This window comes from Lithobates pipiens, unplaced genomic scaffold (assembly GCF_037356315.1).
Source record: "Lithobates pipiens isolate NorthernLeopardFrog02 unplaced genomic scaffold, aLitPip1_a1.2 Scaffold_8, whole genome shotgun sequence".
In the NCBI taxonomy this organism is placed as follows: domain Eukaryota; kingdom Metazoa; phylum Chordata; class Amphibia; order Anura; family Ranidae; genus Lithobates; species Lithobates pipiens.
In genome coordinates, this window is record NW_027507903.1 from 628,408,831 (window position 1) to 628,480,919 (window position 72,089).

The 72,089-nt window shown below is 43.3% G+C and overlaps 1 protein-coding gene and 1 long non-coding RNA gene across 2 annotated transcripts; both read left to right on the forward strand.

Moving 5' to 3' along the window:
• Nucleotides 1–4,146: 4,146 nt before the first annotated feature.
• LOC143964018 (uncharacterized) lies at nucleotides 4,147–19,099 on the forward strand. Its single transcript, XR_013271064.1, has 3 exons — nucleotides 4,147–4,222; nucleotides 6,182–6,213; nucleotides 17,377–19,099. It is a non-coding gene; the product is annotated as an uncharacterized LOC143964018 (long non-coding RNA).
• A 22,157-nt stretch (nucleotides 19,100–41,256) lies between these two features.
• On the forward strand, nucleotides 41,257–46,180 carry LOC143962399 (olfactory receptor 1496-like). Its single transcript, XM_077471684.1, has 2 exons — nucleotides 41,257–41,532; nucleotides 45,338–46,180. Exon 2 carries the CDS (start codon nucleotides 45,389–45,391, stop codon nucleotides 46,178–46,180), a length of 792 nt encoding a protein of 263 aa, XP_077327810.1. The 5' UTR covers nucleotides 41,257–41,532; nucleotides 45,338–45,388.
• The last annotated feature ends 25,909 nt before the right edge of the window (nucleotides 46,181–72,089 follow it).

A 72,089-nucleotide genomic window follows, 5' to 3' on the forward strand; every position in this document is an offset into this window, starting at 1 on the left:
ATCACGTCCCAGTGTGGAATCAATCCCAATGCTATGGTGAGATGATATATTGTGGATGGCTGTCTTTTGCTCCAAAATGCGTTCCAGCATTTCCAGGGTATAGTTCCACCGGGTGCTGACATCTTGTTTCAGGCGATGCATGGGGAGCCCTGATTGTTCTTGCTCCTCCCTCAACAGTTGACTAGCAACTACACTGCGGTGGAAATGCCCTGCAATTTTCCTGCAAAGGTCCAAAATGTGAGCAATCTTGTTGTTTTTCTCCACTGGGATTGCACCCTTGACCACTAAATGCAGTATGTGTGCAGAACAGCGCACACCGACAAAAGATCCATCTTGGAGTGCTTTGACCATGTTTGAACCTCCGTCTGTCACTATGAACCCAACAGAAACATTGGTGTCTGCCTGCTCTCCAAACCAATTGGCCAACATCGCTCTAATTGCCCGCAATATGTTGGCAGAGCTGTGTCTATCATCGCGGACTTCTGTGTGCAACAGGAAAGCTTGATAACCCTGCTGGTCTTGAGCTGCAGACCTGCTTCCTGATGAAGTTTGAGCTCTTGCAGTAGTGCCACCACCAACAGGCACAGTGGCCTGCCACCAGTGTGCAGTCAAAGACAGGAAAGCATGTTGACCGCTGGGAGCTGTCCACAAATCAGTGGTCAAATGTATTGTCTGACCCTCAGCTTTGGCCATTTTTTCCTTTAATAATGCAGCACACGAATGGTACAGTGCTGGAACAATCTTTCTGCTGAAAGTTGTTCGTGCAGGAATAACGTATCGTGGAGCAACGGCATGCATCAGCTGTTTAAATGACTCCCCTTCAATCATGCGAAAAGAGGCTCCTCCAACAGCAATGAATTGGCCAATGAGGCGGGTGATCTTGTTGGCCTGCTGTTTTGACATGCCCTTGGAGCTAAAGCCAACAAAACTATCTAGGGTGGGCTGATAATGTCCTTGGGAGGATGAGGAGCCTGATTGGGCCTGCAGTGGAACTACTGCATGTGGACGGTTTGTCCTAATTGAACCCTCTCTATGGGCTGTGCTCTGAGTCTGTGGTGTGGCTGAGGAGTTACCACCAGTACAGTCAGAGTCTGTTATGCTGCTTCCTGCTCTACCATCTTTTTCTGCCTCTGCCCGCAGTAAAGTAGAACTGTGGTGATTTCTGAGATGCAGGTTCATACCAGCGTTGGTTAAATGTCCCAACTTTTTACCCCTGCTGACTTGCTTCCCACACAACTTGCACTTTGCAAAGAACCCGCCTTCCACTGTTTGGAAGTATTTCCACACATTGCTGCGGTGGGATGCAGCCCCTTTACCCTGATCACTAGTAGTAGTATGGGCTGATATAGCTGCAGCAGGTAGCACACCAGTGGTGGAAGCTGTTGCAGGGGTGCTGGGGAGGTCGATGTTATCATCACAGGATTCTTCCTCTATAATAACAGAGGGAGAAGGGGAGTTAGCAGCAGATGAAAAAAGTGGACTGCTACCTGTCCTACTCCTCACAGAATATTCCTCTTGCACGTGCTCTACGTCATGCTGCAACTCTTGTGGGGTAAGAGTATATAAAACGTCTGCAGTGGTTGGGGAAAGAGGAGCATCACATTCAGAATCATTCTCTTGGGACAATGATATAAAAGTCTCGCACTCTGTCTCTGCTGCTGTCTTCCTCAATTGCTTGTTTGGGGAGCTGGGCAGTGTCACTGGCTGTGTGATTGGTGGTTGTGAGTGTACAGGCAACGCCACTTGTTTTACACTAGGTTTCTTGCCTATCCCATAAAAATAAGAAGCCATGACACCTGTAGAAGCAGAAGGAAGCACTGCACTGGCAGTGGAAGCTGCAGCAGATGGTGGTCTGGCAGGAAAACTCATAGTAGAACTGGTGGTGGTGGTGGCACCCACTGTTGTGGACAGCATGTTTGTGGTGGCAGAAGTGTCAGAGACACTAGTAGCAGAGACCTTGCCACTTCTTTTAGCAAGGCGTCCACCGCGACCGCGTCCACGACCACTACCTCTACCTGCCTTCGCGTTTCCAGAACGGTACATTGCTGTTTCTGTATATATATTATATACTAGTACTCGTTTGAACAGAAACAGATGGACTGGTGATAGCGATCACAGTGATGATGATCAGACAGGTAACACAAGTCTAATAGATCCCCACACAACACAGGCAGCCTCTGAGGCTATAGCAGCAACACTAGAATCACTAAGCTTCTCACACTAACACTATAGCATCAGATTTTTAGGAAAAAGCTAAGTTCAACTGTAGCTTGCTTCACTATTGTTCTGCTGCTGTGCTTATGCTTGATTGCTGAATGATTCAGGAACACAAACGGACTAGCTAAGATTGACTGTCTTCTGAAATAATTCAGTGTGTCTGTCTCTCTCTGCTAGCAAATCGTTAGGCCGTGTACACACGGGCGGACTGTTCGCCCAACTTTTTCCGTCCAACAGTTTCGGCAAACAGTCCGCTCAAAATTAGCATGGACGGACATGGCCACACACGACGAACGAACAGTCCGCTGAAACCGTGCGCGATGACGTGAACGTCACGTACGACGGGACGAAAAATACGACGTCCTATACACTGCATTATAACTTTCGGCGTGTAAATCCTTTCTGAGCATGCGCCAAACTTAGTCTGTCGAACAAGCCTACACACGGACGGACTGTTCGCTGAAACAAGGTTTCAGCGGACAGTTTTTCGGAATTTCCGAAAAACCTTGTTCGTCCAACTGTCCGCTGAAACTGTCCGCTGAAAGCCCACACACGAGCGGACTGTCCGCCCAAACACTGTTCAGCGGACAAGGTTGGGCGAACAGTCCGCCCGTGTGTACGCGGCCTAAGTGAATGTAAGTTGGCTGTACACGTGTTCTGTTAGTTTACTGCTCCTCCTCTCTGGTTACAATCAGCCAATAACATTCATCATCATCATTATTTTTTTTTTATTTTACTTCCCCCACCCAATTCCAGTATCGTTTCTCTCTGTCGATTCTGTTCTCTCTATGTCGAATATTTACTCTCTGTCGAAGCTATTCTATAATAGGAGGACTAATAGAGGTAAACGAAACTTAGGCACATTCGACCACAGGTTCAATAGACAACATATGGAGTCACGTCGAATCTCCTAAGGTAATAGAGGTAAACGAAACTTAGGCACATTCGACCACAGGTTCAATAGACAATATGGAGTCACGTCGAATCTCCTAAGGTAATATAGGTAAACGAAACTTAGGCACATTCGACCACAGGTTCAATCGACATATGGAGTCACGTCGAATCTCCTATTCTATATCGAACGGTCACGTCGAATCTCCTATTCTATATCGAACTGTTGTAACAACGAAAACGAAAAAAAGCATTTATTTATGTCGGATCTTTCGTTTTTCGGAATCTGCACTTTCGTTATCGTTTGTCAAAACGAAAACGAAAATACCTGAAATTCGGACGAAAAATGCATTCGGACGAAAACGAATGCACATGTCTATTTTATAGATTAAAGTGCATGAAGGTAAAAAACCCTCAGCTAGCAGAACCCCCCACAGCCCCCCCAATACTTACCCAAGCTCCATCTCAATCCAGAGATGCGCATGAGAGCAGAAGCTTTCCCGGGTCTCCCTCTCCTCATTGGCTGAGACACAGCAGTGGGAGCCATTGGCCTATCACAGCCACTGAGGAGGGAGTGGAGGGTGGGGCCGAGCCACATTCTGTGTGTCTTATAGACACTCAGAGATGGCTTGGGAGCAAGAACACATGAGTGCCCCCCAGAGTAAGCAGCTTGCTATAGGGGCACATGGCGGGGAGGGGCAAGAAGTGCAGGAGGGGGACCCGAGAAGAGGAAGATCGGGATTGCTCTGTGCAAAACCACTGCACAGAGCATGTATCAATAACGTTTGATATTTAAAAAAAATAAAAGACAAGCCTTTACAATAGCTTTAAAGTTCCCCCTCAGTAACAATGCTGAGGGTATTATTGAAATGGGAAATGTATCCTCAAATATGTTTGTTAACCTAAACCTTTATTGAATCAGTTGCATTCTTTAGTACATTTCATCAAAAATAATCTACTTATAGAAACAAATAAAAATGGTATTAGTCACATGCATAAATCAGCAGAGATATTGCTTGCTCCCTGTGGGATCATTGAGGCTCTTTAAAGAAGGGTTTCTGATGTATTAACCAGCTACTAAAACTACAGCTTCTACAGCTTCGTCATCTGTTCAGTAAGTATAATAAATTGTTTTATTATTATTCAGTCATTATATTATTATTTTTTTTCAACACTCATTCATTATTAAAATGTACTGTATGTATATGCAAGCCATTTTTGCTTTTAATTTTGAATAGATAAGAAAAGTGCTAGAACCATTTTCCAGTTTTTACTGCTGGCCATACTTCTGCTGAAGAGATTCAGTCTCTCTGTTGTGTCCTGGTGACCATTGTCACTGAGATTGAAAGCAATGGAAATCCAACATTTTTAAGTTGAGGTAAAGAAGAGGAGAGGGGGACACCTTTTTTGTGTGACAACAGTCTAAAGCCCCGTACACATTATCCAATTTTCCAATAACAAAACTGTGGAAATTAGTTTGAAGGGCTCAAACGTATCTTGTATACACATGGTCACACAAATGTTGGACAACAATCTATGAACATTGTGACGTACTAAACGTACTACTTGTTTTTTCAGCTCTTTAGCACCACCCTTTGGGCTCCTTCTGCTAATTTCATGTTAGTAGAAGTTTGGTGAGTGCTTTTCTTTTCACGTTTTTCATTTCGTGCTTTTCAGTTCCTTTCTGAATGGCCATTCGTCAACCAGACATGTTGTGGAATCGGAGGAGATAACGTGTTATTTATTATTGGCCTTGGAGTTATTGCTTTGACATTATTTTTTTGGTTGAATAATAATTTGATTTTGTATATTTTCTATGTTTTTGGATGCATAGAATGCACTTTTTGGTAAAGTTCTATTGGCAGATAGCATGTCTATTTTTTTTTTTTATAATGCACAAATAAAAATAAAAAGCATAATAATATTATTTTTGACATCACTAGAAAAAAAAAGCCTTTGAAAACTTGCTTTCAATAACTCCATAAGTATCACCAGCAAAGCAGCTTCATTATTATCCCATTAAAGAAGAAGAGAATTGTGCGCTGCATTTGGAGATTTCATAATTTGCCACGTCACAAATGTTAATTCTCCATTACAAATGCTAGTTTACAAGACCGACCGCTTCTGCTTCCAAGCATGGGTGTTTGTACTTTGAACTTTTGTCCGACGGACTTGTGTACACACGATCGTAAAGTCCGACAACACACATTTGTTGTCGGAAAATTTGAGAACATGCTAGCCAACATTTTTGGTGGAAAGTCCGACAACAATTGTCTGATGGAGCGTACACATGGTCGGACTTTCCACCAACAAGCTCACATCCAACATTTCCCGTTGGAAAGTCCGATTGTGTGTACGGGGCATAAGAGGTGAAGATTTTATTTCACTTCCTGTTGAGTCTCTGGAAGAACAATCAAAGGGAAACATCCCCAACAGGGCATAAACTTCCAAAAATCAATTGATCAGGGATTTTAAACATTTCCTAATCTACCCAAAACTGAAAAAAGGGTTTTAGCTATATGGACACTGAATAATTTATTTATCCATTTGTTTTTGTTGTAGGTCTAATCTTACATTTTTGTTTATGAACTTCTGACAAGAGGCAATTTTTAGGAATATTTACAGATTTTTTAGGGTCCTTTCACACGTGTGGTCTGCCTGGCAGACCCTGCTTTGCTCTGCGGGGGACCACTCTGCTGATCTTCACTGAGCGCCTGGATGACAGGTCCGTCTCCGCTCACTGTGTTTTGATGGAACTGTTAGAGCCCTCCTCTATGGGGTGGTCGGATGAAAACAGACCGCCTGTCCATTTTCATCCGATCCTATCTAATCCGATCTGCCAAAATAGGGTCACCATCCATCTGGATTTCATGGACAGGATCGGATTGGATAGCAGATGGTGTCAGGGGACATGTCACCACTGACATCCGCCGCTCCATAGGACAGGTGGACCTGATCAGAAAGCCCGTGTGAAAGTGATTATTATTATTATTATTATTTTTGTTATCTTCATAAGGTGTTTAACAAAGGAATGTTTTGCTTTACTTTTATGTTGGCAAATATCCACATATAGATGATTGTCATCAAGTGTCAACAGAAAATATGGTAAGTGCATTTTTTTTGCATTTGATTTTTTTTTTTTGATTTATTAACTAATATTTTTTAACCATCTTCCATCATAGAATTTATTATTTTATGACAATGCACCATAAATATTTAAACATCTACTCCTCATGTTCTTTCAAATGAAAATAATAATGCTATTTTAAGACCAGAAAATGTACATCATCCAGGCTCAGTAGTTTTACCGAGATGATGCCTGCAGCTACAGGCATCATTCCTGTATTGTTTTTTCAGGCAGGCAATTATGGTTCAAGTAAAAGCAATCCTAGTGGCTAATTGGCCATTGGATTGCTTTACAGCCAGCAAAAGAGGGTCCCCCCTCCCTCTGCCCTCTGGTGCCTCTCCGGCTCTCCTGTAAACCTGTTACTGAAGCTGGTGGTTGTACCAGCTTACCATAGATGTGATCTGGGACCAAATCTTCCCTGATCATCTCTATGGTATTAGAAACTGGAAGCAATGTGTATTTTGTCATTCCCATGTTCCAAAGCATGTAAACAACCATCATACTTATGTGCAAAGGCAAACGTATGTGTCAGTCCTACACACATACGTAAACAGCGATCGCACCTCACATGTGAGAACATCAGAGTGAGAGTACTAATTATAGCACCAGACCTCCTGTGTAAGCCTGGGTTCACACTAGAGCATGGAGCGGCTCACAGCTAGGTCTAGTGCATCCCCATTCACCGTTTCAGGTCTGATTTATTTATTTATTATTTTGTCTGAATTTTGGGCTTAATTCGGACCTGAAATGGACCAGAATATTCACAGGACTCCTGTGCAATTTGTACCGGAGCCGCTGCGGAGATGTGGAAACTGGCTCCACAGAGAGCCAGTCACAATCTCCTGAAATGCAAATTGGATGCGGGGAAAAGCTGCATCCAATTTGCAATAGTGTGAACCCAGCCTAACTCTAAACTGTTAACCTTTAAAGGCTTTTAAAGTTTTGCCTATGGAAATATTTAGGTATCGTAGTTTAGCATCATTCCACAAGCATGTGTCATTTTAAATCATGACATGTTAAGTATCTATTTGCTCAGTGTGATATCATATTTTACAAAATAAACTGGGCATTATATTGTGTTTTAAAAAAAAAAAGTAAATACTCACCACTGTGCAAATACCATGTGACAGAAAAAAAATGCAAAACCCACCATTGTATTCTCTCTCTAATATATATATATATATATATATATATATATATATATATATATATATATATATATATGTATATATATGTATATATATATATATATATATATATATATATATATATATATATATATATATATATATATATATATATATATATATATATATATATATATATATATATGTATATATATATGTATATATATATGTATATATATATATATATATATATATATATATATATATATATATATATATATATATATATATATACATATATATATATATATATATATATATATATATATATATACATATATATATATATATATATATATATACATATATACATACACACATACACACAGGTGTGAATGGGGAGCAGGTGTGCTAAATTTGGTGGGTGGAAAACGTGTAGCGCTAAAAACATATAAGCCCTAGAGTTGAACCCAGGGAAAAGTGCACATACACCTCTATGATTGTGTAAAAATAAAATTCTAAACCAGACAACGTAGGTAAGATATTACCATAACAGCTGATTCAACTGAATATAGGCATATACGGTAATATCTAAAGTGCACATATATGCATATCAATGTTCAAATAAACAACAAAAAATGTGATGTGATACCTTGCTAACGAAGCTGAGGGTTAAGGTGATGGACTGGCCAAGCATGTCTTCAGACCTAAACCCTATTGAGCATATGTGGAGCATCCTCAAACAGAAGGTGGAGGAGCGCAAGGTCTCTAACATTCACCAGCTCCGTGATGTCATCATGGAGGAGTGGAAGAGGACTTCAGTGACAACCTGTGAAGCTCTGGTGAACTCCATGCCCAAGAGGGGTTAAGGCAGTACTGGAAAATAATGGTGGCCACACAAAATATTGAAACTTTGGACCCAATTTGGACATTTTCACTTAGGGGTGTACTCACTTTTGTTGCCAGTGGTTTAGACATTAATGGCTGTGTTGAGTTATTTTGAGGGGAAAGCACATTTACATTGTTATACAAACTGTACACTCACTACTTTACATTGTAGCAAAGTGTAATATTTTTTCAGTGTTGTCACATGAAAAGATATAATAAAATATTTACAAAAATGTGAGGGGTGTACTCACTTTTTTGAGATACTGTAATTTTATATATATATATATATATATATATATAAAATGTCTGGGGTTATAAGTAACGATCTAGCAAAAACATACAGATATTTACATATAAACTAAAAGTATCAAAATAACCCTGAACTTCAAGTGGTTAAACATGTTAACAGTTCAAAGAAAACTAGACATAATTATCATATGTGTTTTTATCACTGTTTTAAGACGTCTACACAAATCTTAAAGTATATCTAAATATAAAGATATAAACTTATTTTTTTTTTAAACTTTGTGTCCAAGCTGTGTCCAGTTGGTTAGATTTTCTTTTCCTTCCTATCCTGTAGACAGAATATGAAGGGAAATTAACTATTTCCAAGATTAGAAAAATGCCCCCTCTGAACATCGGGCCGATCGGTGAGGGGAGAGAGCCCTGGACTCCCCCCCCCCGCTGGGTGCCGAAGCCCTCCCGCGCTATCCGAGGAGGTTTTTGCGAGCTCCGCCGGCCGCTCGAGCCCCATCCAGGCTCGCGGCCTATTTCTACCCACCGGACCGCCGCCGCCATCTTGCGGCCTACTTTGTCCCCGGGCCTCCGTGCCATCCCGGGTGCCCTGAGACACGGCTGAAGCCCCTCTACGGCCATCGGAGGTAAGGACGTCCTGCAGAGGCGGCTTGTATCGCCCCCGAAAACTTCGGCCGTGCTGTGGCCTACTGCATAGCCCCCTTTACAAGAGGCCGGCCGCCATCTTTAGGCCTCGGGCCTAATCGACCCACTTGCTGAGCGGAGGTACAGTGGACTACTATTGAGGGGAGTAGCATTTATCCTCACTCCCCATCTGTGGTGCAGCCTGCCAGAAGTCCCTGGAGGATTCCAAACTGCCCTTCCCCGCGGTGACTGCCTCCACCTGGACTCAATTGCTACACGACGCAGTATACTGCCATTTTAAACAGGTACCACCCCCCCTTTCATCCCTCCCCGGTGCCCCTGCTACCCCCCACGTCCACCTGGACTGCCTGTTTTGCCCCCGCTCCCCCGAACCTCCCTTGTCCCCCCCTTCTACTCCTGTGCCTACCTGCCCAGGCCTATTGACTGCCAGAGCATGTGAACCCCCCCATCCTATAGCTACCATGTGATTGTGGCAACCGTGTGATTTTGGGGCCATGCCCCCACCCCCGCCTTCCTGAGGCTCCTTCTCAGCAATTTACAGCTTTACTACCCCTGGGAGTCGCATCCTCACCTACTCAGCCCGGTCGTGCACCCCATGGGGAAGATAGGAGACCAAAGAAAGTCCTACGTTTCTGTACTTCTCCCCCAAACTTCATCCACCATGGACCGTTATCTACACAAGTCCATCCCCTCCTCCCAACCGGAGGGAGACCCTGCCTTAGACCCTTCAACTCGCCAAGAGCCAGATTTGAACTGCCTGGACACTCCCTCACCCACCCCAGACCAAGGGTCCCCCACTTTGCTGACGGCAGATGTCCTGGACGCTAAGCTTCAATCCCTGCTCAAAGCTATCACTCACTCCATAACTCAGGAAATTGGGAAGCTTGCCAAAGAACTGAGGGGTGAGATTGACCAATTGGGCGGCCGCATGGACACCCTAGAGACTAAATTTGATGAACTGGTCCAATATGTTCAAGTGTTAGAGGAAGATAACGCTGCTGTTAAACACTCCGTTTCCCAACTTCAATCTCAACAAGAAGACCTCGTGAATCGTGAACGCAGACAAAACCTGCGGATTAGAGGCATCCCTGAAGTAGTGGAGGACAGGGATCTCCGCTCCTACCTTTTAAGCCTGTTTAACGTGGTGGCCCCCCAAGTTCCAGATATTGATTGGCGTTTGGACAGGGCCCATAGATCACTGGCGCCTAAACCCCCTGCAGGTGCAAACCCAAGGGACGTGGTGGTTCGGTTCCACTACTTTGACAGTAAAGAAGCGCTTACACTCGCCACTCGTAATCAATCCAAGCTGGACTTTAAAGGTGCCAAAATTCAAATCTTCAATGATTTCTCACCCATTACCTTGACGAGACGAAGAAACCTGCGTCCCTTAACGCTCCATCTCCAGACTCACAAGGTTCCTTACAGATGGGGTTTTCCCTTCCGCCTATCGGTGACCCGTGAAGGCACCCAATTCTCTCTTCATGATCTACATGAGAGCGACACCTTCCTACGCAGTCTTGGCCTCCCTCCTCTTCCAGACGACGAACCTGCTCCGCTTCCCTCTACACCTCGGCCGTCCGCACTTCCTGCCCGGATATGGACCCCGGTCCGACCAAAGCCTTCTAGATCCAACCTCACCCCCCACCGGAGACCTCCCTTCAGACCTCCGACTTGAGGAACACTGCATCGGAACAGGATCGTGCTTACCTACCCCCCTAGTTGGGGCCTTGTTGGATTTTCCATGGTGCAGTTTTATGTTATAATACCATGGTGGATCCCCCACACTTATCCCTTGACACCCAAGGGGTGCACTGTTCATTGTTAATGCCCTTTTTTGCTAATGTTTGCAACTTTAGTGTATTGCCTTTTAACTGTTGTATTATTATTCACCCTATTTTTTCTTGCACGGTTGCTATGTTCACATTTTGAACGTTGGTTCACTTTTTGAAAGCTGGCTGAATTAGTTCCTTTTTTTTTTCACAGCTTTGGAAGGCGGGGGGGGGGTGGCCTATGGGCTCCTCCCCCTCCCACATTAGGCGGTCCTCGTGACCCCTGTTTTGGTTCCGGGCTCGGACCTGGGCTTCCTGGAGGTTGCTCTCCTCCAGGCTTCTCTTCGGATGTCTTTTTTATTTTTGTTTTTTCTTTTTTTTTTATTCTTTTTTGTGGCTGCTGCCCATGCAGTCTTCTCATAGGCTGCCTTTTTTTGTTCTTTTTACTGTTTTTGGTTTTTGTCTACAGCCTTTTTTCGGTGCTTCACATGTCCCTGTGACACCGCTCACCTTTACACGAGCTCCTCTCGGGAAGTTTTTTTTAGTCAGGCCTCGGTCTCCTTTGGTTTCCTTGGTGACCGACAGCCGCGATTTTCTAGATGTATGTCATTGTCAATATTATTGTCACGCCACTATTTACCTAATTGTCAAGCTCTCTCCTCTTCTCTCTCTATGTTTCTTTCTCTCTTCTTGCTTCTTCCTCCCTGCTGCTGGAGACTCAACCTCCACTGATTGTTCTATGCTTCTCTCTATGCTCTTTCACCAATCTTCTTTGCTATGTCATTGAAATTTTTTACCTGTAATGTGAAAGGTTTAAACTCTGTTCGTAAGAGGTGGCTAGCTCTGAAAGAGTTTAAAGCATCTAAGGCGGACGTGATACTGATCCAGGAGACACACTTCCGTCCTGGGGGTTCCCTTAAATTTGCCAGCAAAACGTTTCCAACCTCCTTTTTGGCTTCGGATCCGTCCGGCAAGGCGGGCATGGCAATCCTGATTAGCCGCTCCTGCCCGTTACGAATCCAATCTACTTACCTGGACCCCCAGGGCAGATTTATTATTCTGGATTGCATGTTTCAGTCTCAACCTATCACAATCCTCAATGTATATGCTCCCAATTCTGGTCAAGTCCGCTTCCTTAGTGCTGTTTTTGATGTGTTAGATAAGTATGCACACCCTTTTACAGTGATTGGTGGAGATTTTAATATGGTCATGTCCCCTGGTAAAGACAAACATGTCTTGTTCCCCCCTAAAACCCCCTCCAATGTAGACTCCCTCTCCAAATCGTTCCACAGACTTATCAGAGCCCGACGCTTATTAGACATATGGAGAATTAAACATCCTACTCAGAAACACTATACTTTCTACTCCCACCCTCATAAACTTTTTTCTAGATTAGACCACTTTTTCATCTCCACACCCCTCTTGACAGCTGCAGTATCCTCGGAAATTAATCCTGTCCCCTGGTCGGATCACTCCTCGGTCCATTTGGAACTCTCTCTATCCTCGACCTTCCCCCGCTCCTGTCACTGGCGTCTCAATGAGACCCTTTTGCGTAACCCTGAGACTAAAGCTCAACTGACCACGTCCCTTACTGAATATTTCGAGCTTAACGCTGGCTCCGTCTCCGAGCCCTCGACTCTGTGGGAGACACATAAACCTGTATTTAGGGGGCATTGTATTGCAATCAGCTCCAGACTCTCAGGCTTCGCAAGGCTGAGGACCGTTTGCTCTCTTCTCCCACGGTGTCAGGGCTTAGGATGGTTGTCCACCTACGCAACCTCCTTAGATCACTTGATTTGCAGAAGATAGACAAATCCCTCCTATGGTCAAAGCAGAAGTTTTACGAGTACTCTAACAAACCACACCGGATACTAGTAAACAAACTTAAACCTAGACCTTTCCAAGCCTATCCTGACTCTCTTAAACAGCCTGACGGTTCCTCCACTTACTGCCCTCTTATAATGTCTAAAACGTTTGGCAACTTCTACCATAAGTTGTATAACTGTTTACTCGCTGATGATCAATACTCTTTCACCCAGGAGAAATTTAACTCCTTCGTGGAATCACTGCCCCTCCCCCAACTTTCCCCTGACCACCTCCCGTCTTTAAATTACGCTATTTCCCCTGAGGAATTAGCTGCGGTAGTGGAGAATCTCCCCACTCAAAAAGCCCCTGGCCCTGATGGCCTACCTTACTCTTACTACCTTCCGTTGCTGAGTCCACACCTTCTCTCCCTATTCTCTTCCTTATTAAATGGCACCATTCCTGACCCCCAGTTTCTCCATGCCCATGTATCTGTGATCCCGAAACCGGGTAAAGACCCCTCCCTCCCGGATAATTACAGGCGTATTGCACTGCTAAATTCCGATTACAACATTTTCACTAAGATTTTGGCAAATAGGCTTTCCCGCTTACTACCGCAGCTCATTCACAAGGACCAAGTCGGCTTTGTACTGGCTAGACATGCAGGAGACAATACTAGGCGCACTGTAGATTTGATTGACTTATTAAACAAAACAAACCGCCCAGCCCTTATACTAAGCCTCGACGCTCAAAAGGCGTTCGACAGACTCAGCTGGCCGTTTATGTTTGCTACGCTCTCTCGCTTTGGCATTGCAGGTCCATTTATCGCCGCCCTGAGGGCACGGTACTCCAGACCCTCTTCGCAAGTTCAACTATCCTCCTACTTATCACCATCCTTTTCTCTCAGCAATGGCACTAGGCAGGGCTGTCCGCTATCCCCTTTGCTCTTTATTCTCTGTTTGGAACCCCTGGCAGCGGCTATCCGTAACCATCCTGACATTCGTGGGGTCCATTTACGCCAAACAGAGTATAAATTGTCTCTATATGCTGACGATATCCTATTGACTTTAACCAGACCCCACACCTCCCTTCCCTGTCTACATGCTCTCCTGCACCAATTTAGCTCGATCTCTGGATATAAGATCAACACTAATAAGACGAAAGCTCTACCTATCCTTATTCCCCCTGTAGAGCTTGCCCCTCTGCAGCGCAATTACGCTTATCGCTGGTGTACGGACTCCCTCAAATATCTAGGGGTTAACCTCACCTCTTCCTACTCTGGCCTATATCATGCTAATTTCCCACCGCTCTTTCGGGACATCGACCGACTCTTGCGACAATGGGACCTTTTTCCCATTTCCCTCATGGGTCGCATCAATGTCCTGAAGATGTCTATCATGCCACGACTTTTATACCTATTTGAGACGCTATCGATCCCCGTTCCCATGCCCCAACTCAAAGCTACACAGAGGTCCTTCCTTAACTTTATATGGCGCTATAAGGCCCACAGGATAGCTAGTTCGGTAGTGCTCACTCCCAGAGCTAGAGGTGGATTGGGGGCCCCAGACCTCCTTAAATATTATTATGCTACACACTTGAAACCGGTCATAGTATGGTCACATAGAATGTCATCCAGTGTGTGGTCTGACATTGAAATGAGCATTACTGCTCCGGTCCACCCCTGCTCGATGATTTGGGCAGAATTGGAAACTTCTATTCATCAACTCAGGAACCTTTCTCTGCGCCCCATGCTCTTTACCCTTTCTATCTGGAAGAAATGTGCCCAACGTTTCTCCCTGGCCTCTCCGTGTTCGCCATTATTAAACGTATTGTTTAACCCTGATATCCCGGACAGCCTGTCTTACTCGCGCATGCTCCCTTGGACACGAGCAGGCGTTTTCCAACTTCGTAACCTGGTACATCCACTTACACATTCGCTTCTATCCTTCGCTAATATTCAACGTAAATTTCAGGTCCCCAAGGGTCTGTTTTACTCCTATCTTCAAATCAGACATTATTTTAGCTTCAAAAACCCTACCCTTTCCTTGAATAACCCTACCCCCTTTGAACTTCTTTGCTCCCAAGGTCCACACCAAACAAATCTTATCTCTGAAATTTACAAGTACTTACAGGCCTCTCCCTCTCTTTCTGGCCCAGGTCACCTCTACATGCACAAGTGGTCTAGGCTTCTTGGCCAGACCATTACCACCCCCCAATGGCTGAAAATGTGGGAGACTGCCTCTAAAATGTCTCGATGTGTAGAACAGAAGGAGACAATCTATAAAATTCTAATGTTTTGGTACAGGGCCCCACAGCTCCTACATAAATATGATCCCCGGGCTTCCCCACTCTGCTGGAGGTGTCGGAAGGCTATTGGATCTCTTTTTCATATTTTCTGGGAATGTTCGGTCATCCAACCTTTTTGGTCCTCTGTACATGTATACCTACAAGAACTTTCCGACACTATCCTCCCTTTAACCCCGATCCACTTTCTATTAGGCTTACCCTTTCCTGACCTGCCTGCCAATGTCCAGAAACTTTTAGGCTATATTTTACTGGCAGCAAGACGGGCCATACCAGTCAGATGGCTGTCACAGTCCCCACCAACGCTCCCACAGATATTGCAAACCCTGGAACAGATCCGTAGGATGGAGTACCTTACCGCTGTTGTTCATGATACACTGCCTAGGTTTTCCCGAGTCTGGGACTTATGGGACCGTTCTCAGCTTATTCCGGGACTCCCTATAGCCCCCCTTAAGGATTACCTGATGCTCTTCCTTACCCCCCCCCCCGCCAGTACATGTCTTTCCCCGAGGATGCCTCAACCTGGTATAGGCTCCTCCCGGCAATGAGCATGCCCCAGATCCAATGGTTGGCTATGCTTTCCTTGCAGACACATAGCTACCTGGCCTATCCACCCATTGGACTCTTCCTTACACCCCCCCTACTGACTTTTCCCCCCCTATCCCCCCCCCCCCCCCCGTTAATGGATGCATTACTGCTTTAACTGTGCCTGTGACTTGATATTGCCTAACCATTATATTACTTTTTTCTTATGTTTATTTATTTTTTGTTTACTTTCCTTTTCTTGCTCTTTGGCCTTTGGTCTGTAACATTATTGACACTGACAAATGTCCTGTTGATATACTCCCCTTTGTATACTCTTTCGAAAATTTTCAATAAAAATACAATTGAAAAAAAAAAGAAAAATGCCCTCTAAAGCCTCGTACACACAATTGGATTTTCCGCAGACAAAGCCTCAGACTTTTGTCCAAAGGGCGTTGGCCCAAAACTTGTCTTGCATACAAATGGCAAACAATTGTCAGCCAACAAACATGAACGTAGTGATGTACTAGATGAGCCAAAAAAGAGGAAGTTCAATTGTTAGGTGCCATCTGTGCTTCTTCTGCTAATTTAGTGTTAGTAGAAGTTTGGTGAGCGTCGATTCACGCTTTTCATTTCGTACTTTTCATTTTGTTTCTGAATGGCCGTTTGTCAAGCAGCCATGTTGTGGAATCAGAGGAGAAAATGTGTTATTTATTATTGGCCTTGGATTTATTACTTTGACCCAAATCCAGTCGAGGAACAGGAAGAGGAGGATTATTAATCGTGACCAATTATGTCAAATGCCTTTGCTGCGGAAGCTCCAGGAGAATAATCCAGATGATTTTCGGAATTATCTCCTGGTTACAGACCTCTGCTTTTACCAACTCTTGGCATTGTAAACCCCCTATATTAAGCAGGACACATACATGAGGCTTTTATTTTATTTTTTGGTTAAATAATAATGATTTGATTTGTTATATTTTATATATTTTTGGATGCATAGAATGCCCTTTTTGGTTGCATTCCCGTGGCAGATAGCATGTCTAATTATATTTGTTTTCTTTTTCTTTTTTTAATTGTGCAGAATAATACTTGGCTATGTGTTTTACTTCAAATGACAGTTTGGGAGTAGACAGTTATGTTTTAAAAAATACAATGTAAAATTAACAAGGGACACTAACATAGTTGTATCTTTGATCTTAAAAACGTCTTGCACCAAAAAATAAAATAAAAAATAACAAGCATAATAATATTATTTTTGATATCACTAGAAAAAAAAAAGCCTTTGAAAATTAGTTTGCAATAACTCCATCAGTATCACCAGCATAGCAGCTTCATCATTATTTCATTAAAGAAGAAGAGGATGTGCATTTAGAGATTTCATAATTTGCTGCGCTCTGCGAATGTTAATTGTCCATTATGAACGCTAGTTTACAAGACCGACCACTTCTGTCTCGTCCCTGCTTCCAAGCATGCATGTTTGTACTTTGGAGTTTTGTCTGACGGACTTGTGTACACACAATCTGAACATCCTGCCATCCAACATTTGTCCTTGGAAAAACAATTGTTCGATGGAGCATACATACGGTTGGATTTTCCACCAACAGTTTGTCATTGCACAATTCCCATCGTAAAGGGTCCCATTTGAAGATTTCCCCTTTATTTTTATTTCCAACCTCTTCCTAGCCTTACAACTCTATCCAAAACGTAAAAAAAAAATGATTTATATAAACTAAAAACAATTTGTAAAATTTCTATTCCTATTTCTATAGATATTTTTATGTGCCATTTTATATATTTACATAATCTTTTTAATATTGTTACACAGATCATACCCAATAGTAATTTTACAACAATTTTCTTGTTGGGATTCCACAATATGGGCAAGTTTAACCTTTTGGTCTTCACCTTAATCCTTTTGATGTATTGTGTAACAATATGTGGAAACCTCCTGATCATCACACTGGTGTCCTACAGCAAAACCCTCCATTCTCCCATGTACTTCTTCCTCACCCAGCTGTCTGTATCTGACATCATGTTGATTACTGATATTGCCCCGAACATGCTTAATATTGTCCTACATGAGCAAACATCCATATCTTATCCTGGATGTATCACACAGCTTTATTTTAGTATTGTATCAGTAGCATCTGAATGTTTTATTCTGATGGTGATGTCCTATGACCGCTATCTAGCCATCTGTTATCCTTTACATTATGCCTCCATTATGGGCCGAGTTCTTTGTATCACCTTTGCTTTTATAGCCTGGCTGTTAAGTTATTCTGTAGCATGTTTTCTAATACATGGTGTGTGTTCATTAGAATTCTGTGGACCAAATACTATTGATCAATTGTTCTGTGATTTCGCTCCTGTGGTGAAACTTTCTTGCTCAGATGCATCCATCGTTCAGATGGAGTCCACCTTGCTTAGCACTGCTGTCGCAGTTTTGCCATTCCTCTTGATAGTACTTTCATATATCTACATTGCTTTAACCATATTAAAGATTTCATCCATTTCAGGGAGACTGAAATCCTTTTCTACTTGCAGCTCCCATCTGACAGTTGTGTCTATATTTTACGGGACTCTAATCTCCATGTACGTCTTTCCAAATGAAGGGAAGTCACAGATGATCAGTAAGATACTGACTTTGATGTACACAGTGTTTACTCCATTTATAAACCCTTTTATATACAGTTTGAGGAATAAAGACATCAAAAATGCTTTGGGGTATATAATGCAAATGAAAAAAGTCTAGAACATCAATGTTAATAATTATTTTGAATTTTAATGGATATTTCCATCTTTGCATCCAACTGAGTTAATACTTATTTTATATGTCCACCATGTCTCCATACACATAGCAACAAAAAAAAAAAAAGCTTTTCTTTTCATCTTTTTTTATTTTTTTTTCAACTTCCAACAAGGAGACATTCTACTGGGTTCTCTTTGTCATAAGAGGGGCTGAGAAGCTGTGTTTACCATAATTAACGCTATCTGGAGGCAAATATTTCATTAGATATACTAGGCTTGAACACTGTGGGGGAGATTTAATAAACTTGGCGCACTCGGAATCTGATGCAGCTGTGCCTGGTAGCCAATCAGCTTCTAATTTCAGCTTGTTCAATTAAACTTTGACAATAAGGCTCCGTTCACATCTCCACATTCCGAATCGTGGGTGGAAGCGATGTGATTCAGCCCACGATTCCAAATAGTGGACTTCCGTGCGTTCCTTGTCACTTTCATTAGCACCCCAAATGCGGCTTGACAATCGTACAAACAGAATCACAGGATGACTGTCACCCAAAAGAAGTACAAGAGCTTCTTTAGGGCAACATGAGTCCTGTGATTGATGCCCGATATGCCAAGATGTGAATGGAGCCTAACATCTGGAAGAAGAGCTGCACCAGATTTTGGTATGTTCCATTTTTAGTAAATAACCCCCTGATCCAGCTATTGGGACAGCTCACACTGAGCTAGCTAAGAAATGCTTGCAGTCAGCCATGACACCCTCTGTTCAGAAACATCCAAAAGGTAAGGCTATATTTAAAAAAAATATATATATGCTCTGTGAATAAGAACACATAACGAACACATAGTAGGTTTTTTTTTTAAACCCCTTTAACCGGTTCCTGACTGGCGCACGCCAATGTATGTCGGCAGAATGGCACAGGCAGGCATAATGGCGTACATGTACATCCAATCTTTAATGCCACCCTGCCATCACGTGCCGGTCGGGACCCCCGTGAGTCCGGTCACGGTTCCCGCGGACTCGATCGCCGTGGGCATACCCGCGATCGTCTCACGGGGCGGATGAACGGAGAAATGCTGTGTAAACAGCATTTCCCCATTCTGCCTAGCAACTAGTGACGCTGATCTCTGCTCCATGTGATTGGAGCAGAGATCAGTGTTCACTAAATGAAAGCCCAGCCCCCCACAGTTAGTAACACACCCCTAGGAACACTTAACCCCTACACTGCCACCCACTGGTTAACCCCTTCACTGCCAGTGTCATTTACACAGGAATCACTGCATTTATATAGCAGTGATTGCTGTATAAATGACAATGGTCCCAAAAATGTGTCAAAAATGTCCGATGTGTCCGCCATAATGTCGCAGTCACAATAAAAATCGCTGATCGCCGCCATTACTAGTAAAAACAAATATTAATAAAAATGCCATAAAACTATCCCCTATTTTGTAAACGCTATAACTTTTGAGCAAACCAATCAATAATCGCTTATTGCGATTTTTTTTACCAAAAATATGTAGAAGAATACGCATCGGCCTAAACTGAGGGAAACATTTTTTTTTATATATTTTTGGGGCATATTTATTATAACAAAAAGTAAAAAATAATGTGTTTTTTTCAAAATTGTCGCTCTATTTTTGTTTATAGCGCAAAAAATAAAAACTGCAGGGGTGATCAAATACCACCAAAAGAAAGCTCTATTTGTGGAAAAAAAAGGATGCCAATTTTGTTTGGGAGCCACGTTGCACAACTGCGCAATTGTCAGTTAAAGCGACGCAGTGCAGAATCGCAAAAAGTGGTCTGGTCTTTGACCAGCAAAATGGTCCGGGGCTGAAGTGGTCAAACACACTTTAAGGAATAAAGACATCAAAAATGCTTTGGGGTATATAATGCATATTAAAAAAATCTGTTAATAAAGAATTTGAGTTTTAAAAGATATTTCCAGTTTTGCATCCATTGGATTTATACCTATTTTACATTCATTACATATCACATACATATATCAAAACTCAAAAATTGGCCTACGGTGGCCACATTGATGCAACCAGGGGGGAGGTATGAATTACATTTTTGGCAGGCATTGCAGATATGCCACTTTTTTAGGTCCTTGGGATCACCGATAAATTACCTGCGCCAATTAACTAAATTTGAGCTATACTATAATGGAGAAGAACCCCTTCCTTGGATAATATCTAAGATATATGCCTTGCTTAGCATGCCCTCAGATGATTTTGGGATGGCAGGTATTGGTAAATGGGAGAGAGACCTAGATAGGACTTTTAGCCCAGCCCAATGACAGAATATTGTCTAACTCTCGTTGAACTCTTCAATATGCACACGGATTCAGGAATCTAATTATAAATTATTAACACAATGGTATTATACCCCGGAAAGACTAAGTCAATTTTCTCCAGAGGCCTCAGACCGCTGTTGGAGGTGTAGAGAGGATCAGGGGACATTATTGCACATATTTTGGTCCTGCCCTAAGATTAGACAATACTGGATCTGCCAAAAGTTTACAGATTTATTAATATCAGACGACCCTGCTTTTTTTCTGTTTTATTGTTCACAAATCCCCGGCAGGTATATAAAAGGTCTGTGCTATGTCATTTGGTCAATGCAGCTAAAGCCTGTATTACTCTCCACTGGAGGAATTCTAATCCCCCTTTGATAGCTCAGTGGCTAAATAGGGTAAGAAAGATAGGGGTCATGGAGGACCTGGTGTTGTCAGCACAAGACAGAAAAAATAAATACATGATAACATGGGCAGAATGGGATCAATTTGTATACTCAGAAGAGGGGAGGAGACTGTTGGGATGCATATCTGGGAAATGAGGTGTCTTGCGCCTATGTGTCCTTGTTTTGACCACACATCTCTTCTGGGACAGTGGAGACATACACATAGGTATTGGTGAAAGAGGATGTATATATGTTCGTTTATATAATCATGGAATATTAGGTTAGTATGAAATGAATAGCAGTTAAAAGAAAATGTGTATGTAATTTCTGGAAATGTGATATGACACTGGATGACTTGCCTCCTTTTGAATAAATAAAGAATTTGAAAAAAAAAACTCAAAAATAAAATTTGCAGCCTTTGTTCTCAGATGCTCTTTTTGAAACTTCCTGCAAGGAGAAATTCTACTCTTTGATATGGGTGGGGCTGAGAAGCTGTGTTTACCATAGAAGCTTGGCTTCTGTATTGTATGGTAATAGGAATGGAACACAGTCAGTCCCAGCCTGGACAGATCACGCCGAGCTAGCTAAGAAATGCCATGACCCCTTCTGCTCAGAAACATCCAAAAGGTAAGGATATATTTAAAACATGTTTTAGGTATGCTCTGTGAATAGGAACACATAACAAACATATAGTAGGGTTTTCTTAAAGTTGACTGCAATAGTAGATATTCACTTTAAAGTGACCCTGTCATGAACATATATTTTTAGAACCTCTGTTACCTGTAAAAGTAGGTAGTAAATACTAAACTTTCACTAATACTTTTTCATTGGAAAACTGTTGAGTCCCGGAGGTTCCACTCTCTTTCTTCCTCTCGATGTTGGTGGGGGCTGGTGACCAGATTCTTTGCTGACCCTCCTGGTTGTGTGACTGCCCCCCCCCATTCCCAGGGGTATCTAGATGCTGGCCCACTTCTCCCAGGGTTCAACAGTCAAGTGGCATTACTAAAACTATTGCTCTCTCCCCACATCTACCACTTTAGCTGAAGAAATTCACACAAAGGCAGCATGTAGGCAAACGTCTTCTTTATTTAAGAATGCAATGCAGCAGCAGACATTCAGGCCCCAGGCCCAACACAATTCAGTAGGAAAGGATTCTCAAGAAGTCATCAGTTCCATGAGGCTAGAGAGATACCCCTTGTGCCCAACTTCAGGGGAATCGCTCCAGAGAGAAAGGAAAGGGTTAAGTCCCTGGTCATGTGTGCTGTTTCCTCTCATACCTCTCCTTTCAATGTCAAGCAATCTTCTCCTTCCAGAAAGATTTGGAATGCCCAAAAGGTCAGTGTGTCAGTGCGTTAATCTTGTAGGGGGGTATCTCAGCTGCCTGCTTTGGTCACAAAAGAGGCAGACCACCACCTGCCTAAACACTGCTCTCCATAGTTCCTCCTGTAGCCTAAAGTTATAAAGGGTCATTGGTTGTTCACCCCTTTCAGGGAACACCATAATTTGCAGGGTGTTCGGCAGGTGTTTGCCCCCTGCAATGCACTGCATGCTGCACAGTGCATTCTGCACCCTGATTGGGCAAAGCTGGAGTATTTCTCCTCTTTTTTAATATAGTATAAGGGCTGCTGTTCTGATCACCCCCTATGTGAATGGGTATCGAGTACATAATACTCAGATAAGCTCCTTTTTTTTTCAGGTCGACTGGGTTCACATACGTTTTTTGCAACTGTAAATATAGAACTATTGAGAATGATGTTCCCAGGTAATTGGGCTCAGTATACTCTGATGTAACATGAATAGGGGATTTTACCCTGACCCAAATTGTATTCTATTTTTAAAATACAAGTATAGGGTATGAATTTGGGGTCATATGAGTATAGTTAATAAATTGAATATGCTGTGTCTGGGAACATAAATTCCTTATTAACATATAATTGTGTTCCTTAAAGAATAGCCTTTCAGTCCATAGGATCTTCTTGGCCTTGTGGAGGGGATACAAAGCGGCCCCTCTTATGATTGTGATGGTTTCCGTTTTTCTCCACTGCTGGGGATGAGTTTGGTAGGGAGGAAGTAGATGCTGTTCGTCTTTGCGAAGTTGTAGCTGTAGATGGTACATAAACCAATTTAAGGTCTAGTAGGGCTTGTTGAAGTTCATTCGGTGATCTACAGATGTGTCCAGTTCCTTGGTAGTTAAAGCGTATGAAGAATGGGAAACCCCATTGGTATGTGATGTTGTATTGTTACAATTCCATTAATTGTGGTTTCATGGCACATGTTTTGGAAATGGTCACTTGAGAGAGATCTGCCTAAATCTGAAAATTGTGACCTTGGAAGGTTAAGTTGTCTTTCTTTCTGGCCGCAATTAAGAGTTGCTCCTTTGTTCGATAAAAATGGAAATTTGCTATGATGTTGCATGGGGGTCCATCAGTTTTTTTAGGCATGAGGGCTCTGTGCTCCATGTCCATTTACAGCCTTTCGATCAGTATTCCTGATTGCAATTCTTGGCATAACGCTGTTATTGTGGAGGGTAAGTCTATGACCGATTCAGGTATGCCTCTGAAATGCAAATTGGACCTTCTTGTGCGGTTCTCATAGTCTTCCAGTTTGTTTTTTAATGTTATGTTCTCTTCTTTAAGGGGTTTTATTTCATTCATATATTCATATGCTGAGTTTTCCTCAACTTCAAGTTCAAGCGCTGCTGTACAGTTTCCCAATTCTCAGATTATTGGTTATTTGTACTGAGGTATGCTTTAATGCTTTATGTAGCATTTTCTCAAATTGTTTTATAAGGCTTGGGGATGCAGTGGGTTCTTGTGAATATTTTTGTGACAGAAATAATTCTGTGTCAGAATCATCTGAGGAGACTTACTGTGACAGCTTTGTCTTAATCATGCGCTCCGAGGTGATTGTGCCTGAGGCTAAAGAGACTGGTGCCATTTTCGCTACAGTCTTTGCCCGAGCGCCTTTGCTGGGGGTAGTTTTAAACTTATTCCAGACTCCCCCAATACTATTTTCTATCCCAAATGCTTCTCTCACCTCACAAAAGTTTTAGGAAGAGTTTTTTATATTTTATATGTTGGTAGGCTGTCTTTATTCAGCTGTTCTCCTTCTTCACGGGGTCAGAGCTCTAGCAGGACATGCCCATCATCCTGGACTCCGCGCATGCGGCTCTATTTTTTGTTTTTTTAATAACGGACTTGTCCCAAGCCATGTCATACCATTTTTACAATTTTCACACTTATTTTGTGAAATTGTAGGGGTACATTTGTACCCGTTACCATTTCACACAGGGGGATCCCGGGATCTGGGGGTCCCCTTGTTAAAGGGGGCTTCCATATTCCAATAAGCCCCCTGCCCACAGACCCCCACAACCCTTGCCCGGTGTTGAGGCCCTTGTCCCCATTAACTTAGGGGGCTACCCCAAAGCACCCTCCCCATGTTGTGGACATGTAGCCTGGTATGGTTCAGGAGGGGGGCTGCTCTCTAATCCCCCCTATTTCCCTGCAGCCTGCTATGTTTCGTGCTTGGATAAGGGTCTGGTATGGATTTTTGGGGGGACCCCCACGCCATTTGTTTTTAATTTTGTTGCAGGGTTCCCCTTAAAATCCATACCAGACCTGAAGGGTCTGATATGGATTTTGAGGGGGGCCCCATGCAAATTTTTTTTACATTTTGGTTTGGGGTTCCCCTTAATATTCATACCAGACCCAAAGGACCTGCTTATGGACTGTGGGGGAATCCCATGCCTTTTTTTCAATGACTTTTATGTGTATTGCGAGGACCGACAATTCATTATAGCCTTTTTAAATTGACTTTTAAATGACTTGTTTTTCCTTTAGAAATTTCATTTTGTGCAGGGACTGTTCTAAACACGGGATACATGCGCCACTTTATAGGCATATTATAAACACCCCCCAGATACAAAATTTAAAGGAATATTTCACTTTTATTGTTTCACTTTGAGCATTAAAATCACTGCTCCCTAAAAAATGGCAGTTTTTAAAACTTTTTTTTGCATTGATACATGTCCCCGGGTACCAAAACACATTGTATGACAATACCATGCATATAAGCCTTAAAAATTAGCCCTTTTGATTTCTTGCATAGACTTTTAAAGGGTATTCCATGGCTTTTGAATTTGCTGTGAATACCCCACATTGTTCGCTATTTGGCAAACAGGCGAACACCCAATGTTCGACTCGAACTTACGTTCGACTCAAACATTGGGCTCATCCCTAATCTTCATCCATCATCTCATTCATTCATCTACTAGACTCTTTTAGAAAAAAAACTATTTTTTTTATCATTTTTACCATGAAAAAGATAACTAGCTTTTTTTTTTGCCCATGGCAGTAAAAAATGATGAATAAGTGAACTAGGACAGAGAACACAGAACAGTTAACTGTTTTACAGTCTGTATCTTCATGTGTTTCTTTACCAATTGAATTGGATTCTGTGTCTTCTGATGAAGTTCTGCCTTTTACTTCAGACACACTGGATAGCCCCTCTTGCACTGATCCAGATTATCATGAAAGTCTTGAAACTGCCTGGCCAAGTTGCTGGACTTTGGAACAAGAACTCCTTTTGCAAGAAATACGATTGACTTGACTTCCATGATCCGAAGCTTGGGTGCAAGGTGTGCAAAAAAGTTGGTATTCTTGGCGTAGAATAAAATGGCATGAAGATGTCGAAGTAAATGGGCAAATAATGAGGTAACCAGTTATGGCACCAAGCTATCACAGCAGCTCAAAATGCTTGATCACAAAGAAAATTCTGCACACAAGACCGCCTTAAAAATTCTTTTGGAATGAAAAAATTAACATCTTGAAATGATTTGTTTAAAACACTTGGCCCAAAAGAAAGAAATAACCATGAAGATCTTTTGTACTGCATACAAAATAGCCAAAGAAAATCAGTCCTTCAATAGTTTTTTTTTGACATTCAAAAGTTTATTAAGGAAGTATAAACATGTAACACAAGAATCGAGACAATACTGTGTAAACCACATATGGTACAGGAATCGCCATTAAACAATGCAGTAGAAAAAACAAAGAATATACCAAAGTCTTCTATGGGCTGAGGTCTATAGTGTCGCCAGGTATACAGACAACAAAAAGCGGGCTGTGACCGTTGTCCAGCCCAGCCCTATCCCATAGCCCAACTATTAAAATTCACCATTTACACTTTCCAGATAGAAAAGGTACGAAAAAGACTCATAAAGAGGGGAAAGGGGAGAAAAAGAAGGGAAAGGTGGGGGGGGAATCATATGAGGGCGAATGAAAGGGACGCCTCAGGGCAGGGAGCCACCCGCGGCCCCACAACGCATGTCCAGGTTTCCCTGAAATCAGCAGGTCCACCAGGAAAGGGGAATAATCAGTTCACCAGATCCAGGTAACTTCAATAGTTTTTGCTCTGAAATAGATGTGCGGCAGTTAAATAGCGTTAATATATACCACATTCTTCACTCAACAAATGCCTGCATTAATCACATCGCACAAGAAATGAGAAAAAACTTGGTCAATGAAATCATAAGATCAAAAAGTAAAATCACCCTTATTATTGATGAGTCAATGACCTTAAGTAAAAAATCCACACATATGTTTGATTTCTTCTCGCAAACAGTGCAATGGATTCCTCACTAAATTTCTTTCTTGATTTGGTTCTAATTGAAAGAGTGAATGCGAAATAAATTTGCACTTCTCACCTTAATTGCCTGCATTCTTATGGGATAATGGACGACTACTTAAAGCGGGATTAAACCCAGTTTCAAAAAACACTTACATTCCTGGCATGCCGGAAATGCTAGCTTTCACATTGGTTGTGCTCTCAACCAAACTTTCAAACCATCCAATGGCTGGTGTCATAACTGATCACATGTGCAGCATTATGGCAGTTGAAGAATCATTAGAGGCCAAGATGGCAGCTTCCTTGACTGAAAACGATAGAAGGGTTTACTTCCACTTTAGGACAGTATGTGATGGTGCAGCCATAATGTTAGGCAATAAGAGCGGTGTTGGGAAATTGTTGAAGGAGAAATGTCCTTAAATTATTCTGTGTCACTGTGCTAAAGATTAGAATTGTCAATTGGAGATATGGTCAAACAAACTTCAGGAATTAATAGATTTAAAGGGGTGTTCCAGCGGGATTTTTTCTTTTAAAAGTCAGCAGCTAAAAAAAAAGTAGCTGCTGACTTTTAATAAGGACACTTACCTTTCCAGGGCGCCCGCGATGTCGGCCGCCCAAGGCTGACCCATCTCTGGGCTCTGGGGTCACGGCGCCACCATCCTCACTAAGGGAAACAGGCAGTGGAGCCTTGTGGCTTCACTGCCTGTTTCCTACTGCGCGTGCGCGAGTCGTGTGGCGCTTTGTGACTGAGACGCGCTGTGTTAGGTAACACGTAGTTCCCAGAACACAGCGCGCCCCATTACCCAGCAGACAACACGAGGAGGAGAGAAGACTGAAGATCACCGCGGAGCAGGAAGACTGCCTAGCAACAGGGGTTTCTGGTAAGGTAAAACATTATTTTTTCAAATGTTTTTTTTTTTTAAGAATATTAATCCTTTTTTTTAGGGTGGCCCTCTACTTTAAGGCCTTTATGGATAAGTTGTATATCATGCATCTCCCAAAGACTGCAGAGAACTGCAAGCCTATTACGATTGGGTGTGGTGGCCACCTGTGTTCTATTAAGACTCACCTGTCTTAATAAATTTTTATTATATGTGCCAAGTTGGGTGCATTTAATACATTTTTTCTAAACTTATATTTTTCTATATGTGGTTAATCAATAAAGATATTTAGTTATAAACCATTTTTTTCCTTTTTAAAGAGTACCTTTGGAAACCTTCCCGTGTTTTTGTTCCTATAAGTTGGTGTACTCAGAGGATTGCTACCCCGAAGGGATCGAACTTAATAGTGTTCAATGTTTGCGGGTGACGGTAAATAACAGATTGTTTAAAAGTAGGGAAGGCGTGTGTTTATGCCAGTTAATTAAACCTCTTCAATCTGAACTAAATTGGATGAGCCATTGTGTGTCCCCATCCCCCCTTTCTCTTTGTTTTGTTTTGCTAAACAGTGTCAGGATAATGTTTGGAGTCAAGCACCCTGGTGCAGTTGGCAAGAGCAGAATCATTTTTGGTGAGCATTCTACTCTCTATTGAAGATTAACTTTTTTCATCATGAATTTTTGAATAGAATTTTTCTGAGTGCTAAGATTGCTAGAATCAGTTTCTCAGGAGATCTCATTGTATATGGTGTATGAGAGTGTTGTACGATTGGGTGTGGTGGCCACCTGTGTTCTATTAAGACTCACCTGTCTTAATAAATTTTTATTATATGTGCCAAGTTGGGTGCATTTAATAATTTTTTTCTAAACTTATATTTTTCTATATGTGGTTAATCAATAAAGATATTTAGTTATAAACCGTTTTTTTTTTCCGTTTTAAAAAATGTTTAGCAAAAGCTTACTTTTGGAGAGGAGGAAATTAGAAATGTGTCCATTAGATTCCAGTTGAATGAAAGGAAATTTATACATGCTTTCAGAGAATATTTGATTGAGAAAACTTTGCCTGTGTCCTCTTATAAATGCTATTGAAAGTGTCCTAATTTCATCCAGTGAGGGTGAAAGAGGATTCTCACAAATTAATTTAATAGTTACTCCCAAAAACCATTTCAGGACTACTGTTTATCAAAGTTAATGGCCCTCATCTACATTGTTTTGACTCCTCTATATATGTTGATTCATGGCTACTTTGTGGTCATCACACTGCTACTGATGTGAGAAGCAAAGAGAGAAGCAGAGAATATGCATATGACAAGCAGGGATAAGCTTTATGTTCGAGTCAAACGTCAAACGCCAAACAGAGAACAATTTTGGATGTTCGCTCAAATTTGAAAGCTGCAGAACACCCTTTAAAAGTCTATGGGAGAAATCAAAAGTGCTAATTTGAAATGCTTATATGCATGGTATTGTCATAAAAAGTGTTTGGGGACCTGGGTCCTGCCCCAGTGGACATGTATCAATGCAAAAAAAACGTTTTAAAAACTGACGTTTTTTCGGGAGCAGTGATTTTAATAATGCTTAAAGTGAAACAATAAAAGTGTAATATTCCTTTAAATTTCGTACCTGGTGGGTGTCTATAGTATGCATGTAAAGTGGTGCATGTTTCCCATGTTTAGAACAGTCTGACAGCAAAATGACATTTCTAAAGGAAAGAAAAGTCATTTAAAACTACTGGCGGCTATAATGAATTTGTTGTAAGCTTTTTGTGGTTGTTGTTAGGTTGCTCGTCTTCTTAATAATACCAGTTACCCCTGGTTGCCTAGGCTAGGATGGAGGAGCGGAGATCCCGTTTCACCGGTGGACAGACATCACACATACACGATTTGTACGTGAATAATGGCTGCTAGGTTTATTAACTTACACATAGCCTTTTATGCAGTAGGAGAAAAAGACCCTGCCCCTTAGAAGGCATTACACATAAACATACGTCAGCATTATACTTCCTCAAACAATAGTCCTTGTTAATAAATATAGACCAAAGGTTAGTTAGCTCGTTACGTTTGCACATCAGTGTCTGCTGACTGACCCCAAATATGTCAAGAGTTCAGCAAAACCATTCTCAACCAGCATTGCCTCACCATGCAGTTGGTATCACAAGTTGAAACAGACAATTGATGCTTGTATAGAAACTTGAGACTGACCTTCTGGTCAGACTTGAGTAATCATCTTCTTTCTGTCACGCTACTAATTATCACGTTATCAGTAGTTTTAAGAAAAGGTACCTTATACCTTATAATCCTCCCTTTGGCCATTCTGTACTATACAGAATGGTCAAAACCTAATCAAGGTTCATGTTCCTGATTCTCATACCAAATATTTGAACTATTGGGAATGGCGGTTAACTTTAGGGTCTCCTGATTTGATACAGTCCCCTTAGCAGAACAAAGACATCCTACAATTCTATAGCAAGCGTATAAAAATAAAATAAAAAACAATATGATCACAATGGTCATGGCTGTGTTTTTTAACCAAGAGGTTATATTTCCAAGACTAAAATTGGCTAGAGGGTCCCATGTTATTGCAATATTCCTAGCCTCGTCTTGGAGTTTATTTACTTCTTTTCTGTGTTGTGCAATTATATTATAGTAATCAGGTATTTCAATGCTAGTATTATGAATCCAGGTACAGCACTCATAGTCTTCCGTAACTTCACAAAGCCCTGTGAGTGCTGCACTCATACTTTCTATGGCCAGTTCATGTAGTTCTAGCTGTTTCCTTATTGCCCTAGTTTCTATGTTTAATTTAGTGATATCGTCGGAATTCTTTTCCAAGATCTCATCAATAATTCCAGTATAATTATTCAGTCTCTTCATTAAATCTATTCCCCATCCTGTCCAGGATGGGAACCAGGCCCATGCCATATCTTTTTCTAGGAATACCTTTCTCTTATTACGATGTTTAAGGGGATATCTGGGATGAACACTGGCTTCAAGAAGGTGACTCCCTTCTTTATCCCCCAACACACCCATAATGGGGGCTAGTGCTGCGAGATAACACCATCCCTGGGGTTTTGTGGGGATCCAAGGGTGACAAAGCTTCCCACAACAGATATAAGTATTATTCCCCAAGGCTATGGGGCGCTTGAGGAACACTTTATACAATTTGTCGGAATAGCTAGAAAATGTAAGAGTTGATAAGAGTTGAGCCATAGGGGAAGTGGTGCTGGTATTTAAGAATTGGTATAATGTGGTGTTTAAGGTGGTGTCTTGAGTTCTATAAAAGGTCTCGTTTAATGCTGTCATTGAAATATTAAGCTTTGATTGCTTACAAATTTCGGCTCCCTTGGTAGTATTTCCCAACCTAAAACACCAATCTGGATAATGGCTTCTACCTATGATCTGAAAAGTGAGGGTTTTGTTAGAAGCTTTTCTTGTAACATCGGTAAGAACTATTGGGGGTGTGCCTTTAAGGAGAAGGGTGAAATTTAAAGGTATGGCCATCAAAGGAATCCTAGCAGTACTAGGGTGAAGCTTACTACATATCCAGCATTTATCAAAACCTGATTTTTGGGCATAACTGTATTTAAATTTTAATAACAACATTTTATCAGTGAACTCTTGGGGAGGTTCACTTCTTTTGTGTCTAACAGCGGGTGTGTTATTTGTCTTGGGGGAGGGAGTCCCACAAATCCCTTTTAATGGTCCCAAATCTTCTGGGTGGTATATACAGTTAGCTATCAACCAGGTTGGTAGGAACACTACTAGGGTAATACAGCATAAGAGGCACAAGGCCTTCCCTGACACTGATGGAGAAAGCATCTTTGTTTTTTAAAGTTCTGATTATTTGTTATCTAAGAGTTCTGTTCTTCTTCTTCGTTTCTCATCCCGGCAGTTGTTGGCTCTGTTTTGTCCTTCTGAGGGGGTGTGGGATCTTCCAGGGAAATTTGTTCTATGCCTCTCTGAACTTCTTGTAGATCTTGTTCTTGGGAGTTGCTGCTCTCTGTCACTGCCAGGGGCTCTGGAGTCGAGGGAAGCTGGGGACACTTCTTAAGACGGCTGGCGTGGATCCAGGTGTTTCCTAGGTCTGTTAACACTGCGGTCCTGGATACCTTTTCCACCTTCCATGGTCCTGAGAAAGCCGGTCCGATACTCTTTCTTTGTGCTAATTGTTTGATTAGCACTTTATCCCCAGGGATGAAGGGATGCGTTGCTTCTGTGGGAAGAGGGAAAAAGGTGACAGAAACTTGTTCGTTCATTTCATGAAGCATACTTACCAGGTTTTTCACATACATTTCCTGTTGGGAATAAATGTCAATATCAGTGTCTTGGTCTAATGGGGGTAATTCTATGTTTGCGGGGATTCCCATGAGGACCTCAAAGGGTGATAATTTTGTTCTTGCATGTGGTGTGGTCCTAATTTGGAACAATACAGCAGGCAGATGGTCAAGCCATCCTTTCAACGTGCCTCCTGTGGCCTTTTTTAGTTTATCTTTGATATTCCTATTCATTCTTTCCACTACTCCTGCACTTTGTGGGTGATAGGGGATGTGCAATTTCCATTGCAACCCCAAAAGTTTGGCTACAGTCTGGGTCACAGAGGAACTGAATGCGGGTCCTCTGTCTGACCAAATGGATGTAGGTATGCCGAACCTACAAATCCAGTGATTGAGCAAACACTTTGCTGCTATGTTGGCCGTCTCACCTGTACAGGGGATCGCCTCAACCCATCCTGACCATTTATCCACGATAACGCAGAGGCATTTCAGATTGCCTTTCTGCTTGGGCATGTGAGTGAAATCTATTTGCAAATCCGTCAGGGGGCCCAAGGGTGGGGGTAGGTGACCATGCAAACCATGTCTCTTCCCCTGGACATTATTTTGGGCACAGGTTAGACAACTCCTAGTCAGGAGCTTGACCTGTTTGTTCAGATTATTTGTACAAAAGGATTTCATATATATATTGATCAAAGGGGCAGCCCCTATATGTCCTGGACCATGGAGATATGAGAGTATAAGTACACAGTTTGTTTCGGGTATGCCCAGGATCTTCCCCTCTTTTGACCAAAGACCTTCAGGGTCTTTGGTCAATCCTTCCTGTGTCCAAAAATGGACATCATCTTCTGTGGCCATTGATTGCATCTGTGCTATGACAGTTTTAAAGTTAGGTGCTGCGAAGTGTTCCTTGAAAAACATTGTTGTGGGGGCAGGTGGGTTAGGGGAAAAGGCAGCAGCTCTTTTAGCTTCTCTGTCAGCAAGAGCATTCCCTTTTGAAACACGACTGCTGTCAGAGGAGTGTGCCTTTACTTTAATTATGGCTACCTTTTTTGGAAGAAGAATGGCTTGGAGGAGAGCACTAATCTGTGTGGAGTTGGCAATTATTTTGTTGTCTGCTGTTTTAAAACCTCTATTGGCCCATATCACACCAAAATCATGCACCACTCCAAAAGCATATCTACTGTCTGTGTAGACGTTCACCTCTTTACCGGTGAATAGAATGCAGGCCCTAGTGAGGGCTTCTAACTCTGCTACCTGGGCTGAAGAAGGAGGTAATGATTTTGCCTCCAGTACGATGTCTGGTAGTTGAACAACTGCATAACCGGTTAAAAAGGTGGAGTCAGAGGGACGTGAGCAGCTACCGTCAACGAAAACATCCTCTGCACCTGAGATAGGGGTGTCAGTGAGATCCAGTCTGGGACTGGTAATAGCAGCAACCTTTTCCGAACAGTCATGTATAATGTCTGGGTCATGTGGTAAACGCATCATGGAATGCAAAAGGCGCACAGCGGGGTTGCTGGCAGGCACATATTTGAGTGTGAGGTTATCAGTGTTCATCAGTGTTATCTCATAACCACTAAGTCTTTGCGAGGTCATATGTTGGGTATTCATGTTCTGAATAAGATGCGTGACTGAATGAGTGGTATAGAGAGTCAATGGGTGACCTAGCACTAATTTGTTTGCATCTTGTACAGCCATTGCACAGGCAGCAAGATTTTGGAGACAGGATGGCATTCCCTGTACTTGGATGGGGAGTTTTTTTGATAGATATGAGACAGGGCGATACCCTGATCCATGTTGTTGTGTTAGCACGGCGGCAAAAGAGCTTCCTGAAACTACACAGTAAAGTTGAAAAGGTTTACCGTAGTTCACCAACCCTAGGGCGGGGGTACTTGACAGGCTGTATAGTAAAGCTTTAAAAGCTTTCAGTCTGTCTTCTGTCCAATCTATCAATTTGGGGGCATTTGACCCAGTAGCCTCTCGTAGGATGCTATCGTAATGAGAACAGTCGGGGATCCACTGGCGACAATATACAATTGCGCCTAGGAAAGAAAGAAGTGCTGCTTTGTCTTTTGGAGGACTGAGAGCCTGCAGGGCTGCGGCACGTTTAGGTGACACCAGCCTTGTTCCTTCTCTAAGGATACAACCTAAGTATTCAACCTGGGATTGGCACCATTGCACCTTCTTCCTGGAGGCGAGGTGTCCGACTCGGGCTAGGTGTCCCAACAGTGATGTTGAATCGACCGCACAATCTTCAGCAGTTCGACTGCACAGGAGCAGGTCGTCCACATACTGTATTAGTACCGACCCACGCTCAGAAGTCCAAGACTTGACAGTCTCGTTGAGTACCATAGAGAAGGCGGCTGGACTGTCTACATACCCTTGCCAGGTTAGTTGGCCCCCGGCCCAGGAGAAAGCAAACATAGGTTGGGCTTCCTCTGCAATGGAAATGCTAAAGAAAGCATTCGCTAAATCAATTACTGTGTAGCATAGAGAGTCTGCCGGTATGCATGAGAAAATAAAAGTGATGTCTGAGACTAGGGGTGGGAGGGGAATCACTTGTTTGTTTACTGCTCTGAGGTCTTGGATGAGTCTCCACTCGCCACTGGCCTTCTTTACAGGGTAAATGGGTGTGTTCCAGGGGCTAATGATTGGTTTTAGGATACCTTTAGATATGTAGTCATTGATCTGGGGGGCAATGCCTTGGGTCTTTTCCGGGGGCAGGGGGTATTGTTTGTGATATTGTGCTTCTGCGTCAGGGCGCATCTGAGGCGAGTAAGGCGTACAGTTAATGAAACCTACGCTACCTTTGTTTTCCGCCCAGATAGCATGTGTTTCGAGAGAGGCGGGGAGTAGCATAAAGAAGCCTCTGTGTGCATGTCGCTTAGGGCCATGTAAGTCACATAATGGTGAACTAGCGGTAAGGGAACCTTCTCTATTAAACTTAATGGTAATACACAGTTGTGCCAAGAGGTCCCGTCCCATAAGGGGCACAGGGCATGAGGACAAGACGGCAAAAGTTTGGGTACATAATTTCTGTCCTTCTGGAGTGGCTACAGATAACGGTGGTGTGATGGGGTGGGTGACAGGTGTCCCATTAATACCAACAGAGTTTCCCTCGGTGCATTATTTGTGGCTGTGTAGGATATTGGGGTAGTGGTTGACGAGGGTTCTGGTATGGCAGATAACGGGGATACTGTGGGCGGGTCTGGGGGTTAAATCCCCTGCCTCTGCCTCTTGCTCTAATCTGTCCAGTCCTATAAGGGCACTGGGATTTCCAATGTCCTTGCTGTCCACAATTGCCTATATTTTCCAAGGCATTTGTTCCATGCACAGAAACAATCCTTCATGTATTGTGGGTCAGCCCCTTTGCAGGGAGGATAAGAATGCTTATGTACCTGACAAATTTTACTGACTTCTTGCCAGTCTTCCTCTGAACAAGGACCTTGGGGTCCTGGGTCATGGATTCCCAATTGGTGACACATTTCCCGGACTTGTGTCCAAAATGGTTCTACCTGGGGGTCAGGGATCATATTACTGACAAATTCATAGGGTGATGGGGTGGCCATGGCTTGGGTTGCTGCAGAATTCCCCATCTAGTAGTCTGGGCAGTGTGTGTCTAGTGGCAGGACACAGGTGATAACACCCGGTTTGTCCAACAATCCGGTCTCTGGTCTGGGAGTAGGATCCCTGATCTTTTTTTTTTGGGGCAGATGGACTTATATAAAACTATGAAGATTTACCCTTAATATACGATGAAGGGTAAATCTTTCCTGGTGGCGGGATATACCCCTCTTACACCAAGTCTGCAAGAGAACCCCCCTGGTCTGGTGGTCAGTAAAATCCACTTGTCATCTATTCTTAGGAAGAGTAGACCTAACGTGCAATGGGGGCAGGCGGATGCTATGTCACTACAAGAGGGCTCCTCATACTCTGCACTCATTTAAACAACAACAATTATTTTCCTTATACTCTATATTAAAACTTATACTCTATATACTTACACACGTACCTAGAGAGAAACAGACATATTCTTAATATACTTTAAGACATGAAATAACCGTATTGCAATACATTTATCAATTTATAGTGCACTTTAAAAAAAAAAAAAAAAAAATTCAAATGGGCGTCCACTCCACCAATCCCTTTGTCACGGGCGTAATCTACTACTTCCCGTGTTAAAAATACTATTACCAATAGTTTTAAGTCAGACCAACCTAGTCGGACTCCCCTAAACCTATAAATTCCTTGCGAGCCCTTTTAACCTCCCGAGGGACCAGCCTAGTCCGCCGCGAAGGCACAGTTACTTCTTTTAAATTTAAACTAAGTTCGTAGCGGCCGCCCGGACAGAGTAAGTGTTTACACCATTCACCAATCAGGTAAAAAGAGTAAAGTGACTTACCTGTCGCAAGACGAACCCCACTTGCTGGTACCAAAACTGTTAGGTTGCTCGTCTTCTTAATAATACCAGTTACCCCTGGTTGCCTAGGCTAGGATGGAGGAGCGGAGATCCCGTTTCACCGGTGGACAGACATCACACATACACGATTTGTACGTGAATAATGGCTGCTAGGTTTATTAACTTACACATAGCCTTTTATGCAGTAGGAGAAAAAGACCCTGCCCCTTAGAAGGCATTACACATAAACATACGTCAGCATTATACTTCCTCAAACAATAGTCCTTGTTAATAAATATAGACCAAAGGTTAGTTAGCTCGTTACGTTTGCACATCAGTGTCTGCTGACTGACCCCAAATATGTCAAGAGTTCAGCAAAACCATTCTCAACCAGCATTACCTCACCATGCAGTTGGTATCACAAGTTGAAACAGACAATTGATGCTTGTATAGAAACTTGAGACTGACCTTCTGGTCAGACTTGAGTAATCATCTTCTTTCTGTCACGCTACTAATTATCACGTTATCAGTAGTTTTAAGAAAAGGTACCTTATACCTTATAGTTGTGGCTACCGGAAAATTGAGAAGCACAATATGTGAGCATTTTAGAATCTATGGGCTTGAGATCTTTTGGAGCAGATTAAAAACTTTGTTCCAGAAGCTTCTAATTTTGAGGCGCTCCCACCAGACATGCAATATATCTCCTATATGATCACAGCCTCAGTAGCAAATGGGGAAGGTAGAAGGGTAAAATCTAGCTAATCTTGTGGGAACCAGGTACTACCTCATCATAACATTTAGATTAGCTTCTGCCAGAGCTAAATTTGTGATGCCTTTTGTGGCCCTAAGAGAATTCCCACACCATCCCTCAAGCTCCCATTCTTGCACCAGTTCTCTTTCCCACGCTAACATATAGGGAGTGTTAGTTTGGACTGATGAAATTGAGCTGTATATCACTGAACCCCCCTCTCCACTCTGCTCCATGGCATGTTTACACCACTGTTCATAGGGTGTGATAGTGGGAGGATTAGGTTTTGTCTCCCAGAGTTTGTAGAGGAAATGTGAAATTTGGGTAAACCTAAATTTCTCGGAAAGCTGACATGTCACGTTTACTAGCACAATACTCTTTAGATATTGGGCAAGAAGGAAGGTAAACAGTAACCAATTCTATATAGCCCTTTGTCCAGCCACTATTTAAAGGCTTTAATTTTCTAGGCCAGGAGGGAATTGTGGATTTTTAAAGATATGGGCCAACGGTCTAATAGATGAGACTAGTTGTAGATTAGTTCTAAGAGTATCCCATAATGCGAAAGAGTGGGAGAGGGTCGGAGCGCGGATTGAGGGTCTCCATTTAAGAGGACACCAAAGTAAATAGTCTAAGGTATAGCGTGGGACTGCCTGCCTTTCCATGTATACCCAATCAGGGATTCCCGACCTTGAGTAGACTCTGTAGATTTGAGCTAGCTGGGCTGCTTAAAGGTACCAAAAAAGGTTGGAAAGGCCTAAGCCCTCCTGTTTGCGGGAGTGGAAGAGTACCGGTTCGGACAAGCGATGCCCTTCGATCCCCAGATGAATCTAATAATTTTAGATTGTAGGCGTCTCAGGTGATCTTTGTTAATTGGAATAGGAAGAGATCTAAAATAATACATAATTTGAGGGAGTAAGGTCATTTTAACTGAATGTATCCATCCTAGTCAAGACAGGTCCAGAGGGGCCCACTGAGCAAATTCAGATTCAAATTTCTTCACCAAGGGGGATAATTAGCCTTGTAAAGATGATCTATTCAGGAAATTAGATTTACCCCCAGATATGGAATTGTTCTATCACTCCAAGAGAGCCCAAATTGTCCCCAAAGGGTTGTAACCAGGAGAAGCAAAAGGTTGTTATAGTTTACCCGTAGGCCCGAGACCTTAGAAAATACCTCTAAGATGCTGCAGATGTTAGGGAGAGAAACCAAAGAGGAAGGGAGGAGATTGTCGGCAAATAAAGCAAATTTATGTGTTTGAGGACTGCAACTAATCCTGTGAATATTGAGCTGCTCCCTGATTGCTAAGAAAAGGAAGAGAGAAGGAGAAAGAATAGGAAGAAAAAGAAAGTACCAGGGGTATTTCTTCAAAAATAGAAGACAATGCTAAGGGGAGAGACACGATCTAGGCCTGTGCCTGGGAGCATGAACCAATAATGAACGATTAAATAAACAGGTGAATACAATTCAAACAACTGTAAATCAAATTATAAACTGGTAAAAGGTGAACCCTTAACTAGGGGAACTGTTTCAGACAGCATCACTGGAACTTCCATCCCGGGAGAATTAAGTAAGCCAGCAGAGTTATAAGAAGCATCCATCAGAGAGGACAACCTTCATTTGATTTATTGGTCTTTGATTTTTGCCACAGAGGAGATAATGCGCTGGCAGGAAGACTTCATTTAGCGGATCCCGATGTTGATCCAGAAGGGTGAGAGGAGGGTTCCTGCGAGATCAGCTTAAATTTCATCAGCAATCTTTCGCCCTCTTTAAAAGTAGTGAAAGTGTAGGCTTTTTGTTTGTGTACAAATTTTAGGCTGAATGGGAAGAGCCACCAGTATTTGATGTCCTTCTGTGTAAGTGTAGCAAGCAGTGGTTTGAGGGACCTCTGCCTCTGGATCATGGAGGGGGAGAAGTCAGCAAAAATCTGGATAGGTATATCTTGGAATGACAGTTGTAACTGTGATCGAGCTCTCTTCATTACCTCATTCTTAATGGAAAAAAATTTACACACATTAACAATTATATCCCTTGGCAGGCCATACATTCGTGGAGGCTTCAGAGCTCTATGAGCATGGTTAAGCTCTAATCTATATGGTCGTATGTCTGGGATAAGTTCCTTGATAAAAGAGAGAACAGCTTCAGGAAAATCTTTAATCGATTCAGGTATATCCCTGATTCTAAAGTTGTATCTCCTGCTTCTGTTTTCAAGATTGTCAATTTTCAATAGGGCAGAGTCCAGTTGATATTGGAGATTAGAGATCTTGTATACAATCTGAATTTTGAGTTTATGCTTGATAGCTTCCATGAGGGACCCCAAGTTTTGTAACACAGCCATAATGTCCCCTGTAATATTGGTGCCAGTATTAGTGAGACCACGGTCTAGTAATTCTGAAAATTTAGAGACCATTGCTGAGAAAGCATTCTGGTTGTCAGTGTAAAGTCCAGCAGACTGGGTTAAAAAGTGGGGCTGGGAGAGGCCTGCATTCACAGGGAAACATGTGAGCTCCCCCAGTGTGTGCCCTATAAAGGACTCTGTGGAGGCCAGGGACACTGGCCCCACGTGGGATGTACTCACAAGTGATCCATGGGCTGGGTTCATCACAGGAGATGCCATCTGTGAGAGCTGAAAAGGTGTCTGTGCGTGTGGCTGGGTGCCATCCACCATCTTTTTTTGTTTATAGTGCAAAAATAAAAACCACAGAGATGATCAAATACCACCAAAAGAAAGCTCTATTTGTGAGAAAAAAAGGACGTCAATTTTGTTTGGGTACAGTGTCAGACAACCGCGCAATTATCTGTTAAAGCGATGCAGTGACATATTGAAAAAAATGGCCTGGTCATTGAGCAGCCAAATCTTCCAGGGCTGAAGTGGTTAATTTCTTAATTTCCCAAGTTTCAAAAACTCACCATGCCTCTTACACAACATCCTGGACTGTCTACTTTCCAAAAAGGTGACATTTGGGGATTATTTGTACTGTCCTGATATTTTAGGGCCTCAAGAATTGAGATAGGCAGTCAGTATATCAGGACTGATTAATTTTCAAAAATATATCATAGATTGTAGACTCTATAACTTTCACAAAGATAATATACACTGATTTGGGTTATTTGGGGTTATTTTTACCAAAAAAGTAGCAGAATACTGTTTTTCCCAAAGGCATAAATAATGATTATTGATTTGCAAAATTTTGGAATAGAAACTAAGAAAAAAGTGTTATTTTTTAAAATTGTATGTATTTTTTCCATTTATGTAGCAACAAATAAAGACCCCAGTGGTGATTAAATACCACCAAGTGGAATCTCTATCTGTCTCAAAAAATGATAAAATCAAAGTGTGGCAACACTGAAAACGTAAAAATCGCCTGGGCAGGAAGAGGATGAAAGTGTCCGGTATTGAGGGGGTTAAAGTGGTTATAAATTAACATTTTTTACCCTAATGCATCCTCTGCATTATAGTGGAAGTAAACCCATGGATTTAAACAGTTAAAAAAAAGGCATGCCGGGAATGCTAACTGCACATTGGCTGTGCTCTCAGCCAAACTATCAAACCATCCAATGGCTGGTGTCATAACGAATCACATGTGCAGCACCATAGCAGTTGAAGATTAAACAGAGGCAAAGATGGCAGCTTCCTTGGCTGAAAATGATAGGGGACTTTATTTCCACTTTAAGGGAAAAAAAACTACAATCCATGTTCCCCCCACTCCAATTCTTAACAACTTACTTAAGCCCCTCTCAATCCAAAGCTATGCCTGTCTACAATGCTGCTGCTCCCTCTTACTGGTCTCATAGGAGACTCTGAGAGCAGTGGGTGCCACTGGCTCCTGATACCATCTGTCAAATTCTGCAAGAATGGATGGGGGGGGGGGCATGGCTGAGCTGTACCATCCAACTTGAGAGCACGTTCGGACAGGTGCACGTTCAGCACATGGCTTGCTGAGGGGGCACCAGCAGGGAAGGAAAGGAAGTCAGTGCCAGTAGGGGACTCCAGAAGAGTAGGTAAGGGGCCAATCTACCATTGCTATATCATTGAACAAAGCAGTTAAGTATAACATTTTAATTTTAATTTTAAAAAAATAGCCCTTATAATCTTTCCCCTCAGTAGAAATACTGAGGGTTTTACCGAACTGGGAATGTATTCTCAAATACGTTTAGGTTGTCTTAAATTTTTTATTAATTTATTGCATTCTATAGTATACGTTGAGATATTTCATAAAAATAATCTACTTACTCTATATAAATAAATTAAAATTTTATTAGTCACATGCATAAATCAGCAGAGATTTAGTTTGCTCCCTGTGGGATCATTGAGACTCTATAAAGAAGGATTTCTGATTCATTAACCAGGGGTTGTACACTGATCACATGTAACTAATGTAGACATTTTTAAAATGACTTCTTATTTCTACAGTGCAATATATTTATTTTAATACGCTGTCATTTTATATTTTTCACCTGCCTCTCAATTATTCATTCATTATATGTATAACCATTTTTCTTTTAGATTTGGATAGATCAAAGAAGTGCTAGAACCGCTGTCTGTTTTTTACTGCTGTCTGGAGAAGTCCACTCACTCGATTGTCACTGAGACTGAAAGTTATGGAAATCCCAAATTTTAAAATTGAGGTAAAAATAAGGTGAGGAAATATCTTTTCAATTGGGACACCTATCTCTGTGACAACAGTCAACGATGGGAAGATAAAACAGGACACATAGAAAAAAAAAAAGACTGGGATTTTAACCATTTCCTACTCTACACAAAACTGAAAAAAAAAGTTTAAGCTATACTGACAATATAAATATAATCCATTAGTTTTTATTGTAGATTTGATTTTATATTTATATATATAAACTGCTGACGAGTGTACATTTTAGATACAGGCTATTTGTAATTGTCTTATGTTTATAAGATTTTTAACAAAGGGATGTTTTGATTTACTTTTATTCTAGCAAATAACCACATATGGGTGGTCATCAAGCAGTAACAGAAAAATTTGTAAATGCATTATTTTTTTTTTCTGTATTTATTTATTTATTTTTTACTAATATTTTTAAACATCTGCTAACATTTACTAATATTTAAAAAAAAAAAATTTTATTTTAAATTGTAAAATTTTAATGTTATTGTTATACACCAAAACTACTTATACGCCTACTTCTCATTCCTAATAACAAGTGAAAATATTATTGTTAAATAGACATGTGAGACTGAAATATTTTGTTTCAGAAATTAGTTTTCATCCGAAAAATACATTTATTTAGTTACTCTCAAAATGAGTTTTTATTTATTTAGTTTTTCGTAAAAAAATTGCATTCGTCCGAAAATCCAAATTAATTGCGGTCAAATCTGTCATTGAAGGCTTATAGTGTCTGTCAGAATGTTTAAAGAAGATTCGACGGAGCAACAAAACTCATTTATGATGCTGCAATCATACATTCCCGGTCGAATATTTCGACTACAAGCTATAGTAGGATTCTAATGTTGTACGTCTTCTATGGGTTTTTTTTAAGGCTATTTGCATTGCACACAGGTCATTAGCATTAGCATTAAGAAAAAAAATGCGTGTGGGTCCCCCGAATTTCCATACCAGGCCCTTCGGGTCTGGTATGGATATTAAGGGGAACCCCGTGAAAACAAAAAAATTGGCGTGGGGGTCCCCCTCAAATTCCATACCAGGCCCTTCAGGTCTGACATGGATTTTAAGGGGAACCCATGCCAAAAAAAAATGGCATGGGGGTCCCCCTCAAAATCCATTCCAGACCCTTATCCGAGCACGCAACCTGGCAGGCCGCAAGAAAAGAGGGGGGATGAGAGAGTGCCCCCCCTTCTGAACCATACCAGGCCACATGCCCTCAACATTGGGAGGGTGCTTTGAGGTAGCCCCTCAAAGCACCTTGTCCCCATGTTGATGAGGACAAGGGCCTCATCCCCACAACCCTGGCCGGTGATTGTGGGGGTCTGTGGGCGGGGGGCTTATCGGAATCTTTAACAAGGGGACCCCCAGATCCTGGCCTCCCCCTCTGTGTGAAATGGTAAGGGAATACAAAAGTACTCCTACCATTTCACCAAAAAAGTGACAAAAAATTGTTAAAAATGACAGGAGACAGTCTTTGACAATTCCTTTATTAAAGTATTCTTTCATCTGGTCTTCTTCATTCTTCTTTTCTTCATCCTTTGGTTTCTTCCTCCGATCCTCTTCCTTCTCCGATCCGCTTCTTCTTGGTCCGGTGCTTTCGTCTGGCATCTTCCTCCACGGCATCTCTTCTTGGTTTACGGGCCACTCCATGCAGTGGGAATCTCCCGCTGTGTGAGGCTTCTCTTCTTCTGACAGTTCTTTTCACGGTTCCATGCGTCACAGGGGGGCAGAGTCACCGGGTGACCCTGCCCTCCATTATAAAAGAACTGTCAGAAGAAGAGAAGCATCACACAGCGGGAGCCTCCCATTGCGTGGAGCGACCTGGAAACCAAGAAGAGACACGTGGAGGAAAATGCCGGATGAGAACACCGAACGAGAAGAAGTGGATCGGAGGAAGAAGAGGATCGGAGGAAAAAGAAGATGGAGGAAGAAACCGAAGGATGAGGAAAAGAACAAGGAAGAAGACCAGAAGAAAGAAGATGAAAGAAGACTTTAATAAAGGAATTGTCAAAGACCGTCTCCTGTCATTTTTAATACTTTCTGGTCACTTTCTTTGTGAAATGGTAGGGGTACCTTTGTACCCCCTTACCATTTCACCTGGGGGGGAAGCCGGGATCTGGGATTCCCCTTGTTAAAAGGGGCTTCCAGATTCCATTAAGCCCCCCACCCACAGACCCCCACAACCAGCGGCTAGGGTCGTGGGGATGTGGCCCTTGTCCTCATCAACATGGGGACAAGGTGCTTTGAGGGGCTACCTCAAAGCACCCTCCCAATGTTGAGGGCATATGGCCCGGTACGGTTCAGGAGGGGGGGGGCGCTCTCTCGTCCCCCCTCTTTTCCTGTGGCCTGCCAGGTTGTGTGCTCAGATAAGGGTCTGGTATGGATTTTGAGGGGGTCCCCCATGCCATTTTTTTGGAGTGGGGTTCCCCTTAAAATCCATTCCAGTCCTGAAGGGCCTGGTATGGATTTTGAGGGGGGCCACCACGCCATTTTTTTTTTTTGGGCGCGGGGTTCCCCTTAATATCCATACCAGACCTAAAGGGCCTGTTATGCTCTTGAAGGGGTCATGTTGTCAGTCACGCTGTGATTCACACTCAAGTCGGGTCCAAGTTGCCTTGCCTCCCAAAGTTGTGCTGGAAGTCGTGTTGCGTCTGTGTGAATGAATGGACAAGTTCAGTAAATACAGATTGTTATTGTTAGAGTCACATCGAATCTCCTATCTGTATCGAACTGTGTCAAAATGAAAACGAAAAAACAAAGCATTTATTTTTGTCGTATCTTTTGTTTTTTGGACTCTGCGCTTTCGTTATCGTATGTCAAAACAATAAAGAAAATACCTGAAATTCGGACGAAAATGCATTCGTACGAAAACGAATGCACATGTCTATTATTAAACAAGTTAATGGTTCAAAGAAACTGGACATGGTTTTTATGCATATTTTTTAGAGGTATTCACAAATCTTTAAGTATCTTTAAATCTAGATTGGATAGAGTAGGGAGTAGGTAAAACCCTGTAGTACAAAAAAATATAATAAACCCAAGGAGAATCTTTAATCCCGCTTCTTTCCACAATGGTTGTCCAGGGTGCAGCACTCCACTGACCAGGAAGTCCTCCAAACAAACTTTAAAAAACATATAGGAGAATGTAACCATCATGTGCATTACCATTTATATGTTTTATTAAATCCGCATAGACAAATGGATCCTCACATGCCAATAAAAATATCAAGCAAAACTGATCTTCTCCAGCTTGAACGCAATGTGACTCGAAAACAAGAAAATGAAACGCATCAACCAGCCAACCATCTGCTCTTGGGACAAGTCACATTGCGTTCAAGCTGGAGCAGATCAGTTTTGCTTGATGTTTTTTCTTGGCATGTGAGTATCCATTTGTCTACGTAGATTTAATAAAACTTGTCAATGGTAATGCACGAGGTGGTTGTGCCCTTCTGTATGTTATTTGCAGTAGGTAAAACCCCTAGTCCCTTTTTTTTTTCGCCAGTTGGGTCCAATGGGTTCGATTTTTCTTTACTTCTGGTCCTGTAAACACAATATTATGTGAAATTAATTCTATCCAAATTAGAGAAATTCTCTCTTAGACAGTTATAAAAACAAATGGGTCCCTATTGGAAGATTTCCTCTCTATTTTTTTTAACTTCTCACCACTTTATTTGAAACTTTAAAAATTGATTTATATGCACTAACATTTAGACTGTAAAATTTAGTTTCTATTTAGCCAGTTATTTTCATGTGTTAATATACACTTATATGTACATTTACATAATCATTTAATATTATTGCACAGACCATACCTAAGAGTAATATTACAACAATATTCTTGTTGGGATTCAACAATATGGGCAAATTTAATCTTTTGGTCTTCTCCCTAATCCTTATAATATATTGTGTGACAATATGCGGAAACCTCCTGATCATCACATTGGTGTCCTACAGCAAAACCCTCCATTCTCCCATGTACTTCTTCCTCACCCAGCTGTCTGTAGCTGATATCCTATTGATTACCGATATTGCTCCTAACATGCTTAATATTGTTCTACATGGGCAGACATCCATATCTTTCCCTGGATGCATCACACAGCTTTATTTTTTTGCTTTATCAGAAACATCTGAATGTTTTCTACTGACAGTGATGTCTTACGACCGTTATCTAGCTATCTGCTATCCTCTGCATTATGTCTCTATTATGAACCAAGTTCTTTGCATTGCATTTGTTTTCGTAGTCTGGCTCTTAAGTGGTTCTGTAACATCCTTTATAATACATGGTGTGTGTTCATTAGATTTCTGCGGGCCAAATACTATTGACCAATTCTTCTGTGATTTTTATCCTGTGGTGGAACTTTCTTGTTCGGACACATACATTGTTCACATGGAATCCACATTGCTTTGTACTGCTGTTATAGTCTTGCCATTCCTTTTGATAGTACTTTCATATATCTACATTGCTTTAACCATATTGAAGATATCGTCCACTTCAGGGAGACTGAAATCCTTTTCCACTTGTAGCTCCCATCTGACAGTTGTGTCTATATTTTATGGAACACTCATCTCCATGTATGTTCTTCCAAATGAAGGGCAGTCACAGATTATCAGTAAGATAATGGGATTTTTATATACAGCTTACCTGTAAAATCCTTTTCTTGAGAGTACATCACGGGACACAGGAGCTTCATTACATAGTGGGTTATATAGGCACCTCTGGTGATTGGACACTGGTTGACCCCAATTAAGGAGAATTCCTCCCCTATATAACCCCTCCCATCCGGGAGGCACCTCAGTTTTGTAGCAAAGCAATAAGAACCACGTAAAACCCAAGAGGGGCGGGAGCCCTGTGTCCCGTGATGTACTCTCAAGAAAAGGATTTTACAGGTAAGCTGTATATAAAAATCCCATTTTCTTGATCATACATCACGGGACACAGGAGCTTCATTACATAGTGGGATGTCCCAAAGCAATGCTCAGGTTGAGGGGAGGGAGACACAGATCATAAGCATAGACCGCCAGGGACCTGAGGACCTAAACTGCAGCCTGCAGTACACTGCGCCCGAAGGCGATATCCTCTTGCCCTCTGACATCCACCAGATAGAATCTGGTGAATGTGTGGATTGATGACCAAGTCGCAGCCTTACAGATCTGAGCCAGGGAGGCCTGGTGATGCACTGCCCAAGAAGCACTGATAGCCCTAGTAGAGTGCGCTTTCACCTGAAAAGGAGGAATCTTCCCCTTTAAGCTATAGGCCTGAGAAATAACCTGTCTGATCCATCTCGAGAGAGTGGACTTTGACGCTGCTTGACCCCTTCTAGGGCCTTCTGGCAGAATAAATAAGCAGTCAGTTTTTCTTATCTGAGCAGTTGCTTGAAGATAAAGACTGATTGCTCTAACCACATCTAAAGTGTGTAAGGATTCTTCCTCTATGGACTGAGGATTTGGAAAAAAAAAGGATGGTAGGATTATATCTTGATTCAGATGAAAACCTGAAACCACCTTAGGTAGAAAGGACCTGTTGGGACGCATAACCACCCGGTCCTTATGGATAATTAAATAGGGCTCTTTACAAGAAAGAGCTGCCAATTCTGATACCCTTCTAGCCGTGGATATGGCTACTAGGAAGACTAGCTTCTTTGTCAAGAGGACTAACGAAGCAAGATGCAAAGGTTCAAATGGTTGGGCTACTAAGGCCGAGAGAACCAAATTCAGATCCCATGGGCATACCGGAGGTCTGACTGGCGGTCTCATCCGCAAAGCCCCCTGGATAAAGGCCCGTATCAGGGAATGTGATGCAAGCGGTCTTTGAAGAAAGACCGACAGGGCCGAAATCTGCACCTTGATGGTGCTTACGGCCAGATTCAATTCAAGGCCTGATTGGAGAAAGGCCAAGATTCTGTTAATGACATACCTTCTGGGATGCCATCTCCTGGGTTCACACCAGGAAACATATGCCCTCCAGATCTTGTAATAGATACGCCTGGAGGCCGGCTTTCTGGCATTGACCAGAGTGGAAAGGACTGGCCCCGAAAGACCACGGTCTTTTTAAAATGTGGGTCTCAGCAGCCAGACCGTCAAATTCAGACTGCGTAAAGCAGGATGGTAAATTGGGCCCTGCGAGAGCAGATCCGGCCGGAGGGGGAGGGTCCATGGCCTGCCCACTGCTAGCTTCATGATTTCTGCGAACCATGGTCGCCTGGGCCAAGCCGGGGCCACTAGAAGGACCGACTTCGCCTCCCTCTTGACCCTTCCCAGGAACCGTGACAGTAGCGGGTTCGGGGGGAAGGCATAGATCAGATTGTACTGATTCCAGGGAACCGTCAGAGCATCTGACCCCTGAGCAAGTGCATCTCTTGTCCTTGACACAAAGTTGTCCAGTTTCCTGTTGAATCTGGATGCAAAAAGATCCACGTCTGGAGTGCCCCATTTGTAACATATGTCTCGAAACACATCGGGGTGCAGAGCCCATTCTCCTGGGCACAACTGCTGGCGGCTGAGATAATCCGCCTGCCAATTCTCCTCACCTGGGATGAAGACTGCAGAGAGGCACGGAACATGCTCTTCTGCCCAGACAAGTATGCGATTCACCTCGTTTTGGGCCACCAGACTTCTGGTACCGCCCTGGTGATTGATATAAGCCACCGCGGTGGCATTGTCGGACTGAATCCGAACCGGGAAGCCTCGCAGTCTGTGAGACCACTCTCTGAGTGCCATGTAAACTGCCCGAAACTCTAGGATATTTATGGGCAACAGACTTTCGGTCGCAGACCATTTTCCCTGCGAGCATGTTCCCTCTAATACGGCTCCCCAGCCTGTCAGGCTGGCATCCGTTGTGACAATCTTCCATGAGAGGGGAAGAAATGTTTTGCCCTTTAGCAAATTTCTGGTTTGTAACCACCAAACAAGACTCTTGCGTGCCCGGGGGGATAAACGCATAGGAAGATCCAGGGATTGGGGCTTCCTGTTCCAAATCGCAAGGATGCATCCTTGCAGGGCCTTGGGTGGAACTGGGCGAATGGAACGGCCTCGAAAGAGGCGACCATTTTTCCCAACAGTCTCATGCACAACCGAATGGAGGAAGATCTTCTGCCCAGAATCAGGCGCACCAGATCTCCAATGGCCAAGGCCTTTGGCTTTGGAAGGAACACCCTGCCTTGAGCGGCGTCGATAATCAGACCCAGGTAATCCAACCTGGTGGTCGGTTGTAAAGATGACTTTTCTAGGTTTATAATCCAACCTAGGTGGCCCAGATGTTCTAGCGTTTTGGTGACGCTGCGACTTAGGCATGTTGCAGTTCTCTCTACGAGAAGTAAGTCGTCTAGGTAAGCCATGACGGCTATGCCCTGAACTCTTAAGATTGCTAAGAGAGGGTCTAGAATCTTCGTGAAGACTCGGGGGGCCGTGGCTAGGCCAAACGGCAGGGCCACAAATTGAAAATGGCGCTGCTCTGCCGCGAACCTCAGAAACTTCTGGTGTGCGGGAAATATTGGCACATGAAGATATGCGTCTCTGATATCTATTGATGCCATGAATTCTCCTCCTTGTAGGGAGGAGAGCACAGTGCGTATTGACTGCATCCGGAAGGTCTGGATGTGTAGAAACCGGTTTAAGTCTCTCAGATCCAAGATAGGTCTGACACTTCCGCTTGGTTTTGGAACGGTGAAGAGATTCGAATAAAAACCTGAACCCTGATCTTTCGGGCTCACTTCTACTATCACACCCTGGGATAGTAATTGATCTAAGGCCACAAATAGCGGTTTCTGCTTTATCGGATCCCTGGGGATCCTTGACCTTAGAAAACGAGAAGGTGGAATCTCCTGAAACTCTAGCCTGTAGCCCAGAGACACTGAAGAGATCACCCATCTGTCCTGAATCTCCTCCCGCCAGGCGCCTGCAAACTGCAGGAGCCTTCCCCCCACTCGGCCGAGCGGGGGCGCCCCTTCACAAGGAGGTCTTGGAGGTTTGCTTGGCAGGCTTCCGCCCCCAAGTCTTTTTCTGTCCCTGGGCTCAGCCCTGAGGCTTTCCAGCCGAGGAGGGCTGGGAAGGCCGTCGCCACTGTTTAGAGCTTGATGCTTCGGGAGAAAGAGTACGCCTGAATGAAGGACGTTTACTCTTCTTGACTGGAAGGAGTGTAGATTTACCTCCCGAAATATTTTGGACGAATTTATCTAATTCCTCTCCAAACAACCGTTCCCCTTTAAACGGGAACCCAGCCAAATGCTTTTGCATGACATCTCAGCAGCCCAATTCTTTAGCCATAGAGCCCTTCGTATGTGTACCAACATGAGGGACAAACGTGATGCTTGTTGGACAGAATCCAAAATCGCATCAATTATGAAACATAAGATGTGAGGCATTTCTGCATATTTCTCTACTTCCTCATTGGGAAGGAGTTCAAACATCTGTTTAACCTGTTCCTTAAGGAACTGACACAACCCCACGGCTGCGACTGTAGGTTGCACCACAGCGCCGGCCATGGAAAGGGAGGCTTTTAACAAGGTTTCCAGCCCTTTGTCAGCTGGATCCTTAAATACCTGCGCATTATCCAAAGGACAAGTTAGGTTTTTATTCACACAAGAGATAGCCGCATCAACAGATGGGGCCCCCCATTTCTTGGTGAAACTTTCCTCCACGGGATAATACATAGAAAACCTCTTGGGAGGAGAAAACAGTTTATCGGGATGTCCCCAGTCCTTATACATCAAGTCAGCCATTAAAGGATGAATTGGAAAGGAACAGGCAGTCTGTGGGGCTTTCCTGACTCCCAGGGAAGAGACAGAGGATGTAGCGACTTCAGTAGCAGGCATTCTGAATGTGGTACGCACCAATTCAGTTTAATACTGCACCTGCTTTCTGAGTGCCTGGGAGGAGGGGACTAACTCCTCATCCTCTGACTGATCCGACTGCTCATGATCCCTTTCTAAAGATAGGGATCTCTCCTCATTTTCAGAACAACTGTCTGAGAGAGGGATTTCAGCAGAGGGAGGGGATCTACCCCTTTTTCTGCTATCTTTTAGGGAAGCAGAAATAAAATTATCCTCCCTTCAAAACTCTCCAATGTAGCCCTAAGGGAGTCCTCAGTGACATATACCGGGGCTGCGACATTAGGAGAGGCTGCAAAGCCTGAAAGGGGCACTGACTCGTCTTGAGATGCAGGCTCCACTCTTGCAGAGGGGGATGGTAATCTGCATGCACTTTTGAAATGGACCTAGGCGGTGCCTGCCAGTGCTTTTGTTACCTGCCCCTGAAACCCTCTTACGAGGAGACATAGTACTGAGCTACAAAGCAGAGTTACTAATGTAAAATGCAATCACTTATTTGTGCTTAAAGTCTCACAATAAATCAATATTAGCTTAACTGCACAATATGATGCCGAGTAGGTGTCTTAGGGTTTGCCTGGATCCAATCCCACGGATGCTTACAGCCCACAGCTCCTGTGCCTCACCTTACAGTCCCCTGACGCTCTGGGCTTTTAAATCGGCCGTTTTGGCGCCTGCATTACAGCATAGAGCACCTGATTGTGCACAGCTGGCAACCACACCCCCCCCCCCCTTTCCCCAATAGGCCGGGAGCGCGCCCGGCGCGCGTGCACACGCCCGCGCGCGTGCACGAGGACCGCGGGATCCGGGGGGGGGGGGAGGAGAACCCAAAAGGAGTGACCTGGGACCCCCTGATCTGCGTGGGACCCCTTTTTTACCTTTATTGTGGCAGGGACTGCAAGGAGACGTGAGAGCTGGAGAACCAGGCACTTCACTGAGCGTGTTAGTATTGAAAGGCATGTAAGTATGCATCAGGCTGCTCTTACTCCATCTAGTGGTGGAAACCAGGTAAGACATACAACTACTCACAGTGAAGAAATCCATTCATATATTAAATATATAGGATGACTTCCCCTACCTGTTCCCCGCCGCAGGAATTGCTGTGTTCAGACCAATTCCAGCCTTCACCCATCACGGCGGGTATTGTTAGCCAACCTTCAGGCGTATCTGGGGTTCTTACGAAAAGATCCTCCTACCTGGGCCTTGTAAAAAACTCTGCCAGAAACTTACGGGCGCCCTGAGTCAACAGTACCCCAAGTCTGGTTGTCCCAGAGTCCAGTCTTCCAATGGAGAGGACTTACAGGCAAAACCTCGTGTCTTCGGCAAACGAGGCCCGGGTACCATACCATCTTGGGAGTCAAATATCGGCCCGAGGTATGGATCCGGTTTGTTGTAGCCCTTCGGCCCTCGCCGGGACCCGCATAGAGCTAAGTTTTACGTGACCATCGACCAGACACTGGCGAAAAAACTGAGGTGCCTCCCGGATGGGAGGGGTTATATAGGGGAGGAATTCTCCTTAATTGGGGTCAACCAGTGTCCAATCACCAGAGGTGCCTATATAACCCACTATGTAATGAAGCTCCTGTGTCCCGTGATGTATGATCAAGAAATTGGCTTTGTTGTATACAGTGTTTACTCCATTTCTAAACCCCTTTATATACAGTTTAAGGAATAAAGACATCAAAAAAGCGATAGGGAATATAATGCATGCTAAAACAAGTCTTGAACATCCATGGTAATACTGAATTTGAATTTTGAGTGGTATTTCCACGTTTGCTGCCAATATGGGTAATACTGGATTTATATTTGTTGCATGTGTTTGCAAAAATAAAAATAAAATAAAAAAATCATCATTTAAAAAAAAAAAAAAAATTTTTATTAACACACTGTGGCCAGAGCAATACAGTATTGCTATAGTAACACTGTACTACTCTGGGGAAGTGCTAACTTTTCTTTTTTTTTTACACATTATGATTGCTTATACTATACCAATGAATTTAATTGTTATAAGTAACAATTTGTACTGAATTAAACGTATTAATTCAGTGAGTATTGTTGTGATTAGCTGTGATTGGCCACAGCTAATCACATGGTACAGATGGGCTGTAATTGGCCCTATCTGTACCATGTGATCAATTTGGCCAACCACAGCTGGCAACACAATTGTACACAATCGATGGCATGAAAGGAAGCCATCCATTGTGAGTCACAGCGATCGCATGGTACCAGCAGCGGGCCTGTACAGTGATCTGTCATCGGCTCTGTGAGGTGAACATGGTGGGTGACAGATAATACCTGCAGGGCATTCTGGGAGGACATCATATGACATCCACTCAGAATGCAAAAAGTCCCTCCCAGCTGTCATTTTGCAATAGGCCAAGCGGGAAGTGGTTAATTGTGGTAAACACAGCTTCACAGACCCCCTCATAACAAAGAGAACTAAGTGGATTGTTTTTTAGCTGGAATTCCAGACAAGAGCAGCAAAAAAGGTAAGCTGCAATGTATGTGTTTTTTTTTACCATACTGTTACAAGTCAGTGTCCTTGATTGCCACCACACCAGTTATATGATGGTGCTGTACTGAACTGGTGACAGTATGTAAAAAAAATGTGAAAAGAATTTTCTTTTCAAAATGCCTTCATTTTCCCAAAAAAACTATGACAAAAAAATACAACTTCAAAAATCTTGCCATGCCTCTTACTAAATACCTTGGACTGTCTAATCCCAAAAAGGGATCATTTTGGGGATATTTGTACTGTCCTGGCATTTTCGAATGTCATGAAATGCCATCAATACATCAGAATTGATACGTTTTCAGATACAGTATACAGTATATAAAATAGTTTGTGGACCTTCTATTATTTTCCCCAAAGAAATGGAGCAGAATACATTTTGGCCTAAATTTATGAAGAGAGATTTTTTGGGGTGAAATCATATAACAGAAACGAAGAAAAACAATTTTTTTTCAGTCTTTATTTCATTATGCTTATTGGTTCATGAGAATAGACCACTGGCCAGAACTTGCCCAGTATGCTATTGAGCTGCTGGGCTGCCCTGCATCCAGCGTGCTTTTCAAACGGGCATTCAGTTCTGCTGGAAGTTTTTGCTACTGATCATAGAACGCGTCTATCTACAGACTTTGTGGACCGTCTAACTTTTATCAAAATGATTTAGATTTAGTCCTGGATTACTAGATTACTAGTCCTAGATCCAGCAGCTATTAAGACCCTGATGCTGATGTCGCTGATTAACTGTTTTTTGGATATGGAATCTTTGCAGGACTTCTAGGCAGCCTAGTGTTGTAGGTGTTGATTTAATCTGGGCACAATTAACACCCAAAGAACAATTTTTTTGCACCTGTTTGACAGGGACTGTATTTTTTTCTGCTGCAGCAGATGGCGCAGCTAAATTTGCTGGCTATAGTCTACAGCTGCTGGTATGCTGCTGGCAGATGTGCTGCAAGGACCTGGGACACACTGCGCTATACCATCATCCCTGTCAGTGGAGGCTGCTGAGAGGTCATGAGGTATAGCAGGGACAGACTGAGGTGAGTAAGGAGGAGGGACAGATTTGTGCCCCTTTTGTGTGGCTTTTAGGTACTCTGCCAACAGGCTGAGTGATGGGAGGATAAATACCTTGTCAAGTATGTGGTACCCAAATAGTTGGTGTTTTTGCAATGCTTGATGTGCTTGAGACAAAGTTTGCTAATAGCAACAGTGCGATCTGCACATGTACTAAAAAAGGCACAGACAGCTGAGCTGTGGGAAGTGGGCCCGGAGATAACAGCTTCACAATGCGATGGAATATGGTGGTTGCTCTCTACTCTTCCATGATGGATGTCTTGTTGGGGTTGTGCCTCATCCTCACTTTCCTCCTCTTCTCTATCCGGCACCCAAGTTGAGTTAGTGACCTCATCATCATCATCTCCTCCATCCTCATTACCACTGGAGACAACGTGGCAATATGCTGCGACTGGGGGAACATGAATAACAATTTGCGTACCAGTGTTCTCCCCTCTCTGTAGGCTCATGTTCCTGCCTTCATCAACCTCAGAACCAACATCTGAATCAAGTAATGGCTGTGCATCGTCCAGGAGCAAGTGGCTGATGCTGTGTTCAAATAACTCTGCTGACTCTTCCATTCCTGATGTTGGGGCTGTGGCAGGAATAGCTGTGGATAAGGAGTCAGGTTTTCCACTCTGACAGCTGCAGGGGACTGTGCACTAGTCTCTGCTTGGATGATGTAGTATGAGGAGGATGAGGTCAGTTAATAAGCCAGTCCACCACCTCCTCTGCATGCTGTGGCTGGATAGTGTGGGTAACATCACTAAACAAAGGAAATGATGCCCTGCCTGAGGACTGACAACGCCCACCTTTGCCTGTGAACACATACGCTGATGGCCCCTTACAGTGCCATGGGAAAGTCTGCCTCTCCTTGCTGCCAGACATGATGAGGGAGTGAGGGGGTGCTTATTAACAAAATGTAATAAAGATGTGTAAATGCATACGTGGATACAATTTAATCAGTGGAAAGTGGTGTTTGGTGCACTTTAATTTGGGTATTCGCTACACAGACATACTCCCTGGATACACTATATTATACTGTAATATACTGAGTCAAACATGCAGTAACGCACATAACTATAGGGAGTTAAACTTGCAGTAATGAGCAGAACTATACGGCATTCAACTTTCAATAACACAATAAAATACACGGCTTTAAACTTGCAGTAACGCAATGAAATATATGGCATTAAACTTGCAGTAATGCACAGAACTATATGGCATTAAACTTGCAGTAATGCACTGAACTGTACAGCGTTAAACTTGCAGTAACTCACAGAACTATATGGCATGAAACTTGCAGTAAAGCACAGAACTATATTGCGCTAAACTTGCAGTAACACATTTAAATATACAGCGTTAAACTTGCAGTAACGCAATGAAATATACAATGTTAAACTTGCAGTAATGCACTGAACTGTATGGCGTTAAACTTGCAATAATGCAATTAAATATATGTCTTTAAATTTACAGTAACGCACAGAACTATATGACATTGAACTTTCAATAAAGCACTGAACTGTACAGTGTTAAACTTGCAGTAATGCAACTGAAATATACTGTGTTAAGCCTGTAGTTAAGCCCAGAAATGTACTGTGTTAGACAGCACATAACACACTGAAATATACAGCGTTAAACTTGCAGTAACGCACATAACTATATGGCGTTAACCTTGCAGTAATGCAATAAAATATATTATATATGGCATTAAACTTGCAGTAATGCATTTAAATACACAGCATTAAAATTGCAGTAACGCAATAAAGTAAACAGTGTTAAACTTGCAGTAACGCAATAAAATATACATGAGTTAAACTTGCAAGAACGCACAGAACTATACGAAATTAAACTTGCATTAACGCACAGAGCGATATGGCGTTAAACTTGCAGTAACGCACTGAACTGTACAGCGGTCAACTTGCAGTAACACAACTGAAATATACTGCGTTAAGCAAACAGTAATGCCCAGAAATGTAATGCGTTAAACGGCATGTAGCACACTGAAATATTTGGCGTTAAACTTACAGTAACACAATTGAAATATACTGAGTTAAGCATTCACTAACACACAGAAATGTACTGTGTTGAATAGCACGTAATGCATTAAAATATGCGACAATAAACTTGCAGTAACGCAATAAAATATACTGTGTTATACGGTCACTACACTCACACTGACTGAACTTACCCTACATTCACACTAATGTAAATATGAATGGTCACACTACACTCACACTAAACTATCCCTAGATTCACACTGAACTAATATTCTGCACTGACAATAGAATCAGAATAGCACACTACAGCACACTAAGAGGGTTATTTACAAAAGGAAAATCCCCTTTGCACTACAAGTGCACTTGGAAGTGCAGTCGCTGTAAACCTGAGAGGTAGATCTGAAATGAGGGGAAGCTCTGCTGATATTCAATCATGTGCAAGCTAAAATGCTGTTTTTTTTTCCTTACATGTCCCCCTTGGATCTACAGCGACTGCACTTCCAAGTGCTCTTGCAGTGCACTTGTAGTGCAAAGTGGATTTGCATTTAGTAAATAACCCCCTAGCTGTCTAAAAGCACTGAACAGAGCAATGCTCTAACTCTCTCCATGCTGCTATCACACTACAAATGGCCGCTATTGACAGTAAGATAACTTTTATTGTGTGGCGGGATTAAGAGCAATGAGCTATGATTGGATACAGTCATCATGACAGCACCCAATCATGGCTCTGACAATGCTCTGTGCCCCTATTGAGTGAAGCTTTCATTGCTTCAGTCAATCGGGACTTTAAATGCACTGTGTGGTCAATCGGCGGGCCAAACAAACAGTCGAACGGAACGACCCTATAATTTGGTTGTTCGGAGAATACCTAAACAGCCATAGTTTGGCCCAAACTCATGCTCAGGGCAATTCTAAAGCCGCGTACACACGGGCGGATTGTATGGCCTACTTAGTCCGTCATACAATCCGACGGACAGTCCCTCCTACTTTCGAATGAACGGACTTGACCACACACGGATGCACAAACAGTCCGTCGAAAGCTTGCGTGATGACGTGTACAGCACGTACGACGGGACTAGAAATAGGAAGTCGAATACACAGCAATGCAACCTTTCGCCGTGTAAATCCTTTCTGAGCATGCGCCATTCTTAGTCCGTCGAACTAGCCTACTGATGAGCGGATTGTCCGCTGAAACCAAAGTATGACGGACAGTATTTCGAAAAATCCGAAATACTTAGTACGCCAGACTGCACGCTGAAAAAGTCCGCTGAAGCCCACACACGAGCGGACTGTCCGCTGAAATGTGTTTCGACGGACTAAGTAGGCCATGCAGTCCGCCCGTGTGTACACGGCTTTATCATTAGGTGACTCTCAAGTACTGATGGACGAACTTCCGACGGGACGTTTCGAGGAACGCGGACCGCGAACACGGCCGATAGATTTCACGAACCGGAAGGTTCATGGCGGGCCTCATTGACTTCAATGGAAGGCGAACTTCGCAAACCTACAGGTCAAATTTGCAGCCACAAAATAATTAATAGCTGTGCAAACATAGTCCCACCACATGGCCAATGACATAACACATGTATGAGGTGAATCTGGGATCGACAACTACAAGCATTATTTTTTTATATGAGAAATTGTTGTGACAATTCAGGACTGTGGAACACATGAAGACAATGGAGGAGAGGGAAGGTCAGGGACCAGGGTAGGCAAAGAAGAGGGTGCAGGAGATGATCACCAGCAGCGTGACATACAGCAATGACACCTGCACCGTGATAGAGTCATCTGACAACAGCACCGTGATAGAGAGCACTGACATCAGCAGCGTGACATACAGCAATGACACCTGCATCGTGATAGAGTGATCTGACAACAGCACCGTGATAGAGAGCACTGACATCAGCAGCATGACATAAAGCACTCACACCAGCACCGTGATATACAGCACTGACAGCAGCACCGTGATAGAGAGCACTGACATCAGCAGCGTGACATAAAGCACTAACACCAGCACCGTGATATACAGCACTGACAGCAGCACCGTGATAGAGAGCACTGACATCAGCAGCGTGACATACAGCAATGACACCTGCACCGTGATAGAGTGATCTGACAGCAGCACCATGATAGAGAGCACTGACATCAGCAGCGTGACAAAAAACACTCACACCAGCACCGCGATATACAGCACTGACAGCAGCACCGTGACAGAGAGCACTGACATCAGCACCGTGATATACAGCACTGACACCTGCACCGTAAACAGCCCCAGGAGGAAGTCAGCATAGCACAGGGATGGTGGGAGCCCCTCATAATGAGCATAGCACAGGGATGGTGGGAGCCCCTCATAATAAGCAGCCCCAGGAGGATGTCAGCATAGCACAGGGATGGTGGGAGCCCCTCATAATAAGCAGCCCCAGGAGTAAGTCAGCACAGCACAGGGATGGTGGGAGCCCCTCATAATGAGCATAGCACAGGGATGGTGGGAGCACCTCAAAATATGCACAGCAGAGGTACAGCCCCAGGAGGAAGTCAGCACAGCACAGGGATGGTGGGAGACCCTCATAATATGCACAGCAGAGGTACAGCCCCAGGAGGATGTCAGCACAGCACGGGGATGGTGGGAGCCCCTCAAATTTATGCACAGCAGAGGTACAGCCCCAGGAGGAAGTCAGCACATCACAGGGATGGTGGGAGCCCCTCATAATATGCACAGCAGAGGTACAGCCCCAGGAGGATGACAGCACAGGGATGGTGGGAGCCCCTCATAATAAGCAGCCCCAGTAGAAATATGACACCGCTCAACCTCTTCAAAGAGGAGGGTACGGGCATATAGTATGGTGTGCTTTTTTTGGACAAGGAAGTGAGCCAAATGAAGAAAGAAGGTCTCTGTGCTCGATTAAAAAAATAGTTTATAGACATATACATGGTCTACTGGTCACATGTGTTGAATTCCTCCATGCCTCATTCATTTTTAGAAATGTGAGGTAGTTAACACTGTCGTGAGCTAGGCGAGTACGCTTATCGGTCACAATCCCCCCTGCTGCGCTGAACGTCCTTTCGGACAGGACACTGGATGAGGGGCAAGCCAACAATTCGATTGCAAATTGGGCAAGCTCTGGCCAGAGGTCAAGCCTGCCCGCCCAGTAGTCCAGGGGTTCATCACTCCTCAGAGCGTCCACATCAACCATTAACCCGATGTAGTCGGACACCTGACGGTCTAGGCGTTCCCTGATGCTGGATCCGGATGACACCTGTCGATGGGTCGGCTGAAAGAATGACCTCATATCCGAAGTCACCAACACATCTTCACACCGGCCTCTTCTTGCAGGCGTTGTTGGATTGGTACCCGCAACTCCTTCTCTGGGAGTGGGAATTGCTCCTCTGCCAGCGCACGCAAAAGCAGAATGCCGCATTTCTCGAAGCAAGGCTTGGAAGTGCTGCATTCTGACAGCCCTCTGTGACGGCGGTAACATTTCCATCATTTTGTGTTTGTACCGGGGGTCTAAGTACGTTGCCACCCAGTACTGGTCCTTGACCCTTATGCTTTTCATACGGGGTCCCTATTAAAACACTGGAGCATGAAGGCCCCCATTTGCACTAAAGTGGAAGCGGTGTGGTGGCCTGGCTCCTGCTCATCATCCAGGATAATGTCGCCCTCTTCATTCTCCTCTCCCCATCCACGCACAACAGGGATCCCAGAAAGGTTTAAAGCATGCTCTTCTTGCTCCTCATCCGCCCCGGCACCATCCTCCTCTGACTCCTCTTCAGACTCCTGTTGTTGACTTGTCTCAGATAGAGTAGCCCCCCCTGGGAATTCATCCAGCATTGCGACTTCCTCATCTTCCCGCTCCTGCTCCTCCACAGCTTGATCAATGACACGACGCAATGCCTGCTCCATAAAGAAGGCATAAGGTACCATGTCACTGATGGCGCCATGGCTGCGACTGACCAGTTTGGTGATCTCCTCAAATGGGAGCAGAAGTCTGCATGCGTCGCGCATGAGCAGCCACTGGCGCGGTGAAAAAAAACCCAGCTCCCCAGAACCGGTTCTGCCGCAGAGTTCATACAGGTAGACGTTAACTGCATGTTTCTGCTGGAGCAGCCTATCAAGCATATAGAAGGTTGAGTTCCATGGCGTCGGGCAATCGCAAATAAGACGTCTGACCGGCAGATTGTGTCGCCGCTGAATGTCAGCAAGGCGAGCCATGGCCGTGTAAGATCTTCTGAAATGGGCTGAGATTTTCCTTGCCTGCCGCAAGGTGTCCTGGACCCCAGGGTATTTGACAACGAATCGCTGCACGACCAAGTTTAAGACGTGTGCCATGCATGGCACGTGCGTGATTTTGCCCTGTTTCAATGTGCTAAGCAGATTGGCACCGTTGTCACACACCACTTTACCAACTGTCAAATTGAGCGGTGTTAGCCACTGATCTGCCTGTGAACGCAAAGCTGAAAGGAGTGCCGGACCAGTGTGGCTCTTGGCTTCCAGGCACAACAGACGCAGCATGGCATTGCAACGTCTCACCTGGCATGTCGAATAGGTTCTGGGGAGCTTGGGCGGCGCAGCGGAAGAGACGCTAGCAGCGGAAAAGGAGGAGTCAGCCGAGGAGAAGATGGAGGAGGATGGAGTAGGAGGAGGAAGAGAAGAAGAGTCAGGCCTGCATGCAATCCGTGGCGGTAAAACCAAATCTACACGGGTGCCACGGGTTACATGCTTGACGGCCGTCAGAAGGTTCACCCAGTGGGCAGTAAAAGTGATATAACTTCCCTGCCCGAGTTTGCTAGACCACGTGTCTGTGGTCAGATGGATCTTGGCACCGACACTGTGTGCCAGAGATACATTCACTTGCCGCTGAACATGGCCATATAGCTCTGGGATGCCCTTCTCTGAGAAATACTTCCTTCCTGGGACCTTCCATTGTGGTGTTCCAATGGCCACAAATTTTCGAAAGGCCTCCGAGTCCACCAGTTTATATGGCAGTAGTTGGCGGGCTATCAGTTCTGACAAGCCAGCCCCCGTTGGGCAAGAGGGTTATCCGGCGTCATCATTTTTTTACACTCGAACATTAAGCCCACGGAAGCCTGCCTTTTTGCAGAAAAACGTGAGCTTGGCGTGATGGAAGGTGGAGTGGAGGATAATTTTGAGGAGAGAGGAAAAGTAGAAGATGAGGCTGGACGGTGAGAGCCTGCAGTGTGGCTTTGTGTGTTCCGTTGCTCCCACTCAGCTCGGTGATGGCTGCTCATGTGCCTTCTTAAGGCGGTCGTCCCTAGGTGAGTGTTGGGCTTACCACGACTAATGCGTTGACTGCAAAGATTGCAGATGGCAACGCTATTGTCAGCAGCGGACACGTTAAAAAAAGCCCACACTGTGGAGCCATGTGTCGGTGTCCTGGGAGCACCAGATGTAACCGTACATGGTCGATGACTCGCTCCTGATACATTTGCAGTCTGCTTTGCCCCTCCTGTGCAATGTAAGTTATTCTTGCTTCTCCTCCCTATCTGCTGGTCCATATCTCCCTCTGAACTCCCCTCCTCTTCCTCTCTTGTGGGCACCCACGTGACATCACTAGACACGTCATCATCAATGTCACCTTCCCCACCGCTATAAGTAGAGATCTCGGAGTAGGCAGCAACACCGGGGACCAACCTCCTCCTTGGGATGATATGGGTACTGTCGTCAGACTGCTGAATAGCGGTTGTTGCTGCCTCCTCTTCCTGATCCAATACTAAGAGTGGCTGCGCATCAGAAATGTCTTGATATAGATCGGAAAATAATTCCTGTGACTCAAGCGGAAGGTATGTGGTGGTGGTGGTGGTGGTGATGGTGTTGTTGGTGGTAGTGTTTTTGGGGGTGCACATAGCAGAGAGTGAGGAAGAGGGTGCAGATCAAGAGGATGAGGAGGGTGCAGAAGAGTAAGGCTGAGCGAGCCACTCAACCAAGTCTGGTGCATCCTTTAAAGTAATTGAACGCACCTTCTGCAACTTCCCACTTTGGCTCAAGCCTGTTGCTCCTACCCTACCCCTACCACCCCTGCGGAAAGGCCTGCCTCTTCCTCTGCCTGTCATTTTTTAAATGACCCTGTGACAAAACTCTCAGTCCCTATACCGATGAAGGACTGCTGCAGTATAGGGCAGCGGTCGGCAGTAGTGCATCTCAACCCTATGTATTGTGGACCGATACCAGTCCTTATAGAATAGCAGACTGTACCTCCCTCAACCCTATGTACTGTAGCACCCTATACCTTACCAGTCCTTATAAGGACTTTTGTGGACCAAGTAGGTTGTGTGTGAGTGATTAGCAGACTGTACGTCAGTCCCTATACCGATGAAGGACTGCTGCAGTATAGGGCAGCGGTCAGCAGTAGTGCACCTCAACCCTATGTATTGTGGACCTATACCAGTGCTTATAGAGTAGCAGACTGTACCTCACTCAACCCTATGTACTGTAGTACCCTATACCTTACCAGTCCTTATAAGGACCTTTGTGGACCAAGTAGGTTGTGTGTGAGTGATTAGCAGACTGTACGTCAGTCCCTATACCGATGAAGGACTGGAGCAGTATAGGGCAGCAGTCAGCAGTAGTGCACCTCAACCCTATGTATTGTGGACCTATACCAGTCCTTATAGAGTAGCAGACTGTACCTCACTCAACCCTATGTACTGTAGCACCCTATACCTTACCAGTCCTTATAAGGACTTTTGTGGACCAAGTAGGTTGTGTGTGAGTGATTAGCAGACTGTACGTCAGTCCCTATACCGATGAAGGACTGCTGCAGTATAGGGCAGCGGTCAGCAGTAGTGCACCTCAACCCTATGTACTGTGGACCGATACCAGTCCTTATAGAATGGCAGACTGTACCTCACTCAACCCTATGTACTGTAGCACCCTAGACAGACCAAGTTACCAGTCCTTATAAGGAGCTTTGTGGAAGAAGTGGGTTGTGAATGATTAGCAGACTGCAGCAGAAGGGCAGCAGTCAAGTATAATATTCTTTCTATATTTGGAAGAAAGAATATTATACGTGTACAAGCCCATTACCATACCACTGATACCAGTCCTGAAAAGAACCTTTGTGGAACTAATAGTAACAGCTACTGATTAAACTGACCCTCACTGCTTCACACACTGCTTCCTGTCTGTCCCTATATAAACTGACAAAACAGAGGCTACTGGAACAATAATTGAAATAGCACTTTTGTGGACCTGATAGTAACAGCTAATGACTAAACTGACTGTCCCTGCAGCACACACCATCCTGTCCCTTTCTCTAAACTGACAAAAGACACTCAGGCTGCTGCAACAATCACTAGCACAGCACTGCCTATCCTGAACTACACCTAACACCTATACCAGTCCTGAAAAGAACTTTTGTGTACCATATAGCTAGCGATTTGGATCACTGTAATCTCTCCCTGCTCCACACAGCAACCTTTCCCTATAGTGACAGAAGAAAGAATGTAAAATGGCCGCCGGATCGGGTGTATTTATAAGTTAGGGGGAATGTCCAAGTGTCCATGTGCTGTAATGTTTCAATTGGCTGTCCTGTACCCCATGACGGATGTGTCATCATAGGTCAAAGTTCTTTTACACAGTAAACACGGAAGTCCGCCGGGCGAATGGCGCCAATAGTCCGCCGAACGGGCGGACCGCGAACAGTCGAAATTCGCCGCGAAACGACCGCCGGGCGAACCGTTCGGCCATTACTACTCTCAAGTACCTAGCCACTTCCGTTGACGTGGGCACCTGGCGGACACAAACTGACTTACCAACCAAGTCCCCCTCTCTGGTAACACTGTCCTATAGTGATTGCTACTTGTGGAAAACAAGCAAAGTCAAGGCTTCCTCTAAATTGTGAGTTAAGTTTCCTTTACATTTCCTACTCTTCTTCAGGGTTCCCATTGCACATACACTACTTCTTACCCCTCACTGAGCTAGCATTTACCCCCTACCCCACTGTCATTCAGGGCCTAGATCAAACATACACCTTTCAGGGTCACTGACAGACAAAACATGCCACACGTAAACCGAGCTCCATCTTCTTGGACACAATGAAAATTGTCTCATGGAATGTCAAAGTACTCCAGTTCCCCTACAAATGTTTGGCGATACTACGCCACTTAAAAAGACTAAAAGCACATATAGTCCTCCTCCAGGATACCCCTTTAGTGTTCACAGACTTCTGGCACATGCACAAACATTTGGTAGGCCAAAGACACGGCTCAGCCTCTACTAAAGGCAAAGAAGATGTGCAGATCCCCATTCACAAACACCTCCCCTGTGAAATATTGTCTTCTGCCCATGATGAGGAAGGACATCTCCAGACCCTCCACCTCTGTCTTTCCAACAAGGACCTCATAGTCACTAATATCTATGCCCCCAACTCCCCCACCAAGTCTTTCTTCCAGACTGTTACCGCAAACCTTGCCCCATACCTACACCACCCTCTCCTTTTAGGAGATTTTAACGCCGTCATGGACACGCAGGAAGACAAATGCAGAGACAAACCCACCTTACAATCCTGTACCTGTCCACCACAACACTACTTACTTCCTTTGCTAAAGCCCTCCAGCTAACTGGTCTATGCTGCTTAGCCCACCCAGAAGGCAGGGAAAACACATTTTACTCTCCCCTCACTACACGCTGTCCAGGATTGACTACCTGCAATTCAATTCCATGCTATTAACCAAAACCTCAGTTACACTCATACACAACATCGCTATATCCGACCACGCCCCCATTTCAATTACATTGCGTGACTTTAGCCCTTCACCTCCTACAAAAATGTGGCACTTCCCCCAATTCCTGGCCCAAAATCCAGACTTCCAGAAAACCATACATGAGACATGGACTGACTATGAATTGACTAATGCCCTGCACTGCTCTGACCTCAATTTGCTCTGGGATGCAGGCAAAGCTGTCCTAAGAGGTAGGATCATTGCGTTCAGCACCATGTACAAACAGAATATTTTTAACAACTTCTGTGAAGCAAGGGACCAACTGCCACACACCCAAGCACAGTTATCATTTAGCAATACCCCCATGCACCGCAAGTTATGGCTTGAAGCCAAAACAAATTTTGACATGTGGCGGATGCTCAAGAACATTTATATAAACCCTACTCCGATTTACAATAAAGCAATCAGGATGACTGGGGGTTGGGACTTTAAATGAAGCAGGCAGGTGTAAAACATTTACATTTATTGGAAAATCAATGGTAAGTTGCATGAGGGTAATCATGAGTACACCAAGAAGACCAATATTCAATGGATAAACATACAGCAATAACAATTGACCACTAAAAATACAAATCACATATTACAAGTGATCATTAAGTAAGTAAAACATATAGTTGGCATAAAACATGGCATATAGTAGCTCTATGCATTTCGTGGATTCATCCACTCTTCAGGAGCATGCACGTGGAAAACTGAATGCTGTAGTATAATAATAAGAATATCTGTAAGGTCTGATCCTGTCACGGAAAGCAGAGATTAAAATAAAGTAATTAGAAGTAATATTGGCTAGGATAAACCCCCCAAAACCACTCTCAAAAGTACTTACATTATATGTATCTATGCAGTAGCAATGTGCCAAAATGAATCAGAATAACCCCATATGGGTATCATTGGTGGGAGCTGAGGTGGTTAAGGCAGACCAGGACTGGACAAAGATGGTTTCCAAAAAAAGGAAATTCCAAAAATTAATAATGGTCAGCAGTGACCATATGTGCTAAAAATAAAAGAAAGATTGTAAAATAGGTTGGAAGATCTGACAGGATCAGACCTTACAGATATTCTTATTATTATACTACAGCATAAGGGAGTGGCCGTACGTCGTACCGGAAGTGAAGTAGGACTGGCGGAAAACGCCAAGACACCATTTTACTTTATGTGCTGTTTTATTGTTTAAATGTGAGAGTCCGTTATACATTTTTTATTGATTAAACTTCACGATTTTAAGAATTACTACACTATCAGAGCCTTCCCTCTCTCTCCATGTTAATTATTTTTTGAGCTGCATATTCCTGTGGATACCCTCTTCGTAGCAACATTACAGTCTACACAGTAATATATGGCCCCCTTGTGGCCCAGTGCGTAGATCATTGTTTCCTAGTCGGCCGTAGCTGAGGACCCCCTGGTGGCTGGTAACCAGAATGGAGGTTGTCTGCTTTGTTTGATGTGCCTACTTTACTACACTTGGAGGTGAGAGTTCTGGGAGCCTTTAGCCCCCCGAGTTTTTATAAGTACTGTTTTGCCTGCTTTTTTCCCAATTGATGTCAGTGAACAAGACTTTGATATCCACCATATGGACTTTGTTGTTGCCTGCTTTCTATCAATTTAATTAATTTTATTTATATAATTCATCAGCACGTAGCACTGTATATAGGATTTTTTGGTAGATTTGCGCAGGACCACTTTTCACCTTTGATTTTGTTTGGTAGTTTTGTGTAACGCTATCAGGTTCAGCTGCAGTTTCTAGCACCTTATTGTGACAATTGTACGTGCACTTTTTTATCATATTATTTATTCTATGTATTTTTTATTTTCCATATTGATCTTCTATATATGAGGTATATCATTACCCTATTGTTTATTGATTAGTTTGACCTGTTAATAGTAGCACGAAGGCCTTTGTCTCACTATCTCACCCTAAAGGTTATGGGGTGCCCCACCTCGAAGAACATTTACCCCTTGTTCTTTGGACACCTGGACTCCCCCACCTCAATAGGCTATAACACTTAACAAGCAACTGGTCAGCATAACAAGATAAGGCTGTCAACCTGCTTCATGTCAGCTAGACGAGCGATACTCAAAAACTGGTCTTCCCCCTGTCTTCCTACAATTCAGGATGTCAAAAATGACCTCACATCCCTGCTGGAAAGAGAAAAAAACTTGACGTATACCCATCTAAATGTGGACCAACACCCTGCTTCCAGTGCAAATGGTCATATTTCATCGGTATGCCACTACCAACTACCACTCATCCTGGTACCCAATCTTTATCTCCTGTATCCATTGGAGCACCCCCCTTTTCCTGCAGATCTTTCCCCTTAAAGTTAAGTTCCACAACACACCAACCTATGTCTGAGCTCAGCAGAACCCACACCCCTACTCTTCTACTACCTGCTAGCATCTAACCCAAAGGGGTGCCTTTCTCTTACTATCAAGACAACTAACTTGGACTACCCCCATCACCTCCACTTCCCCTCACTTCATCTCCATTAGTAACCAATGACAACAGGAGTCAACCACCACCTAGTACATGATACTTAATCGGTAGAGCTACTGAACTATCTTGTTAAACTGCTTATGTGCCGCTGTTTCGCCTCTTGATCCATCCATAGTCTCCGATATAAGTTAGATACACCATACAAACTCACAGTCATGTACTCTTTGAACTTCATTGTGCCACTACAAGTCCCCATCTGGGCCTCAGTGTCACTGCTTCCTCCCCAGGTGGTAAGACACCAATGCCCCTATTACAACTGCCTTCCCCCTTCTTTCTCCCCTATGTGGAACCAAAGATGGGAGATGCTAAAGGGAATAGAGCTCTATCCCTCCACCCTCCCACATCTGCATCAGTAAGTTTTTATTTTGTTTGTTATTTCTTCTCAGGTGTACAATATGTATGTTTCCTGTGTTAAGACTTCTGAACTTGACCAGTATTTCGCCTGTGTGTGGAACAAAAAGGTAATTTGATAGCAGATTACTTATTGTTCCAGTATGTTTCAACAAGTTCATCCTGCTTTGGAATGTTATCCATTTTATGTTGGAAAACCCAATAAAGCATTTTCAAAAAAAAGAATGAAAACTTAATATGAATCCATGGTAAGGGGATCCATACTGTTACTGTGACTTAATTAACTGAAAGTTAATATGCACCCATACAACGTTGAGAGGAGTATACACAAATGCAGCCTGGCTAGCAAAATAGAAGATCTGGAGTTGCTATTACATGAGGAGGACTTAGACTTTGTGGGAATAACTTGGTTTGACAGATCACACGATTGACTGGAAAAATATCCAGTTGTGTTTCTTGTATCGGAAAGACAGGGAAGGTAGAAGAGGGAGAGAGGTGTATCTATATGCAAAAAATGATGTAAAGGTGGCAGAGAAGAGCGACATTTTGAATGGGATGAGGGTGGAGGTGGAATCAGTATGAGTAGAACTTGACAGAGAAGAAGTAAGTGGGAAATTAATAGTGTGGGTATGTTATAGGCCCCCCAAACTAAAGGAGGAGGAAGAGCTGGACCTACTATCACAGTTTGAAATGGCAGTGAGACAGGGAAATGTCATCATAATGGGTGACTTCAATTATTCCAATATTGACTGGAACTGTTTTAGATACATTAACAGTAAAAAGGCAAAATCAGAGCATATTACCCACATAAAAGACGAGGAAGGGAGGATGGTTACGGACGACACAGAGATGGCAACTGTACTAAATGCCTTCTTCTCCTCTGTGTTTATGCAGGAAAGGGAGGATTATACTGACCGCAGAAGTACTGTTGGTGACACATTACAGGGCATAAACTTGTGGCTAACAGAGGCTGGAGTGAAGAAAAGACTAGATAAATTTAATACATATAAATCATGAGGGCCTGATGGCTTACCCCCGAGAATCCCCGGAGAACTCAGTCAGGTTATAGCCAGACTGGATTTGTACTAGATGATTGGAGAAAAGCCAATGTGGTACCAATATTCAAAAAAGGACAGAGTCAAATCCCTGGGAACTACAGGCCAGTCAGTCCAACATCAATCATTGATAAATGATTGGAGGGGATAACAAGGGACTATATCCAAGAAATTACTGAGGAAAAAATAAATATCTTAAGTGGGGTCATCCGTAGTAAACAGGTGACCCGCCCTCCTCTGACAACACGGGGAAAGCCATAGGAAAGTCCCCGTGTGCCAGAGGAGGACAGGGTCACCGGGTGGCCCCACCCTCCGTTATTTAAGAAGTGTCAGAAGAATTGAAGCGTCATGCGGCTGAAGACTCCCACAGAGGCTGATCGTGCGGACGGTGTGGAGAAGAAGCCGGAGCAAGATGCGGGACGAGAAGAGCGAATAACTTACCTGAGAATGAAGCCCCCGAAGCAGTCCTCCGTCTTCATGTTCGCCGCTGCCATGTATCCCGGAGTGACTTCTGGGTTTCACTGGTCCGGTGCTGTGATTCACCAGGGCCGCGATGATGTCACTACTGCGCATGTGCACGGGAGCCGACACAAGCGGCATATCGCCACGATCTGCGGCCTGCCCAGTGCGCCTCCGTGCCACTGTATATGGCGCATGCGCCGTAGACAGCAGTGGCTGTCTTTTTGTAAATATCTCCTAAACCGTATAGGTTTAGGAGATATTTATTGGACCTACAGGTAAGCCTTAATCTAGGCTTACCTGTAGGTCAAAATGGTTTATACGGGTTTACAACCACTTTAAAGGTCCCATTGGCACCTTTTGTGACCTCCTAAAAGGTTGTCTCCAGTGTTCACCATTACCAGCTAACCCTTATATCCCCATATTACTATTATTATTATCTTTTTTATTATCTTTTTGGTCCCATTGTCCTGTCAGGTCTCTTTTTCTTAGTCTTTCACCCCTGTATCTTCTTTCTTGCCCTATTCAACCATCCTTGCCCACCTCCCTCTACTCCTTTCCCTCCACCGTGTCCCTCTATATTTCCTACACCATTATACTTTTTATTTGTTTAAATCATACCAATGTTTTTTTTGCCATCTTCATTCCAATGTTCAGGTGCTTTACTCATGTATTTTGTCCATTTTGATTGAACATCCTATGTGTGACCTTCCCATACCATAAATTGGCTTTATCTTTCTATTTCTTTGTCATTTTTTTAAATAATTAAGATACATTTCTCTCTAAAAATTCCCAAATCCTCTAAATGATAATGTTTGGGGGATGCCTTAACCTGCATGTGAAAACACACAGCAGTACAGGAAATAAATATAGTTCCCTGCCAGCTTCATTGTGTTTATAAACAAAGTGGCCAGGGTACACCTATGGTCTCTGCTACGTGACAGTTCCTTGCCACCATCACTGTGTTTGTAAAGCGGCTATGGTACATCTGCAGTATGGTTTATGAGGGAAGGGTAAAGGGTCTGAATAAGGGTCTGGATTGGATTTTGAGAGGGAGCGAGGTCTGTGCGAGTGACCGGGAGACTGCGGCCTGTGAGGCACGGAGCATAATTGATCGGCCTCTGAGGTGTACCAGAGCACAGCCAGCTGGACCAGTGTGCGGACCGGAGGACCCAAGATTTCTGGAGGTTTCCAGCATTACAGTGATCAGCCATCAGATGGTGCTGTGTGATGGTGCCAGTTTTGGATCAGAGATATCAGGAAAGGAGCCTTACATACATCTGGGTCTGTTGTGGTGAGCGGGCACTTTCCCAGATCAATATAGAATGCTGCTGCTGGGTGATACAGTTACAAACTGCTGGTGAGACTTGTTGTCCCACAGGAGTAATCTCACTTATTCATAGGCTGCAAAGATATATATATATATATATATATATATATATATATATATATATATATATATATATATATTATATTGTATTGTTGCTTGTTTATAACACTATACTGCTGATTTGGTGTGTGTGCTTTGGGGTTGCAGTGGAAAGGCGCTCAATATAAGTGTTGGAGTATATTGGATGTTTATCCCATTGTGCACCTGTCTGCATACATTCATTATGGTAACTATTTGATCTACAACTCTTAAGTTTATGTTTAATGTTATCCATTGTCACTTATTGGTTACACTGAATTGCACTTTCTTTTATGTTAAACATCTATTACAGTAAATTACTTAAGTGGTTCAGTAACTCTGTGTGTGGTTTTCATTAATAACATCACATTACACCATGGAACCAGAGGTGCCAGAGGTAAGAGGGGATCTGCAGAGTCTGGATAGCCAGTGGGGTATAGAGTCAATCAGCAGCCCTTACAGGTGTACCGCTACATGTATTTATGCTAAATCAGCCAAAAGTGGAAAATTGTCAGCCAGACAATGACTGCACTTAAAAATAAATCTGGACATAATGATAACCTCTGTCAGGCTTTTATTGATACATTTGACAACACTGAATATATTAAGCATTCCTATTCTTCCTGGAACCATTTTTATTGAGACAGAAAATTATGGCAAATCCAACATTTTACAATTATCACCAGAACAAGAATATAGGAAAAATATTTCAATGGGTACCCCTGTTCTGTTGCCTAAGAGGGGCATTTTTATCCCTTTAGAAAAAATTCTGCTCACTTCCTGTGGTGTTTTCAGAAGGAGAAGTGAAGGGGGGTCTCCAAAATGGGACAAAAGTAGCAAAAAATAAACTTGTAGCTGTTCTAACCCTTCCCTGCTCTATCCAAAACTAACAAAGGTTTGAGCTATACATGCACTATAAAGTAGTCCTGTTTATACCACTTTGTCTGAATAGAAGGCATAAACTGAAACACGCAATAATGTCAGTATTATTGTTTCCAAGTAGTGGATATTTCCATTCCCCTTGTACAATATCAACTTCAGGAGTTCAATCTGTATAGAGAAAAATTGCTAGTGCTCTTCCTTTTTTATCAAAAAAATAAATAAATAAATAAAATGAGCTAAGGGTGGTGATATACAATGTTGTATATACAATACAAATTAATATGAACATGCATTCCTATGCATGCATTTTTATTCCTTGTATTTATTTAAGAATTTATAATCTGCTGTTTTTTTTTGTTTTTGTTTTTTACTTTTGTGTTGTATTTTTTTTTTAAAGAAAATTTTATTGAAGTTTATTTCAATACACGTGAAGAATGATAAGTACATACAGATCTCTTCCGAGTTTATCCATTTAGCGAGCATTATTAATACACAGAAGCAAAATATTAAAGAAAGGAGACTAAAAAGGAAATAGAGACCTCAAAAACCCAAACGACTCTACCAAAATTAGCATAAGCAAGTGTGGATTGTACATATCGGACCCAGTGTAAATAGGATGTCCGGGGAGTCGAGCTCTATTCCAAAGGCTATCTCCAGGAGGATTAATAGGCTTTGTGTACATATCATTATATATATAATGCAGATTCAAGGAGTTTACAATCCTACATATTCTCAGAGACCAATAAGATAACCCCTGAATCTTGCGCCTATTAGAATATGGGGAA

Coding starts and splice junctions, on each gene's coding strand:
- LOC143962399 (XM_077471684.1), top strand. CDS start 45,389: ATGGGCAAATTTAATCTTTTGGTCTTCTCCCTAATCCTTATAATATAT.